This window comes from Tinamus guttatus, unplaced genomic scaffold (assembly GCF_059628265.1).
Source record: "Tinamus guttatus ecotype Peru unplaced genomic scaffold, ASM5962826v1 Tinamus_guttatus_pri_ptg000020l, whole genome shotgun sequence".
In the NCBI taxonomy this organism is placed as follows: Eukaryota; Metazoa; Chordata; class Aves; order Tinamiformes; family Tinamidae; genus Tinamus; species Tinamus guttatus.
In genome coordinates this window covers 9,107-81,195 of record NW_028288554.1, presented here as the reverse complement: position 1 = coordinate 81,195, position 72,089 = coordinate 9,107, and the positions used below count along the sequence as shown (strand labels likewise).

The 72,089-nt window shown below is 41.3% G+C and overlaps 2 protein-coding genes and 1 pseudogene across 2 annotated transcripts; 2 read left to right on the top strand and 1 right to left on the bottom strand.

The window, feature by feature from the left end:
• Positions 1–23,042: 23,042 nt before the first annotated feature.
• LOC104575661 (DNA excision repair protein ERCC-8-like) lies at positions 23,043–44,326 on the top strand. Its single transcript, XM_088524383.1, has 8 exons — positions 23,043–23,128; positions 24,526–24,621; positions 24,779–24,880; positions 39,166–39,289; positions 39,507–39,521; positions 40,673–40,739; positions 41,400–41,468; positions 44,256–44,326. The coding sequence occupies exons 1-8, from the start codon at positions 23,043–23,045 to the stop codon at positions 44,324–44,326; spliced, it is 630 nt and encodes a 209-aa protein (XP_088380509.1).
• Positions 28,838–34,050, bottom strand: LOC148596266 (uncharacterized). Its single transcript, XM_088524402.1, has 2 exons — positions 33,673–34,050; positions 28,838–29,815 (listed from the first exon to the last, which is right to left on the bottom strand). Exons 1-2 carry the CDS (start codon positions 34,048–34,050, stop codon positions 28,838–28,840), a joined length of 1,356 nt encoding a protein of 451 aa, XP_088380528.1.
• A 395-nt stretch (positions 44,327–44,721) lies between the features above and the next one.
• LOC148596265 (DNA excision repair protein ERCC-8-like) lies at positions 44,722–55,341 on the top strand (annotated as a pseudogene).
• The last annotated feature ends 16,748 nt before the right edge of the window (positions 55,342–72,089 follow it).

Genomic DNA, 72,089 nt, shown 5'->3' with positions numbered 1-72,089 from the left:
CACATTACGTACATGCTCTTTTTCTCATTAAGTTTACCCAACAGCTCCTTGCCCATCCACGCAGGTCTCCTGCCCGCCTTGCCTGACTTCTTTCTTATAGGAATGCACCGACTCTGAGCTTGGAGAAAGTGGTGTTTGAATATTAGCCAACTCTCCTGGACCTCCTTTCCTTCTAGGACCCTTGCCCAGGGGATTCCTCCAAGGAGCTCCCTGAAGAGGTCAAAGTTAGCTCTCTTGAAGTCCAGGGTTGCAATCCTACTTCTTGTCCAGCTTCCTCCTCACAGGATCATGAATTCCAACATCTCGTGATCACTGCAGCCAAGACTGCCCCCAGCCTTCACATTTCCCACTAGACCATCTCTGTTTGTTAGTATCAGGCCTAGCAGTGCCCCTCCCCTTGTTGACTCATCAACCACCTGCTTCAAGAAGTTATCTGCAATGTTCCGCAGGAACCTCCTGGACTGTCTGCTCCTAGCTGTGTGATTATCCCAACAGACATCAGGGTGGTTGAAGTCCCCCATAAGGACCAGGGCCTGGGATTGTGAGACTTCTTGCAGTTGCCTGTAGAAGGCTTCATCCACTTCCTCTGCCTGGTCAGGAGGCCTGTAGTAGACTCCCACGACCGTTAGTGGTTTTAGATATCTATGATCTAAAATGTCTAGATCTAAAACCTTAGTGTCGGAGCATATCTAAGTAATGGAGGCTTCCCGATAGAAGACGGATACCATGAGCCGGACTAAGACCAAGGCGAAAAGATCGTGGGAAAGTCACCAGCTGGAAGAACACAGAAGTAGGAGAGGAAGAACCTGTGAACAAGCTTATCAGTGCAGAATAGAGGACTGTGTGTGGGCCAATCAAGTAAACGCGTGCCCCGATACCTACAGTCAACCTAGTACGGTAGAAGACGCGTGGACAGTAGTATGTAACCAATTGCAATGAAAGTGTACACGTGGCTAGATGACTTAGCAGAAATGTAGTAGATAAATAGAATGCTGTAACACGAATAAAGCGATTTCTGTTAGACTCATATTGAAGCCTTCAGGAGTTGTGTCTGGCCTCCCGCAGATGGTGACCCCGACGTGATGCGATTTCAGCGCATTTGAAGTGGGACACCCCAACGGGAGCACCTGGCTGGGGAACGGCTCGGCGGGACCGAGGTCCGGGACGGATTGGGTGGCAATCCGTGAAGATTTGAAGATTCGTTGCAACGGTCACCTGGTGGAGGTGAGCAGCCGGGGCAGGAGATGGGGCAGTCGGTAACTAAGGAAGAAAGTGCAATTGTTAAGCTCCTCCTGCATATTCTCTCTAAGAGAGGAATTAAGTATGATGAACAGACCCTCTGCAAGCTTTTGATCTGGTGCAGAGAGAACGGGTTCAAAGCTGAGCCCCACCTAGCATTCGATGTGGAGACGTGGGAGAACGTAGGGCAGCAGCTCTGGGATCATATCGCTGATGGGGATAAGCAGGCCCGGACCTTTCTACTACATGGAAGCTGGTCCTGTCTACCTTATCCGATATGAAAGCAGAAAAGAAAGTGGCTGCTGGAGCCACGGCAGCCTTTGCGAGCACTTCAGGAATGGGACTGCCACGCCACCAAAAACCGCTGGTGTTTGGAGATCCATTGCCAAACCCCCCGCCCACACCCATGCCCGTGCCCGCGTCCCTGCCCCTGCCCCCGCCCCTGTCCGCGCCCGCGCAGTCTGTACCCCCGCTTCCGGAGCCCCCCCAGAGAGCCTGAAGAATGGCCCAGCTGGATCCGGGACTTGTTGGATCGCCTTGAAAACTTACAGAAGGGGGCCTGGGAAGGGAAAGCGAATGAGACCAAGGAGACGGTGGTGCAGGGAAAAGCAGATTGTGATCCCCAAAGTCACTGGAGGGAGATGAGGCTATCATTAGTGAGGCAAGGAGCGTTGTCAGCATTTCCTGTAATAGCGGGTCCTCAGGGTCAGCCAAATCAGTGGACACCTTTATTGTTTGATTTAGTGAAAGAGGCACGTAAATTGGTGCAGCAATACGGCTTACATGGTCCCTTCACCCAGGCTATTGTTAATTCAATTCTATCAAATCACTTGCTGACACCTTTTGACCTGCGCCAGCTCATGCAAGTAATTTTGACCCCTATGTAAGAAATTCTATGGTGCTCCCGCTGGACAGAGGACTGTGACATTGCAGGCCTCAATAACATGGAAGGGCGTGACGGGGATCCGTTGCGCCTAGGAGGGCCTGCTGCCTTAAAGGGATCTGGAAATTTTGCTAACCCTGCAGATCAAGCACTACTTCCGCCTGAGGTGCTACGCGTGTCGGCAGACTTAGCCAGGGAAGCTTTGCGATCTATATCTGAGGATGGGAAACCGATCCCACCTTACACAAAGGTAAAACAAGCAAGCGGGGAGTCGTATATGTCTTTCTTAGACCGCTTGCGAGAGGCCCTAGAACGCGCCTCTCTGACTCCAAAAGTGAGAGAAGCCCTACTGATGTCTTTAGCGGTTGAGAACGCTCCTGTGGAGTGTAAGCGAGCGCTTAGAGCACTACCACGGGATGCCTCCATCGCGCAAATGATGGAGGCTTGTGAGCGTATTGGCTCAGATGAGCAAAAGGTGGATTACATGGCACGTGCATTTGCAGCAGCCGTACGACCTTTAGTTAACAAAAACAACCTGCGCTGCTTTAAGCGCGGATGCCCCAGTCATCTCAAAGCCCAGCGCCAGTTTGATAAAAGGGGCGGCGGATATGCGTTTAATGGACGTTGCAATAGATGCGGGAGGTTTGGTCACCGGGAGGAGTGCCGCTCCCAGGCACACGCAAACGGAACCAGGTTGGGAAACGGGAAGGCGAGTGCGCTGGGATCTCGTGCGCCGATGAAAGTAAGATCCCGGGGAGCTTGGATAGCATCACCGCCGCCACAACAGGAAGTGCCGGAGTGGACATTGACGCAATGCTCACCGACTCCAGTGTACAATGCCTCCCATCCACTACTTGCGGCCCGCTGGGAAAAGGATCAAGTGCACTACTGTTAGGTTGCTCATCAGTTACGCGCAAAGGCCATTTTGTATTGCCTGGCGTGATCGATGCGGACTTTACGGGTACCATTCATGTGATGGTCCGGACCCCCAGTCCGCCTATTCATGTTCCAGCTGGGGAGAAGATCGCACAGCTAGTGCCATTTTTTGCATGCGTTCCCAAATCTACATCAAAAGTCAGAGGGAAACAGGGTTTTGGCTCAACCGGGACCCCCGAAATACACCTGGCAATGGACATCTCAAAACGACAACCAATGGAACAGGTAACATTAAAACACCCATGTGGGCATCAGACATCAATTCCAATGTTAGTGGAGACTGAGGCGGATGTAACGATTGTCAGTGTGGCTGCCTGGCCTCACACCTGGCTTCATTATCATAAGGTTTTTTTTATGCCTGCATGACATGCCTCCTCTCTCCTATTTTTAAGTTGATGATATTTTTGAAGGCTATTAACTCCCAGAACTCTCTTGCATACATCTATAAAGTACCCAGAAAACTAAGGTGACAAATAAATAATTGAAACCAGTCTCACCAAGCAGAAAAAAAATATGCATATATCCAATTCAGAAGACTTACTGATATACCATCAAGCTGTAGATGGAACAAATACTAATGATTCAACCAATCACTGAAGAAAACAAAAGGAATGGTAGCCTAGTTATAGAACAGGCAGTGTTAAATATTTCTTTACCCAGTTTCCCAAGGTGAGCTACAAGTGAAGATCTCACTAAAATCCAAAGGAGGAGTTCTCTCAAAACACTGCTCACTCTATTTGGTTTATTCAGTAAGATACAGTACCACATCACCATTAGTAAGTTTGGCCCATCACAGAAAAGGGCTTCCCACTTCTTAGATCTGAAAGCTTTAAAATGATCTTCCTAGCGTTTCTTAATTCAGACATTAAGCAAAAGTTAGTAGAAATAATATTCCAGAAGTAATTTTGAATTAATGAATGCAGTATGAAGACTTCCAAAATGCTAAAATACATGTGCCATTCTTTCCTTCTCAAGCTGGTCTCTTTTAATTTACAATCATAGTTCTGCCTGACTGTAATGTTCTAAGTAAAATTGCCAAAAGTTTAACAGTTTCCATCTGGATTATGGCAGCTGTGTTTAAATGTCTCCTAACTGTTCATGTAAGAGCAAACAAGTATTTTGTCTAAAATAAAATAAAAATTGCTATAGAAAGTTTATGGTGTTTAAAAGACTTGGCAATAATTATTTTATTTAAATACTATACTTGTCGGGACGGACAGGGATGCATGTTATACGTAAGCTTTTATTGATCAAGCAGGTACAGTACTTCAGACCCCACGCTCGCGTGTGCACATGCATGCGCTCTCTCCCCTCCTCGAGTCCTTCTTTTATATCCTTCATCCTCATCATGGCTGCATGTTGATTCGTGATTGGCTGTTCCACTTAGTTCCTCTTTGTTGGCAACTTCCACGTCTTCACTTCCTTTAAGTTGTTTACTTGCTGCAGTCTGGGTTTTTTCAATCTGTTTCAAGGACATGGTAACTTGAGAAGATCCCGGCTCTCAGACCAGTTGAAGGCCATCCGACCAGCTCTCAGTCCCCACATCTCCCCCTTTTTGTTTTTCCATGACGAATGCTGCGTTTACCATCTCCTGCAGGGCCCTTTGCAGACAGGATAGCAAACAAGGCAGCATCGCTAATACCACTAAGACCATTCCCATCACAGTCATTCCTATTTTAATCCATGCCATCATTCATCCTGGAACCCCCCAATTACCTAGCCAATCGTTGAGCTATCCAGTACTTATTTGCTGGAGCCCCCTATGTATAGATACTGAATGCTCACTGAGATTCATACAGCACATCCCATCAAAGTCTTCACACCCATGCCCTTGCGCTAACAGCAAAAAGTCTATGGCAGCCCTATTTTGTAGTGCGGCATGGCGAACCGAATCTCCATCAACTAGTAAGCCCGCTAAAGCAAGCGTTGTTGCGTTTGTTTGTTTAGCAAGCCAACATCCTAGTTTTGCAAGCTTTTTATGAGCAGCAGCCGTGAACAGCAGCCGTAAAGTTGCTTTTTCTCCTTGTGTGCTGAAGAACACCTGCACTGCCGTCCTTGAGGTTGGTTATCTACTAATGAGGCATCCTGTACTGCTGTCCTTGAAGCAGGCCTCCACATCTCCCCCTTCTTTATTTAACTACTGTACTGCCATAGCTAGTTTCACGTGATCAATCAATCAATCATTGAACACATAACAAGAAGCAAAGCAGACACACTAGCAATAAACAAAATAGGGCGAGTTCAATAATTAGAAACCTTACAACTTGCGTTGACATGGCTAAGCAAAAGGTCATTTAGTTTGTTGTGTCCGCTCCCACGGCTTCTTGGTTATCAGGCCTTGCTCGCTGGACCAGGGCCAATGCAGTGTCAGGGTTAATAGACTGGCTGTTTTAGCATCTTCTCCCAAATCCCCCCATTTTTTGTTTTGCATTTGCACTGGTGTATTGGAGATGGAAATTTCTGTAATCTGTAGATCTGCAGACGTCCTCCGAACTAGCTTTGGAGGTCAAACACCCGGAAGTGAGGAAGAAGAGAAGGAAGGCAGGACCCTCGAATTAAGGGCTGGGACCCCCGACTGGCATGCGCGCCTGCGCACCCAGGGGGGAGAGTTGCGCAACTCTCAAGGCGGAGTTTGTCCACCCCTCGGCCTGCCTCCTGGGTCGTATTGACCCTACGTGCCAGGATGCACCGGGCATAAAAGTGGACAGTGCGGAGAGAGCGGCGGAGGGGAGAATAAACTCCTAACTCTGAGGCCTACACTGTCTCCGTGGGAGCCAGTCAGTAACTCTCTCTCTCTCATCTGCCAGCTGGAGAGGATGTTCGGGTCCAGTATCCCATCGGCAGGTATCACCTTGTGAATAGTTATCCCTACTTTTATGTGCTTTCACCTGAATAAATGCTTGATGTAGTCACCTCGTTCTGGCGTGATTATTGCCGAATCCCGAGCCCATCCAGAACAAATGGCAATACTTGCTTCAGAGCACATTTAACAACGAATTGCATTAGCTATAACAAGCATGGAATACAAAGTATAATCCCAAAAAAAGATTAAGAATAGCTACAAAAGCAGAGCCATATTCAGCTGTAAGTCAAGTCTTCCCTCGACTGACAGGTAAATCATGGCTGTTCCACAAGTGTGGCATATATTGTTGGTTGACCCATTTCTTCAAACATGACTGCCACCTGCATTCCCTGTATTGCACTCTTAATTAATTGTACACCACAAGGAACTAAACAAGGAATAACAATCATAAGGAGGACAAATGAGGGTCCAACAGTCTAAAAACAAAGATTAAGTCCATTCACAAAAGTTGATTTGTCAGACTAGGTGTAGTGGATAATATCCATTTCTGAAGGAGTCGTAGCAGTAAACAGGTAGATCTGCAAGATGAAATCTTATACCATGGCTAAGCATTCAATAATGCACTTTGTATGTTTTTTTTTTCCACGCAGCTAGTTATTCTCGCTAATAACATTTTGTTGTGGGGACACGTTCTTGCTCAGGTTTCATGATCAAGATGGTGTTAAATGCCTTCCTATTTCCTTCCAAAGATACGGTCCTTGGCTTTTCTTAGGCCCTTTCTGCTCTGCTTAAGGAATAGGAATCTGAAATCACACAAGAGCAGCATCTTCTTATGATGATTTGGGGGTGAGATGTTCAATCACAAGTTACTCATGTCAATAGCAGGTCTCGTGGCCTACATTTGCCTCCTAGATGGCCCTCAGAGACAGAGGTGGCCATCACTCACATCAAGGTCTGGCATGGCATGTGTCCCTACCGCTTCAACGCCTAATGGGTTGCAGTCAACAGCGGAGCTCAAGGTTCTTCTTGGTGGCAAACACAGAGGCCAACCCAGTCTTGCCCTTGACTATGGTAGGAGGCGCTTAGACTTTTCAGCTGGTCATCAAGGTAACGTCTCACTTGCCTCATGCAGTAGCAAGGTGCCATCATAATGCACAGTTCTTAAGATCTTTTTTGCCTCTGCCTTAGCGTTTTCTAACACCTGTTGTAACTTTGCACGCTCTAACATCTCTTTTACAAGTGACAAACCCATACCGATTTGGGTGGGGTTTATGCCATGATATAGGGTATAGTTTCTAATTAACAATTGACTTATACACAAAATCTCAGCCTCTAATAATAACTACACTGCAAGCACATGCATAAGAGTCAGTAAACACAGTCTGGTTATAACTTTCATTAATTAGCACAGATTTACACATTGTTATAAGACACACGCATCTTGAGATCTTCAATCTTGTTCAAGGACATGGTAACTTGAGAAGATCCCGGCTCTCAGACAAGCTGAAGGATGTCCGACCAGCTCTCAGTCCCCACATATACTTCTGTTTTAAAAACATCAAAAGTCTAGAGCATAATCTATTCTAGCAAATCATTAACTGAAAGCACTACTTTTATTTTGGTCTGTAGAAAAAAAGAAAAACAACAGTCGATTGATCAGTGATGGACTAGGTCCCAAAGGTTTGGGAGGGATGGAGAGGGGGACAATTTAAAAAAACTTAGTATTTCATTTGACTTTTTAAGAAGTACAAAACCACATAGTTTCCTCATTTCTATTTATTGTAGGATATAATGCATTATGCATTACCTCAAAATAATAAGAGAAAAAAACTGAGTATGCTGAACAGAGAGCCTATCGAACCTAGATAGTCTTTTTGGTGATATGAATAACCATAAGCCTGGCCAAGCTCTGAACACGGCTCAGGTCTGTTGCAAAAAGATTGCTTCAAACCTCCCTACCTGATAAGCCAATGTGCAAGCTGAGCAGGGCAAGTACCTGCAATGGTCTCAAGAGCAAATCCTTAGTTTTCGTAGTTTTAATGCAATACTACAGTTCATAAAGTTTTTATTCTATATACTCCACTTAGTTACCCCCACATACACAATATCTTTTTAGCAGCATTATTTGCAGTAAAAACAATGTGAGGTAATATCTAACATGCTCAAAGTACTCTTGGTATTTCAATCCAAATGCTTTCCAGGAATAAATCTATTTTGAAGCTCTTTTCAGATCTTATTCATTATATGATAACTATCTGAAAACTGTCCTCTGATTGAGCTGCACGGATTCATGTTTTCTATATGTAAAAAACAAATGAATTTAAACATACCCATTCTCATTTTAGAAATCAGGTTGATTTCTCAGGGATACCAGAATTGTGTTTTTAAATGGTTTACAGGCCATTATGAGCTGGTTAGTGGTCAACTTGTATTTATCTACTTCTATATCACAAATATATGGATAATACTATTCTTTTTTATATTTTGCTTTTTAGGAAAGAAATTGAATGGTCTTAACAAATGAACTAAGGAGTAGAGCCCATGGCTTTTATACAGGTTCACACAAATTTTAGGTTTTTTTGAAAGCTGCTGTACCTCAGATGGAAGTGGTTACCTGAAGTAAAAATATTTTAATTGTGGTTTGTTAAGAATCAAGTTCCTTCAGTGAACAATGAGATCTAAAACTATCTGCTAAATTTCTGCTTCTTATTCTAGTCACCAACGTTCTTAGGAATACAGCAAGATTTCCTGAAACTTACCCTCTGTTTCTCACTCTTTGAAAACCCTTGTGCGTTCTACCCCATCAAAACAGCACAAAGCCCCATAAACACTACACCCTTACACAGAAACCACTGTTTTGTAAGTGAATCGATAAGCAGCTTAATAGCAATAAACAACATTACATTCTTTTGCAACCAAAGTGTAAATACTACTAGCACAAATGCTACTTCCTTGAAGAGTCGATGGATCCTCAGTGCTCTGGCATGTGGAAGCTTTCTCCCAGCTGTGTTTTTTTTTGTTTGTTTGTTTGTTTTTGGTATTTTTTTGTTTATTTTGGTCTATCGGATTCAAGAAACAGTTTTCTACCAATTACTGTCAAAATGTGAATAAATATAGGACTGAAGTACTGAATATTTTCATTATGTACTGTTAGGTCCGGTATCCGAATTGACAGGGAGAGAGACAACCACCATAGATATATATTGTCTTTTATTAATAGAAGAAAGATAATAAGTATTACCAGCTAGCTGGGGTCCGGGCTTTCCCACGCAAGGGTCACACCACGGACCCCGACCACTTCGGGCGTCCCTCTTTTATACTGTTCTTACCCAAGAGTGTTCCCCCTCCCGTTTTCTTGTTTTGCATTCTTGTTAATGTTATCTATTTTGCTGAATTAAAACATCTGGATAAGCAGCCCCTCTATCATCCTGATTGAGGGCAGGGCACCCTAACCCCGCCACCTATCAAGGGTCCAGACCTTGCCATGAGCAGGGCATCCTGACCCTGCCATCTATCAAGGGTTCTGCCCCTGCCATGAGCAGGACATCCGGACTCTGCCAGTTATCATGGGTCCTTGTGCTCTAAGACTCAGCTTATTCTACATTAGCTATTTAACCCCTACCTTCCCGGCTAATGCACCCTACAATACGAAAATGTATGAAAAACAGCTTAAAAATGGGGATTTAGCATGTATAAAGGGAATTTAGCAAGTAGATATAAAGTGTACAATAACTTGTACTCTATAAATAAAAACATAATGCAAGAAGATAAACAAAAAGGCAGTCATGCAGGGAAGAGAAATGGGCAAATGACAGGAAGGGTATGAATTGTAAATGAAATTAAAAGAAAGTTACAACTGTGGAGAACATCAATTAAGCAATATGACCTAACACAGCAATGTTACAGTCTGGTTTGGATGATTAATTATATTTCAATTATAAATAATTTACAAATGCCCATTTAGTATTTCCATTTTTCAGAACAAAGTCAATTATTATAGCTTGCTGCACAGATACATTCTGAAGGAGCTAACTTTTTTTTTGATTTTTTGGAGTTTTTAAATAAATTTTACAAAAGGATTATGGCTTTGAGATTTACAAAGAAGATTCGGTGATATACAAGGTCTGAACAGAATTAGAGTTAATACTGTGTATAGTATCTGATGGATTTAAAATACCAAGATTGTTATTTTATTGCATTTGCTTTTCATTGCAGTGAATAGGCGGAAAATGTTAATGCATTTCAGCCACAGTCAGCCCAGGAGCACAACTGCTGAAGAAAAGGAAGATTAGCTAACCTAAAATAACACCATGTGACCCTTACCAAATGCTACCTGGGGGACCCTGACAGTTTATCTCACATTTTGCTGACCGCTTTTGCTGGGGTGATGACCAGCAAAATACCACCTTCCAAGGAGGATAAAGGGCACAGCTCAGTACCTTCAGAGGGGCAGTCTCCTAGACAGCCAAAGCCAGATAACAGGCTTAGGAAGGAGTAAGAGCCCTTCCTTGGGAGACATGGAAGTAATTTTAATCATAGTTTTGACGTGAGTACAGCATGACCCTGGAACAAGCAAACTGTTTGTGGAGATAGCCACTGAGCATGCTTGACTGCCGTTAGGAGAAATATTGGACAGTTTAAGTACAAATTAAAGGGAATAAAATACCTAACAAATTTTAAATACAAGGATAAAATAGTAGAGTTTGATGGGGTTGACCAGACGGAAAATACTTCAAAGACTTGTAGACACCTCACCTGCATTTTAATAATCAGAAGAAGCAAAACAGAAAAGTACAGTTACTTTACTCCTTTTAACCAATTTAATCTCTGGAATGTATCTCAAAAACAAGGATTTTCATAGAGATTCTCATTACTTAAAAATTATTGGATTAATTTCATCAGGATTCTACCTATTCTAACTAATTGATTCCAATTCCCTTCTCTGCTTTGGGCAACTAAGACAGATCAACATCATGTTTTTATATGAAGATGTCACACAAGCTCATTCTTAAATATCCCACTGTTCTAAAAACCTGCACTGATATCAAGACACAGGATTTGTGTCTCATCACACCGAAATGCACCTCTGCAAAGAAAAAAGTGAAATTACACAATCATTTAGGACAGCAATTAAAAGGTACCACCCTCAGGCTGTTTTAGGGAGAGTTGGCATGCAAGATACAAAGATGAAATACAGTTTGGAGATACTTTAAAAGAGTTTGCACAATAAAAACTACCAAAGAAATTATGTCAGCTACAGGGAACCCCTTTATTTTCTGGAACCTTTAGGTACCTGTTGACCTCAAAAGTATTTTTTTTTGTGCTGTGCTTAACTTGAAAGACATGACAAAACTACAGCATAGGATGGCACAGATGCAGACCATTAACGATAAATAAATATTGTTTGATAATTCCGTATTTTTTGGCATCTTTTGCATCTGAATACAACTTCATGGATGTAGGTGCCTTGCAAGTGGAGTTCTGTGCACAGAGATGAAAGAAAAGCCTCAACCTTTAATTTTCCAGTAATCTTAAGATATACAGGTATTTTGAAACACGGGTAGTCAGGAAGATGTGTTCTTCCAAGGATGATAAAAGTGGCATTGTTTCTACCAAAAACAAATTTCAAAAATATGTAACTCTCCCCTACTCTCAGGTTTCCTTTTATGGAAAAATAATGCAAATGCACAAAGCATTCTAACGTAATCAACCTGTTACGCCTTCTCTTCTATTTCCCAGCAGAACAGACTGATAAATTCCACCAAGCAGCAACTAACACAAATCCTTGACAATCAGTTTCCATCTTCATTCATCCATCCGATTCATTCACTTCCTTATCTGGAAGAGGGGCCAGGGGGTGGAGGGAAGTAAATTCAGATAAATGCAGCTGTGTCTTCCTACCATTCTTCACTGTAAAGCCCATGATCCATTACAATGAGATTTTCATAGCAGCATGCCTCCAGGCTGAAAAATAAGATCATTCTTTAGATGTGGACATCAGGAACAGAGTATCCTAGATATCACCATCTTCCCTTGGGTACTGCAACATGGGCTTTTACAAAAATAATTAAAAAAAAATTAAAAAAAGGTGAACTAGTAATATGTATAGTCACTGCAACTATGTGGTAAAACTCAGTGCAGTCTTTTGGGGGTCTTCAGACAGCAATACACCAACAGTGATGATTTCCTATGCACTTTAATAATTTGTAATGAAAATATATCACAACAACATACAGTTGTGTAATGAACCAGGTCAGATAACTACTCTTGCTGGTAAAAAAAAAAAAAAAAAAAAAAAAAAACACCCCAACAACTTCTTCTAGGTTAGTTTTCATACAGATGACAGACCCAGAATGAGGCTGCACAAACCCATGTAACAACCAAGAGGAAGAGGCCAGCATTAAAAAGGACACACAAGCAGACTCAAAGGAAAAGGACTGCCCACTACCCCCTGCCTTAGGTTCTGCTAATTCTGTTAGCAATTTATTGTGTCATGGAAATAAATGTGGATATTAATGTGAGCCTAGCCAAATAGCCTCTCACAAACTTATACCATTAACTGTCTATTTTCTGATAATGTTCAAGTCCAGTATTTCCAGCATATTGCTTAGTATTAAAGTTTGTTTTTAAAATAATTTCGACCAAAATAAATACCACATACATTGAATTGACTATACCTCTCCATAAGGAATTGTTCTCTCTATAGTTATTTCATAATAAAAGTCCTATCACTACAACATTCTTATTTCCACAATTAGAGACCCAGAACTCAAATGCCATGGCCCCATTCTCATCTGAGAAAACAGCAGCATGGAGCACCTTGTCAAGGGCACAGGACCACCACAGGTGTATCTCCTCATGCAAGAGGACGTAACATGAATTAGCAAATAATTTTGAATGCAATGATTTTGAATCCTTGCAAATTCATTGCAAGATTAAGAAAATGGAGTTATAACACGACATCTGCAAGAACTATAGAAACCATGCCATATCTTCAATATAACAATTATCCTTTAAGCTATCTTAAGTCACCTTCAGTGCAAATGAAAGTAACTGCATTACAAATGCTTTCAAATCATTCTCATTATTGTTTGGGCCCTGAAATAGTTCTAGTGAAAATATATTTATGGCATAGGCCTCATGCTCACATTTTTCCCCCACACATGCTCTACTATTGGCAAGCTGTACCTTCCAATTTAACATGTTTCTTTAAATTATTATTTTTTTTTAAGACAAACAAATGCACCTGTTAGTACTTTGTTGCTTGATGCCCCTGCTTGAGATAAGTGCCGGCAATCCTACAAGGAGCCACAGATCCTGCCCCTTTATACATGATTGTGAACCTTGTTTCTTCTCTGTACAATTCCTAATTGCCTCATTTGCCTTATAGTAGCAGAGGCAGCTGGCATGCCAGAAAGGGAAGTTTGCTTTTAATGCCAATTTATTGTATTGATAGTGCCGAATTAAAATGGTTTTACATTCCCCTCTTACGATCAAAACCCTCAGAAACAATACTAACAGCTTAGCTCATTTAACAGAGCAGTAGTAAATTTCATTATCAATTCTACATCCTTTAACCTTCACATTAGTCAATGAACAGTGCCAGAAATTTTGCCTTTAAAACAGTTAGCTTTAAAAGAGAGATCACTACATATGTATTCATGTATGCAAAGTTAAGAGCATCCGTCATAATTTTGAGCTCTTAGCGTAGAAGAACAAGGAATAAGGGTATGCCTGACCACAAACATTGTCTTTTTGTGTAACCACTCTTATGTTGGCCTAGCTTTAATCCATGGCTTTGTGAGAGCGCATCATAGCTGCAAGAAAACTCTGAACCTTAACTGTGTGCAATCCATCAGGTGTTTCCATAGGTTATTTCTCCTTGTGGTTTGGAGTAACCTTGCCTTGACTGCTATGAGCCTTTGGGATGGTGCTTCCTGATACATAAGGCAAAACATGATAAATAATAAGCATGTCCAAATGGGAGACAGGAAACATTTGATTTTCTACACAACAAAAACATAAAGCAGCAATTTATCTCAGTGGATTTTATATTTCATTTCTTCCCTACATAGTACCTTCTTGTTGTGACTGTTAAACTTTAAGATTCTTGACCATGTTCTTCAGTTACTGCTTTGTATTAAACAACAACAAAAAAATTGATAAATGTAAATACTGTATACAGATGAGGGTGAGAAAGGAGTGGACAGAAGTGGAAGGGCAGGCTGGAAAGCACTAGTGATGTTTTTGCCACCAAGCTGCCTTATTAGATCAACTTAATTTAAGATTCCTCAGTAGAAAGGAAACAATTATTCCATAGCACTGGAAAAGAAGCCTCATTTTAAGTCCTGGACCTTTTTGCCATCTTCTTACAGAGAAGCAAATAAATAAATAACTGATGGGAATAAATAGCTACTACAGAGGACACAGGAAGTCAAAGTTTCTTAGAAACCTGTTGTTTGTACATTAAGAAAAATTCTGCTGCAAGACTGAAATAAAATTCAAGCCATCGTAAACAGGCTAGTAGATTTAGAGGCACCTATTTGCCAAATGCATTTTTCTTCTAATATGCTTCTAGACAACATCCCTATAAAAATATTCATTATATGCAAGCAATGGACCCTTATATAGTTGTGCTCCTGTGTTTCTCTACCAACCAAAACAATCATACGCTTTGGCAGAGACGATGCCATTTTCACTGGCACCTATTTTCACCTTTTCTCTGGACACCAGTGAGTGGTTATAACCTCTTTCAAGAACACTACACAAGGCTCTCCCCAGGCTCTGCTGTGGTCACAGTCATCCTGCTGTTATTCATCTCTGCATTCTACCTTTCTGGATGGCCATTCATTCAAGCAACTCCCTCCATTCCTCACCCCAAATGCAATATCCCTCTTAGAGGCACAAACTGTCACCTCGTCCACATTCTTCATGAACACCAAAGCTTGTGACACATTAATTTCTTACAGCTTTGATCACCACTTCCAGAAATCTGCCAAATTCATCCTTTCTATGACCTTTCTACCTGGAAGCAAACCTCATCCTGGCTGTAATTCCTTTTCATGGTGCTTCCAGATCTTCTGAATTGAAGTTAAAGTTAACTTAGTGCTTCACTTAAAAAAGGAAGAAAATTATAACAACTTGAACTTCATATGCACATGGCCACAAGTAACAAACATCTGGAAATTAAGATCAAACTTCTCTTATTTCATCTTCAAGTCATACTTCTTTCTGTACAACTCCTGTACCAAGAGACAGAGCATGCACTCATTCTTCCCTTTCCTCAAAGCAGAGCAATTCTCTCCAAATCTGACCTTAAAACTATCAAGCCTCTTATGACAGAAACTTTATTTGGTATTTTAAAGATATCTATATATATTTGGAATTTTAAACATATCTATACACATACAATATATATAACACACACACACAAAAACTTACTGCACGAAGCAGAAGTTAAAATCCCTTACCACCTTTTCTATTCTTCAAGACAAACTGAAAAAGTTGAAGTGGCCCACAGGGTAGTGTGTCAACCTTTCTCAGTTCCTTTGATTTCATCTTTCTTTTCTACTTTACTAAGATTTCCCAATTGCAATCTCTTATCTCTTTACTCTTCTTATTCTACCTATACTCTTTGTTAAAAATAAATAAATAAATAATGGAGGGGCTACATTATTATTTATGCTTTCATTTTACTCCTAGTCTTACTTCATAATAAGATTTTTTTCTAAAAAAGATTATGTCTAATAAGCTACCAAAAGTAGACATTGAAGATGTATACAACGATCAACATTTGCAAAGCATTTGGACAGTATTTAGGACATTGTTATCCCAAACTCATACAACTAATAAGCTGAAATCAATTGTACATACATCTTAAGCTGTTTCTGTGCCAGCTATAGACACACTTCAAATTGATGATATATGTTAACTTTATTCTTTAGTGTGGTAATACGATTTCAAACACTTAAGCTTTGTACAAAGTAGGTGATTTGTTGTTTCCTACCTATATTAATGTCCATTTTTTCCTCCTTTTGAAACAGAAAAATTATATGAATTCTTCTATTTCAGTATAACAAAAGCTAACAGTAATAGAACTTAACCATAAAGCAGGTACAATGGCACAATGAAGATCATGTTTACAACACACTCACAGTTCCACAGTGATCATGTCCTGAGAATAAAATATGGACAAGACAATTTCATAGGAACATGCCAAAACACCAGTCTTGTGACAGCTGCTCTCTTCTCCTGCCCCTTTGGCCCCATAACCAGCTCACTTGCGCTAACACTACAGTGGAATGAGGTAGCAAGGCAAGTAGCACCACGTCTCAATACACAGATAGGAAGATAAAATAGAAAGAATTTCATAAAGACAAGCACAAGTGCCCAACAGTTATTTTAACTATTAGAAAAGACATGCAGTGGAACATGTTTATTACAAACACCAAAAGGGCTCTTATTTTGATGCCTCTGGTCGCTGTATAAGTCAGCATAGTTGACAGATAAAGTCAACTAAGATTTTTTTCACCTATTAAACACATTTATATTCTTTAATTACAAAATGAGAATGCTACAAACACAAGGAAATTAAATATATTTATATTCTTACTCTGATTTTTGACTGTCAAATGGACCTCAAAATGAAAAAACTCCACTAACAAACAAACAAACAAAAAAAGGCAAAAACACCCCACAAACAAAGAATAGGCTATCAAACAAAAAACAGACTAATTAAAGGTAAAAATGCACAGCATATAAAGCTTAATAGGGGCAAGCAAAATTCAACAAGATCAGCAACTCAGCTTAGTATCAATGTACAGTACACACTGAAAATCAAATTCAGCCTTAGCAACATATAACATGCAAGTAACTGCTTGTCCATATGACTACTTACTGCTATTCATGGTTTTCAAATCAGTGAGATTAACACATCATGCACGCTGTCAATTCGTTTTTTGGCAGCTGAAGGAAAAACCATTTCACTGCACCCAAACAATGTTTCTCAAATATTAATGCTTTACTAATCTGCACTCTTCACAGTGTAATTGCTTTGCTGCAATCACCCAGACTGAGAAGCTATTTTGTCATTCCAGAAACACTGTTCTAGAAGCTGACAGGCTGCAATGCAAGTTTTATTTCTGTACAATAGACATGCACATTTAAAAAAGAAAAAAATCTGTTTCTTTGTTATGAAGTCTCAATTGAAAGGAATATTCTGTAAGCAATAGCTATACACCATTTCTGTAGCAATAGTGCCACCAATTGGACAAATCTATAATTGTCAATTATTATCCATTTGTACAAATAGATACACACATGCGCACACACACAGACTCACGTCCAACAGATACTTCATATGAAAAATAACACTTTCTAGATACTCATACCATAAGAATGTGTCTCTACCTTCTCATCAGATTCCATTCATACAATGAAAAATATAACATTCAGAATCAAAAACAAGCTGTAGCTCTAACTGCTTTGGAGATTAGGTGTTCTTTCTTCCACCCAAGCACATATTCTATAAAGCATTTTGGAAATGTTTTATAACTTAAAACAAACTTTTTAATTAAACTTTTTTTTTTTGGGGGGGGGGGGAGTCCCCCAAACAAAATTGTAAGCTTTTCTAACTTCCATTTCTTTAAAAGTCTGGATTCTATCAGATTTAGGATATCCTACACGTTCCACACAATTGATCGATTATATAGATTATTACTGAGTTACACATTTCTGGTTTGCAGAGAAAAGCAATTGACAAGATGCAGGACCTAAATGTAGTCATAATTGAGCATTCCAAATAAAGAAAGGTTTCCATGCAAGTCAGTGGTTACATTCAGTTATTAAAGCAACAAACCTTAGGACTGCAAGTTAGTTATGTAACTTTTCAGATAGCACTTACAATAAAAATATTAATAAATAGTCACCAATTTTGAAAGCAGTTTTTTTTTTTCAATTCAATACCACCAAAAACACAGCAATTCATCCACTACCATGCTTGAAATAAAAAGACTAAAATGCTAAATAATAATTAAAGCCAAGTTTACCTACTATAACTTGACCTTGTTTTTTTTCACCTGGCAAACTGAAACATATGCTTTGTTTGACAGCTTTTGAATTAAAGCTCAGATCATCACAGGATCAGGCAACCTGGGGTCCCTAAGACAGGGTTTAGGCAACATTAAATAAACAAACACGCACAAACACACAAAACGTGGATACAGAATGCTCCAGGCTTTTTTCAGATACTCCTGGAAGCTGCAGCTCCAAATCAAGTCTTACATCCATTTACAGTTTCCCCTTTTGTTCCAAAGGGAACCATAGAGCTTAATCCTTTTCAGAGATGACTGTTACCCTCAACAGGAATTGACTATTTGAGTGATTTGCCATTCTTCATTGACTTCTGGGAGTCCTTTGTTTTAGTACTTTTAGCACTGATAAATAATTATTCACAGAAAACTGCCTTCCTCTTATTGACCTCCTCTTCTTATAGAAGTTTGTCTATTCATGGATTTCATAGAACACTCATTTTAGCTCTTAACCATTACAATAAACATCAGTACAAATGGAGATACTGAAAAGATAAGGTTTGTAAAACAAGGTGCCCATTAACCAGACTGAAAAAAACCATGCCAAATCTCAAGCACTTGGTGTCCTTTTTCTGCCCGTGTTTTTCCTTTTTAATACAGCGATGTTAAAAGTTTTTATAAACCTTTTCAAAGGAAAATGTAATCAATGGTTTCCTATGAGATATATTCGTTGTAATAAATTGCCAATGCTGTAGGATAAATCTGGGTTTCAATTAAAAATAAAATCAGCTTAAGAATTACTCTATGTTACACAGAAAAAAAAAAAGAAAAATCATGCAGCAAAACTATGGTGATGCCCTGACAGTATGTTATACAGTGAGAAAAATAAATGCATTACATAGATAAATCTAGTGAAAGACTTGTCTGAGATACTGCAGTCAGTCATCAATCCCTGTTACCCAACTGTCTGCTCCCATTTTATAATCACATCCAGTGACTGGGACACTCAGGACTGGCACCCGAAGAGTCACCTCAGTGTTAATGAGTTATGCTACACGCTCCTCTCAGGACAAGCACAATGCAGTTGCACTATTTAATCACTTGCACCACTTTGAGGTAGTCTTGTAAAATGTTTCACTTGCAGGATATCCTTAAATACTTCCATGTTTTCTTGCAAATAAGGCTACCTCACCATAGTGAGGAAGGCTTGATTTTGAGATGATTTTTTCTCCCACTTCAAAAGAAAAGGCTCTGAAAGACATAGTACCACACATAATCTTTGCCCTCTGTCTTGGCATTTGTAACAGATTTTTCACAGTTCCTTTTCTATTTGCACTAATTCCTTCTTTTATCATTCACTTCTTAATCCTACAGTTTGTAAATTCTTTTAAAGTTTATTTTCTCCCTTTCACCTCAGGTCAAACACAGCCCCTTTCTTATCAACAAAGCATTGTTCATACAGTAAACCATTTCAATTGGGAACAAGTTAGGTCAAACCAGCAATTCCATATTGGTATTTATTCATTATCTGACTATTTTCTATATACTGACAGGTTGCTTATTTGTTCCTCTATTTTTCCAGCTCCCAGTATAGTTAGCCTGATCCATGGAGGGACCTGAGTTCATGACTTAACCAGGTTAATTTATTCCTGAACTTCCTAGCTTTCCTTCAAAATAAGGTAATTTGTATTTATGCCTTTAATACTTGGGGGAGTAGGGTAGAGTACCAGTTGTCCTATACATTTTCACTACTGCCACAGCTAGTACCCAGTGACACTAGGTGAGATATATAACACTCGATTACAGATTTTTCAGAAGTAGTATTTTAATACAGAATTTTAGTGGTAGTATTTTTCATGAGTATTAGGGAAAGGGCAGAAAAGTTGGAATTAACTGTAAATGAATAAACACACTTATGGAAAATATGGCATGACTTTCAAGCATCTCAAGTTTCAGTTGGTAAAGCAAATTTCCCTTCCCTTACTTTCATTCCCAATATAGAAGAGAAGCACAGAATTAATTAATAAATTTTTAACCCTTTGCTGCACTTTTTTTTTTCTTTTGTGTGTGTTTATGTGTGTGTATAACTTAAAAATAAATTATTTCTCACAGAAAATAAGTATGGGGCTGGGTCAGATCGGAGGCAGCAGAAAGGAGCTTAAACGGCAAATTAAAAGAAAACAAATTCATGTTAAGGAAAAGACTCCATAAAAAAATGACACCCCTTGACTTTGTTTCAAGGGCTCATGTATAACCTTACCCTATCTAACAGCTCGTCATGGTGAATGGCCTCCCTTTCCCTTCTTCATTCCCTCTTCTCTGAGGGTTCTAGCTTGCAATTTATTCTTCACCAAGTCATTTTAATTCTTCTTTCCACCATGACGCTTTCTGCAGAAAGGTCCAATAACAATGACAAGTTAACAGGAATGAGAAAGAAAATAAGGAAGAGAGCATCTCTTGATTTTGGTGGCAATAAAACATTGTACTAGCACAAGGTGGCGGTACAGAACTTTTAACAGATCAGGACAAATAAGTAAGAAAAATGAGAAGGAATAGAGGTGAAAATTCAAAGTAGAAGAACAGAGTATTGATGATTCATCCGTCCCACAGTCCATTGCGTCATCTGTAACAGTAAAACATTTCACATGCAAGACCCTTAAGATTTATAGAAGGGCTAATCTTACAGATTTCATTTTTCAGTGAGAATTCTAACTGCAGAGGTCCCATGGAAGAGCCAGCCCTCCTTGTTCAAAGCAAAATCAATGCAAGGTTACCTCTGAAGTATTATACTCAATGTTTCTAAAATTCATTTCATTAAGAAAAAAAAAAAACACACAGGGAGAGGGATTTAAAGGACACCATGACATGTTCTTAGATCTAACTATGTCAGATTATTGGTAACTTTAAAAGTCTCCTATACTGTTCTTCTATGGAGTTCAATAACCATATCTTATTCCCCCTATTGTCTTATGGGCACTACAACCTCTGTACAATCAAGTTCTGAAGAGCTTGGTCAAAGTTTGGGTAGACAGGCGGCTTTCCCCTGTGAAACGCATACTGGCACAAATATCTAGAAAAATACTCCCAATATTTCTGATAAAACAAGTCACTTGTACTGGTTTATAGGGACTGAACCCATAATGATTTCATAATCATAAATAAGAAAAGGGACCACAGGTTTTACTGCTTCTTGAAATATAAGCTAAAAGAACAGCTGGACCCAGAAACAGAAGTTATACAATAGTGTTGCTGCAGTCTATCTTCTTCAGGATATTATTTCATTGCTTAGGACTTCTTCACAGTCAGAAAGCTGCCTTCCCCTCTCTCAGTTCCATTTCAAATTTTGTTAGTTCAAATTTACTGCTATATTTTAATTTATAGTATCGATGCTCCAACTTATAAGCAAGCACAACCAGATAATCTTCTCATTATTTCCATCCCACTCAGATGTTTGTAGCTGCCTTTTTTTTTAAATAAGTTTTATTTGCATCTAGCATATCAGGTGATGACTTCATGAGTAACAAAACAATGTTTAGCTTGCAGAGCTACTCCATGGATGTACAAAAACCTTTCAACTTTTACACAAAGCTGCATAGAATACAGCTTGCTTTCCTTAGAAGCCTTTTGTGCACTTTTGGGAAACCCCAAAAGTCAGAAGATAAAGACCACCAGCTGAAAACAAGGAAGAGAAAAGCTGGAATTGTTAGTGCCATTTTAACCCACAGGAAATCCACACGGCTGCCAAAGGGGGTCCACATTCTCCACCCAGATACTCATTTGAACAGACCCGCTTTTAATTAAATGTCCATGGTTCATGAAGCTGCACAGCAAGACAGGTCTGAAAACTGCTCTGAAGAGAAACTAAATCCACAAGAAATTACTTGTTTCTTAGGAGAAGGGGTGACCTCCCTTTTAGGAAGGGCACTAACTTAAAAGACCAATAGCCTCAAACTTTTTACTTCTATTCTTCAGCTTTGAAGAACATCATGATCAGAAAGTCTTCACAGCCTGAGGATGCTCTAGTTAACCATACACATACAGTACAGCAAGCAAATGAACCAGCCTGTGCAGGGAAGAGCACACTATTATTAACTATATTTTAACACATGCACTAAAAAACCACCAGGGAAGAAGAAAAGCTGCATTTGATACATTATAGGTGGTTGTGCATCATAAGACTTGCATAAAAAAAAAACCCTAGAAACTACTTCTTGGAAATTCAGCGAACATACACAGAGGGATGTACCTAACAGTATAGGCCAAAGTGCTCTGAACTAAGAAGAATCAGTATGTTGCCTAAGTGCTGCATACCTACTACAAGCTGACAGCAAGCTCCATACTTTTTGATGGCAGGGATTGGCATTTTGTTATGTTAAAGCAACAGTCTAGCCAGAAAGTCAATGTTGCACCTATCTGGCCCTCCCTTGGTACCTTCAGCAGCTGCACTGTAGAAGCCTTTCTCCTGCCTAAATCGGGCGGCGGCAGCAGCAGCAGCAGCCAACCCTCCCTGCCGAAGGCAGCGTGGCTAGGCAGGGCGCGCTTTGGCGGCCCCCGAGCCCGGCAGACGATCCCGCAGCGACGCGGCGGGCGCCCAGGCCGCCCCACGGACCCAGCCGAGTAGGGGAACGGACGAACAGACACGTATCCACGCACACACAGGCCCCGCAAGGCCCCGCACCGCGGCCCACTCCAAGCTTCCCCCGCTGCCGCTGCGGCTACCGCTCCCACTTGCGCAGCTCTTAGGCTCGGGCACTCTGTAGTACTTGTTGCCGAACTGGTCGATGCTCACGAACTCCTTGGCGGGCCCCAGGAGGCGCAGGGCGCGCAACACCTGCCAGGCTCAGCTCATAGCAGGGGCCTGCAGAGATCGCAACGACTCCCAACACTCAATAAGGATCAGTAAGCACCACGCACGCACACAGCACAACCATTAACAGCCACGCACACCACCGTGCCCCAACTCCAAGGACGTCTCGCAGCCGCGAGCATCCCACCCCCGGCCGTCTGTCTCTGCCCCCCCCCCCCCCAGCGCCTTATTCGGCGCGGCCGTTTCCTTCCGCGTTAGCAACGCTGTTTGCGGTTGGTGGAGGGTTGTTGCGCTAAGGCTAAGGGGTGTCTCGCCTTAGTCCATAGGTGCCTTGCTGCTCCCAAGATGGTGGTCGTGCTGAGCTTTTTCGTGGCTTGTCAGGCTGGCCTGGAGGAGTCCATGTGGCTGCGCTGGGTGGAGGCCACGTGCAGGTGGTGGGCGCGGGGCGGGCGCTGCTGGAGGTCCCGGCGCTGCTGGAGGTCCCAGCGTGGCAGCGGCTGCGGAAGGGCCACTGGGCGCTCCCTAGGCGGCTTGTCGCGGCAGGAGGGTAATTTCGGCTTCACAAACAAACGAACAAAAAAAACTGCTTTCGTCTTCAGAAGTTTTTGCAATACATTGTCAAGTGGGACTTTTCCTCAAGGCATTTGAACTGCTGGGAGAGTTTGGCTGGAGGTGGGGGAGTAGCAGCGTGTGCCCAGGAGAGCAGAGACAGAGATGGAGAGGCAGGAGGGAAGCCTGGCTGCTTGTTTGCAGTGGAGCTAAAAGTTGAGAGTTTAAGTTTCCAGAAGGTGCTAGTTTTAAAGCAAAAATGTTGTGTGTTACTAAAACATCTTTAGGAGCATAAACTTTGCTCATATGACTGCACTTTTCAGGCAAAAGTATGTCATTTTATAAGTGTGTTATTTCACAGCGAGGTTTTGCAGAATGTCTGTAAGCTTAGTGCATGCTGATATACTGGTAACATGCATATAAATGAAACATATATGCATGTATGTATATACATGCACTTGTGTGTGTATATATATGTTTCATCCCTGCTTCATCTGCTCTCCTGGATGTGCGCTATTAGCTCATCCTCTAATCGCACTCCTAACAGCTTAGGCAACTTGAGGGAAAATTTGTGTATTTAAGTGCCTAGTGTATTTTTTTCTCTTTTGGAAGCAGAGGTAACATTTTCATTTTAGTTGAAATAATAATGATTTTCTTGCTAGGCAGTAGAATTTGCATGATCTTACAAATTGGGAATGGTAAGCTTGCTTGTAAGACTTTACACACAGATAACAAAACATTAAGTGAAATTGGTTGTTTATCAGAAATACTTCAGCATGTGGATAACATATATATTTTCTGTATTATTAAACAAAAATAAACATTTGATTCTTAAAAGAGAATATTATAAAACTAGACCAGTCTGTCCACTAGGTGTCCATAATTCCAAGCAGGAGTGATAATTTTTATCATTCCTGCTTCAATGTAACTTCAGTGTGACTACCACAAATATTTCATCTTCTACTTTTTTATTACATTTCTGTTTTTAATTTTAATATATTGACCCCAAGTACAGTTTTGATATTCCTTTCAGTTTCCTTTATATAACTTTTTTTAACCTTTTGCTTTTCAAGCAACATATATTTTTTTCCTGTAAGTTTCACAGTTTTTATTTTCAGTTCTGTATCATGTTTGTAAGTCTAGCTTTACAAAAAAAAAAAAGTGATTAAACGCATTGAGGAAAGGGGAAATTATAGTTTGTTCTGTTCTCAGCTACATGGGTAACATTTTACAGCATTGTTATGCTCGTTCGTATTTTTTTTTCTTATTTATTTTTAAGAGTTCTGAGTCTGGTTTTAAATAAAGACAGGGATATGGAAAGAATACATGGGTGTGGTATCAACTCCCTTGATATTGAGCCTATTGAAGGAAGACAGTAAGTATAAGCCTTAGTTTGATAAGCAATTTTTATGCGTACTTCACTGTGTTTAGGTATTAGAGTCATTTTCTTGTTGAATATATGAACCTTTATTTATTTTGAGCAGATCTAGATTAGAAGTATTGTAACTTGTATGCTTTATATACACTTTCAGCATGTTATCAGGAGGGTCAGATGGTGTTGTTTTACTTTATGACCTTGAAAACTTTATCAGAAAGCCTTGCTACATGTGTAAAGCAATTTGCTCCATAGGAAGGTAAGTACTTGAAACAACAATTCCGTTAAATGTTCTCAGTGATATTTGTTGTGTGACTTGCATTAAATTTATAAATAAATGCACATTTTTCTTTTTTTCTAGGAAAAAAAAAAAGAATGCTATAAACAGAAATCTTTGAGGAAAGCTGGCATTATGCATTGTGTATTTTGGTACATAGAGCAAAACAAGAAACTTTGTGAGGGTTCATGTGATTTATTAAATAGTAGGAGAAATTGTGTTTTTTTTTTTTTCTTTCTTTCTTTCTTTTATTATTGTCTAATCAAACACTAATACTTTTTGTACTATGATAATTTGCTGTTGTTGTTTGAACAGCTCTATTCCTGTCAGTTCAAAAACCTGAAATGGTAGTTTTTAGTTGTGCTCATTAGGAAAGTAGAGAAGTTTGTGTTACTGCATCATAGAGGAGTTGAGGTTGGTAGTGGCCTCTGGAGATCATCTGGTCCAGGTCCCCTGCACAAGCATGGTCAGCTAGACCTGGTTGCTGAGGACCATGTCCAGGCAGGTTTTGAATATCTGCAAGGAAGGAGACTCCACAGCCTCTGTCACATTCCAATGTTCAGCCATCCTTGCAGTAAAACATTTTCTCATCTTCAGATGAAACTTCCTGTGTTTCACTTTGTGGCCTTTGCCACTTCCCCTGTTGCTGGACACCACTCAGAGAAGCCAGTCTCATCCTCTCTACACCCTTTGCTGTGTAGATCTTTACAGCCTTTGATTTGTTGGCATAGACCCAAACAAAAAGCCAGAATTAGGGCTCCAAACTTTTTGTTTTCCTTTAACAATAGAAAAGAAAAACATCCTTTTCCATGTCACAGTTCCTCACCTTTCTTTTTTTTTTCCTATTATTTCATGTTAAATTTTTCTTATATGATTATTATGTGTGTTTTGGAATAATTGTATGTCTAAACAAAGGAAATGAAGTAGGTATAACTGTTCATCTGATTGGAAAAAAAAAAAAATCTAGCGTAGATTCAGTTGCTCATTTTGCTTCCTCTCTCCCTGCCTTCAGCTTCACAAATAGCTATTTTAATGACACTAGATGTTATCGATGCGTAAGTAAAGTAGAACTTCTTAAGAACACGTCTGAGTGAAGACAGATATGTTCCATTTTTATCTGTGACATATTTTTTTGAAGACCAAGTGCTACCATACAGTTTGTATAATCCGTATAAGACTCGAAGCCTTTATATCAGACTTTCTTGCAGGTAGTAAAAATTGGCACATTATGGGCTCTAAGTCTTCTAGCAAAAGTTTTTTATCCTTGCGTTTTAGATAGCAAGGCTATCTAGCAGGTTAGGTTTTTATCTGAGGCTTGTAATAAGATATATCCTGCATTTTAAAAGGTTAGTAGCCATATTTTTCCCCTTATTTTTACCCAGTCTTCAATTTTTTTTGAGGTATAAGAGTTTCATGACTGAGATTTACTGTTACACAAATCTTTTCTGCTCTAGTCAAAGGCCTAAATTGTCCTGCACCTTAAGAAAGAAAAAGGATAATAGAAAATGCATCAATGTTCCTACCCTACAAATGGGTAAGAACAGAATGTACTGCAAGTAAACTGCACTTGGTAAGTGATGGCTAGAACTGCTTTAACAAAATAAATGAAAATTGTAATTAAGAATAAGTAATAACTATACATCACTGAATCCAGAACTAAATTTCTGAAACATACACTACAAACTGAAGAAATACATGCTGACACACAGCATTAAAAAAAAAAAAAAAAAAGGCAAATCTCTACAAAAATAATGTCATCATTTACTCCCCTGTTATGATAGGGAGAATATTCCATACTTGAAAATTCTACTTATGAGCACCTCAATGTTGTGTTGATAGATAATTGGCAGTTTCTTAAGTAGGTGTTAATTCAAGCAGATACATCTTTTATTTTTAATATTTGAATATGGGCTTAAATTGTAGCTGTAGAATCTAATTTTGTGTGGCACAATGTTTCATATGATTAAAAAAACACCTCTCGTTGCTCAAAGTGGATGGTTACTGCACTAGCAGGTTAGTAGGTTTTTGCCTCAAATTATTTTTCCAAGTATTCATTCTTAGTATGTTTTATATTTTTTACTCTAGTGAATTTACCTTTAGATATTGGGATATTATTCATGTAGAATTCATGACATCATAAATCAATGTTTAATTGTGAGGTAGAAAGACTCCCATGTGACAATCAGGTTCCTATCTTTGAAGTATGTGATAATGGTATTTACACAGGTTTGCCTGTGTCCCAAGTTCAAGATATGAAGCAAATCTCATCTAGAAGTGAAAAGGGAAGTTGCCTTTTTAGAGGCCCTTTGAGACCTCTAAATTCTATGTTTATATGATTCTATTTCTGAATAGATTTGTACTCAGCCTGCTGAGGTTCTAAAAGTTCAGAATGTTAGAGGAGCTAATTCTTGATGGTACATTGCAATATGCCCAGTTTTTGTCATCTAGAATTAATTCCTTTAGAAATACACCTATCTGTTGAAGAATTTGTTTTGTTTTCCCTGTGGAAAGCTTGTGCTGCAATCCACAGCAAACGTAACCTTTGTCTTTTCACCAGCACTACCTTAATGACTCATCCAACAGTTGTTTCCACTGGTGCTCAAGAAGGGTACCACAACCTCCATCTTGCAGAAAAGTTTACAGTGTACAGACACCAGGGATGTTAAATGGCTTGATATGTGTTCTTATAGATATCAGGTGCTGTTGGAGAAAGGGAGACTGCGACACCATATGGTCATCGACAAGACTCGTTTATTGAACATTCAGTGTGCACTCTTATACACAACTTAATTAGGTTCATGCATATTGCAAGGCTTGCGCTCATGATTGGTTGCTAAGGAGGTTGCTATGTCCCGGCCGCATAGGCTCTTTCCCAGCTCTGCAAAGTTGTTTACCCGAAACGGCTAACTACTCTTTCCCACATAGCTCCCCATTCCCAGCCGGCCAAGGACAACTCACTAACACTCCCCAGTACATTATCAGCAAGGCGCAGGTGGTGCAGATTCCTAGCACAGTGCAGATTCTCAGCACAGCATCCCTCTACAATTCCCCCTTTTTTCTTTTGCACTAATCAAGCCTTGCTGGTAAGTGAGAATACTTTATGTCTAATACATGCAAAACCAGAATACCTTATGTCTAATACATGCAAAAGCACAGCCAAAAACTACAAGGCATAAACAATAAAACAACTAGTAATATTAGCCGTGATTTACTAATACATGCACCCATTCCCAAGTCCGTGTTGGCCTGCAAGGTCTTTCCAGTCGAGAGTCCGATGTCCTGCTGAGCAGCTTCCGTTGTCTATTGATCTGCTGACGGGCAGTTCAAGGACTCTTGATCATTTCAACGCCAAGGTTTTACCAACCGCCTGGAGCTGTAAGGTGTCCTCGATCTCCAAGCCATTCCTCTATAAGTCCTCCTTTTTTCTTTTGCAACAACCAGGCTTTATGAGTATGTAAGGACAGCATTCGCCTTAAGCACGCGAAGGCACAGCTGAATAAGCATAGGACAAAAAGCATAACAATCAAAAGCATCAGTCCTGTCTTAAGCGAGGATTTCAGTCACCCACCGATACCCAATAAATCAGTTAACCCATCCAGCCCAAAGAAGCCCACGTCTTTCTGTATCTCCTGGGTGTGTTCCATCAGCTGTTGGATTTGCTGGTGGATTGCCTTAGAGTGGTCTTGCAGGTCCATACAGCACATTCCTTCAAAGTAAGCACTGCATGTTGTACCTGTGACCCCCCGAGACTGCCAGCACCTGAGTTCTCTCACGGCAGACCATGTGAGCCACCGCTTCCAACCGAGGGGTCACACTCTTGCACGGTTGAACTGAGAAGATCTATTCTAAAACCGCAATCTAGCTGGTTCTTATTTTGTGTAGCTGCAGTAGCTTCCCTATCTCAAGGACACACTGTCCTCTACTTTACCTCTGCCTCACTCAGGCCCTGTGCACTAACTCCATCTGGCTATGTCCTTTCTCCATTAGCCAGGTTTGCACAATACTCTCCACACTTCCCCCGTTTTCTTTTTGGGCTATCAAACTCGCATTCCATTCTTGGTTGACTATTCGCGTAAGCATATTTTGCAAGCATTTAAAGATACATGGTACAAGGAGTATAATCATAATAAGCACGATCCCTATGGTAATTAAATGTTGCACAGCTGAGGTTAGCCATGGGCCCAAGCCGAGACCTTTTAGCCAATTATCAAGGCCGAATCCTGTATCTTGTTGCAAGTGTGTAGTTAAGTCGCGCAATGTCTCCAGCTGCTTATGTATGGAATTTGAATGATCAGAAAGGTTCATACAGCACATCCCTTCCAGTTCTTCACACCCATGACCATGTGCTAGCAACAGGAAATCAATAGCAGCTCGATTCTGCAAGGTAGCATGACGAACCGAATCAACATCTGTTAACAGCCCTGAAAGAGCTAGTGACGTGGCATTTGTTTGTTTTGCCAGCCAACATCCTAATTTTCTTAATGTCGCCAGCGCTTTTGCTGCTGCTACCCTCGGGGCGAGAAGGGATGCTACAAATGTTCTTTCGCGGGACCAAAAATCGGCGTTATCATCACAGTCACCTTGAAACGCGTGTGTCATTCTTTTTATCCTATGGCTCTTACGGTGCTGTTCTAGTATCATTGATGTGTTCGGCGTGAGCAGCGTTAGCCGCCCAAGCGTGCACGGGCCTCCCTCTATTTTGGAAGGAATTCCTGCCCACGCCCTGTCCCCGCATATTAAAAATACTCCTGGTGGTAAGGCAATCGGTGTGTTGGATGACTTGGATACGTTCTCCGAGGTTTTGTTACACCAAACGGTATTGTTACCCCATGTGGCATTGACTGACACAGGTAATGATTGGTTCCAACCTGTTCCCCGGTACACACTTGTCCAATTGAACCGTAGGCATGCATCAGCCTTGATTGACCCCAATAATTCTAACTCTTGGGGTTCTAAGGGAGCGCGCGGAAAATGCGGTACGATCGTATCCCAACTATCCACGTAATTACGTGAATTGTTGCTTTGACAACCGAAAGCTTTCGTAGGGCAGGGCCAATCATCTAAAGGTACTCCCACTAAGCATGTGGAGAAAGGGTTTCCGGGTGAAGCTAGGGCCAAGCATATGGCCTCCTGCCCAGTCTGATTTGCAAGGGTGACCCATATATTTTGTTTTGGTTGAGCAGGTACCCATATGGCCCTAGCCCAGCATGTGCACAACACTAGAATCAGTACAGTACGAAACATTTCTACATTCCAGCGCGCAAGGTAGTCTTCTCCCCCTTTTTTCTTTTGCCACTGCATGATGAGGGCAAACACCGAGATTGGGTTGGAGACGTCCATGAAGTGTATTGGGAATTCAGAGCATTCCTTCCATTGCGACATTCTCCTGTGTGCACTGATATGATGTATTGAGTAGGCTATATGGATTCAGATCTGTCCAGTTGCTTTGAGGAATGCCTAACACCAGTGCATCAAATTGATCTGCTGTCCCACAAAGCCAACAACTCTTAATTTGGGTATAATTAACAATACGCCTAAGAAGCATAACATATCCATTAGCGTTAAAAGTAGCATCAGCTCCTATAATAGCGTTAAAAGCAACATTACCTCCTAAAAGCCACAATATACAGCTAATAATGACAGTAACACTTCTTCCTCCCATGTTGTTCTTCCGCAGCCTCACGCCTTCCACAGTTAGGGTACCAGCTGCTTGTCTGCTACGTCTGATGTATGCAAGTTTGCTTCCAGCCAAGGTCTCACCCATTTTGCTGGCACCCATCTGGTTCCAGTATCTGTAACAACACAAGCATACCCTTTTCCCCAGGTTATCAAGTCCAAAGGTCCCGTCCATTTTCTGCTTTCAAACAATTCTTCCACAAACACTTCTTCCACATTATCCACCCTGTGACCATAGTCACTCAAGCTTCACATGGAATTGTTTAGGTGTTAATATTACATGCCCTAAACATAATGCAGGTAGGCGAGTGATTGCACATTGGTACATTAGACGGAGGAAGTTACAGAAAAGGAAGGGAGTCTAGTTCTACAAGAATATATATACAGAAAATATTGCAGTTACAATAGTAAGTAATTGAGTATAACAAACTTTGTATCCACCCCGTGACTCCAGTTACCATTGTATATTGAAATTTAGTCTCAAATTAGGGTCTTAGTACTTGGGACATCGATTGGGTCATCCACCTGTAAAGGGGTATAAGCGGTGAACTGAATCATCTTTACGTTAATAGCTTTCATTATAGTAGATTTTATACAGGGTATTGCTATACTTAGGATAATTATCATCACAATGAACATCACCACATATTCTATCAAACTGAATCCAACCAGTGATACCAAATCCAAACCAACTAAACACCTTCGCCAGCCAGCTAGTGTTCATTGATTCTCAGAGTTCATGGGTGTCTTTTGCCACCTGTCGCATCTTCTCTGATTGGATATCCAGGTCCTGTGTAATATTAGGGATGTAAATGCTGCAGTCGGTACTGGAGAGGTTTAGGTAGCCACAAAGTCCATTTTAGCATAACAGCATCAAGTCCAGTGCCATCCGGTACTGAAGAGTCATTTTTGATGTGGCTTGTAATTGATGATTGAGCAACTGTATACTAGTATCGGTGGCATTAGCTAATTTTTCTACTTGATAGGCTAGCTTACTTAACCATAATCGCATTTGTAAGACCAAATCCAAAAAAAAAAAAATCCTTCCATCTAAGACAGATCTTGGGAAGTACGGCAATCATTACGAGGCACAAAGTCTTCACTTACTGATTTATATTTTATGCTGCGATTATGGCACAGCCTATTTGTAGGGAAATGTAAACTGGCCAATAGTGTCTGACCCAATTGTGTTGTTCCCAATTGGAGCAATTTATCACATTTTAGCAATACCACAACACTGGCTTGTTTGATACTGAACCGAAATATGTTCCACTATGTCATGGTCCTCAGGATGCAACAGTATGGTGAAAAAACAATCTTTTAAATCGATTATTAAGATGTCCGAATCATTTTGAAAGGTTCTCTGTTTCCATTTCTATTTATGTTTGCATAGCTTCAATTTGGTTTCCTCTCTGTCCAAGGATACAAGTCAGAGTACAGCTCACAGTCCTCCACCGGTGGGGTGGGTGGGCGGGGGAGGTGGGGGGGGAACGCCATAGTCTGAGTTATTCCTGACTTTACTGTTTTCAAATTCTGGACTTACTTGTTGTGCTTATTCAGCCCTCTCTGCTGATATATATGTTACACAATAAAGATCTAAAAACCACAGATACAAACAGCACAAACACAATTTCCATCCAGTGGCACGACCTCACGTAGCTGTGCACTCCACTAGTGAGTTCCACTGTCTCAATTGCCTGATCCCATCCTCGCTGCCAATTAGGTTGCGAATGGGTTTGGGATTCGACAATAATCACACAGAACAAAGTGGCTACGGCTATTCAGGTGAAAGCACGTTAAAGAAGCAAAGTATGACTAATTACTCGTGAGGTAATACTTGTTGGCAGGACACTGAACCTGAACATTCTCTTGAGTTGGCAGATGAGAGGGTTGCTGACAGGCTCCCAACTCAGCGGGCGTCCCCGCAGAGACAACGTGGGTCTCAGTGTTAGGAGTCTCACCCCTCCTTTCTCTCTGCACTGTCTGTTTATGCCCGGTGCATCCTGCCACGTAGGGCCAGTACGTGCCAGCAGGCAGACCAGGGGGCGGATAAACTCCGCTTTCAGTCACATAACCTTCCTTCCTGGGTGCGCAGGTGCGCATGTCAGTAAATTGTCCCAGTTGTCAGTCTGAGGGTCCTGCCTTTCTCATCTCCCTCCCTCTCGGGTGTTTGACCTTCAAGCTAATTTAGAGGATGTTTGCAGTTAAGTTGGCTACAAACCCGGTCAAGCAGCCGCCTTCAACTGCTTTCGAAGGAGGTCGGCTGTGAGCCTGGCTGAGCAGCCGCCTCCGCGCTCCTTATCTCTCAGCCTGGGTAGGCAAACATCTTCTTTCTCAGGGTCTTGGATTCTGTTTTGTACAATAATTTTATGACTCTACAGATCATACAAATTTCCACCTTTCAACCATACCTCGTGTCGGCATCAATATACAAAGGATACAACACATAATAGAGATGAACATAGCAAATAGAAATAATAGCCCTAATAACGGTTTCTGTCCTCACTTAAAGCATTACAATTCTTCAACCCCCACTTTACAAGACAGATCAAATTCCTCTGCACCTCCCTCCTGGCTTTCATCAAGCCTTCAGCAACATAAGTTTCCTTGATCTCATTCGCCTTCTCTTCCCCAGCCCCCCTTTCTCCTTTTTTCAAGGCGATCTAACAAGCGGAAGCGGGGGCACAGACGTTGTAGGCGCCGCAGGTGCCAGCACAGAGGCAGGCACGGGCGGGGGGGGTTGGCGATGGATCTCCAAACACCAGCGGTTTTCAGTGGCGTGGTGGTCCCGGTCCTGAAGTGCTCGCAAGGGCGGACGTGGCTCTGGCGGCCACTTTCCTTTTGGCTTTCACATCGGATTCGAATACTAGGTGGGGCTCGGCTTTGAACCCATTCTCTCTGCACCAGATCGAAAGCTTGCAGAAAGCTTGTTCATCAGTAGCTTGCTCCAGGGATTGCACGAGCCTATTCACCAAATTTCCGTAGGACTCCCGCAATCCCTGCTTCACCATCGTAAATGATGGGGCCTTTCGTTCTGACAGCACTAAAAACAGCGCCTGCTGCGCGACATTTTGCCACGCGTCCTTTCTCTCCCTTACTCTTTCTTTGATCAAATCCCCGTCACTGCCCTCCCAAGGGTCCGTTATTGAGGCTGAAGACTGGGGGTCCCCCGATTGCTCCTTTTGCTGCGGCTCTTCTGGAGGGGCAGCACTAGTTTCAGGTGGCGGTGGTGCCGTAGGTAGCATTACTCTAGTCACGGAAGGAGCTCGTGGCTGATAGCCCCCCTCCGGGTACTGCAAATTTTTCTTATGAGCTTCAATCGCCTGATCTGCGGCCTTTTTCTCTGCCACCCGTTGTAGCAGAGTATTCTGTACCACCCTCCACAGCTTTCCTAGCTTTTTAGCTGTCTTATCATCATCTAACATTGCATCCCATAGCTTATCACCCAGTTTTCGCCACTCCGATAATTCATGCATTGTATGTGGGACAATAAAGCAACTCTTCGCATACCCCCAGGCTAATAATCCTGGTAATTCTTTCTTTAAGTCGATCCCCTGAACATTACATTGCTGTAAGGTACGGGTAAATAATTCATACGCCACTTGCCTATCCATTCCTGACGTCAGCGCTGTTGCAGCTCTCCAGGCTCCGGTGGCGCGTATGGCCCGAAACCACCTATATGATCTTCGGGGGTGCCGTCTTTCCAGCGTTTGCTCGGCGGATTTGCACCGTCCTGGCTGCAGAGGACCCAACTCCTACTTTCTCCACCGTGGTGCGTCCTCCTTTTTTCTTTTCAGTCCGGGAGGATTCAGTCCTTTGCTATATCACGTCGGGGTCACCATTTGTTGGAGAAAGGGAGACTGCGACACCATATGGTCATCGACAAGACTCGTTTATTGAACATTCAGTGTGCACTCTTATACACAACTTAATTAGGTTCATGCATATTGCAAGGCTTGCGCTCATGATTGGTTGCTAAGGAGGTTGCTATGTCCCGGCCGCATAGGCTCTTTCCCAGCTCTGCAAAGTTGTTTACCCGAAACGGCTAACTACTCTTTCCCACATAGCTCCCCATTCCCAGCCGGCCAAGGACAACTCACTAACACTCCCCAGTATCAGCAAGGCGCAGGTGGTGCAGATTCCTAGCACAGTGCAGATTCTCAGCACAGCATCCCTCTACAAGGTGCTGTTTGAGATTTCGTAGAATAACTAAAACTTTTACTGGCATTCGAATGTATGATGTATTCCCTATGGGACACTTGTACCTTGCAAGACTGACAGCTGAAGGAGACCATATAGAAGGTACTAGGTGCCTATTTGTCAACAACTAAATCGAGTCTCCAAAAGCCAGATTTAGTCATTGTTAGCTAGCGCAAAAAAAAAAAAAACTCAGTTATTGAGCTTGTGACTCTATTTTAAAGTAGTTTTCAATGATAGTTAAGACTGGTATTGTGAAAATAAGAATATCCTAAATTTTTTCCATGGCCTGTTAGGACTAACCTTCAACTGTCACACAGCAAAACCTGACATTTGAGAGCAGCAGAATAGGACCAGCTTCTGGATAATACGTAGCTGCTGCCTGTGTGAAAGGTCATCTTGCCTATTTCAAGGCTGTCAAGGTAAATGGCAGCAACCTTACCATGTATAGTATTAATTCTTTGTTATCCTTAGTAGAAAAGGCTGGAATATCCTGAGCAGTGGGGAAGAATACTGTATATAGAAGAAATTGGGAGTAGCATAGAGCTCTGAGACGAGCTGAATGGCACATGGCCACTAGGAAGCCTAGCCATATCAAAGGTGGTTCCTGTATAGCTGCTGAAGTGTTTTTGAATTCATCCCTCAGCCCTCTGGTTACGGGAGAGCTTAAGAGCTTTGGTGCAGTGCTGAAAACAGTCCAGCATTTATTGTACCAGGATAATTACTTACAAGGATTTAGATTTTTATAGTTGGTGTACAAATTGTTCTGCAGGAATCAGTTTTGATCAAGTCAGGCTTGACTTCCAGGTACTGAAGTTTTTTTTAGCTTGGCTCACTGCTGCACAAAATCAGGTGAGTTCTAGCACTGCGACAAGGTAACAGGCCTTTGCAAGGGCATGGCTTAGAAATAACCAGTACAGGAGTTAAGCTCAGTAGTTGCTCAATAGTTCTTGATTAGTACAGCCAATTCTGGCTTCAGGCTGACTATTTAAAAAGATTCAGGTATCTCCTGTGTTTCTGGCAAGCCAGGCAAACAGGAAAGTTTAACTGAAGTGTTGTCAGATATGTGTGTGTATATGAATTTTCATATACCCATATATCATGTATACATTTATATGTATGTATATGCACATATACAGACTACACACAGACATATGTGTGCACACGCACACACACTCCTATATATAAAATCTCTCACTTAAACAATGATGTTTGCAACAATAACTTTGGTGTCCAGCATGTTTGCTTGAGACCACTGCAAAGATAAGAACTGAAGTGAGGAAATCCTGTGGGCTCCTCACCAGCTCCGAACAGAGTCAATTAAACTGTTTTTTTTCTTGCTGCTTATCAGTCTGGGAGCTGAGTATTGAGACAGTAGAGCTGAATCTACGTAGAGCCCCCTCAGACATGAGGGGCTTAACAGGGATGTGAAACTGGCTGTGCTGTTCTGGGCCTGCCTGAGAGAATCTTATCTTTAAGCTGGCAGATTTGGCCCTGATGTGCCTGCTTCCCAGCACAGTTGATATATTATTAATTAGATCTTATTGCTGTACACAGTGGGGTTGAAAGTTACTGTATCAAGATAATACTTTTCTTCTTATTTCACTTGTGAATTTGAAATTGTTTAAATCTTAGTAACTCATTCCAGTACTGTCTGGTGACTTTCATATAACTGAATATCAAGTTATTATCATATATTATTATATTATTATATTATATTATTATTATATTATATTATTATATATATTATATTATCATATATTATTATCAAGTTAATATTTTAGCCTCTGCAGAGACCTCCTTAGCCTCTTCAGAGACCTCCTCGGTAGAATCCCATGGGCTAGTGCTCTAGAAGGAAGGGGGGCCCAAGAGAGCTGGTTAGTTTTCAAGCGGCACTTCCTCCACGTCCAGCAACAGTGCATCCCTGTGTGTAGGAAGGGAGGCAGAGGGGGCAGGCGACCTGCGTGGATGAGCCGGGAGCTTGTGGCAATGCTCAAGCAGAAGGCAGCGGTATACAGAATGTGGAAAAAAGGGCAGGCCCCCTGGGAGAAATACAGGAACGTAGTCAGGGAGTGCAGAGATGCGACAAGGAAAGCTAAGGCACGTCTGGAAGGCAAGCTGGCAAGGGACGTTAAAAATAACAAAAAAAAATTCTTCAAATACATTAACAGCAAAAGGACGATCAGGGAAAACGTGGGTCTGCTGGAGGACGGGATGGGCACCTTGGTTACAAATAACACAGAAAAAGCAGAGTTGCTCAATGCCTTCTTTGCTTTGGAGTTTACCAAGGGCAGCCCTTTAGAGCCCCAGGCCCTAGAGACAAGAGAAGAAGCTGGTGGAGAGGAAGACTTGCCCTGGGTAGAGGAAGATTGGGTCAGAGAGCACCTAAGGAACCTCGATACCCACAAATCCATGGGCCCTGATGGGATGCACCCCAGAGTGCTGCGGGAGCTGGCAGATGCCATAGCTAACCCGCTCTCCATCATCTTTGAAAGATCCTGGAGAACGGGGGAGGTGCCGGAAGACCGGAAGAAGGCCAATGTCACGCCAGTCTTCAAAAAAGGCAAGAAGGAGGACCCAGGCAACTACAGGCCAGTGAGCCTCACCTCCGTCCCCGGAAAAGTGATGGAACGGCTCATACTGGCTGTTGTCTCCAGGCACATGGAGGACAAGAAGGTGCTCAAGAGTAGTCAGCATGGATTCACCAAGGGGAAATCATGCTTGACTAACCTGATAGCCTTCTATGATGAAATGACCAGCTGGATAGACGAGGGGAGAGCGGTGGATGTCGTCTATCTCGACTTCACCAAGGCTTTTGACACCGTCCCTCACAACATCCTCCTGGGCAAGCTCTGGAAGTGTGGGATAGATGAGTGGACAGTGAGATGGATTAGGAACTGGCTGGATGGCAGGGCCCAGAGAGTGGTGATCAGCGGTGCAGAGTCTAGTTGGAGGCCTGTAGCTAGTGGGGTCCCCCAGGGGTCAGTCCTTGGTCCAGTCCTGTTCAATTTATTCATCAATGACCTGGATGAAGGCACAGAGTGCTCCCTCAGCAAGTTTGCTGATGACACGAAACTGGGAGGAGTAGCCGATACCCCAGAGGGCTGCGCTGCCATCCAGAGAGACCTGGACAGACTGGACAACTGGGCGGTGAAAAACCTCATGCAATTCAACAAGGCCAAGTGCAAGGTCCTGCACCTGGGGAGGAATAACCCCAGACAGACACCAGTACAGGCTGGGGACCGACCTTGTGGAGAGCAGCTCTGCAGAGAAAGACCTGGGTGTCATGGTGGATGATAAGTTGACCATGAGGCAGCAGTGTGCCCTCGTGGCCAAGAAGGCCAATGGAATCCTGGGCTGCATTAAGAAGAGCATCTCTAGCAGGTCGAGGGAGGTGATCCTGCCCCTCTACTCAGCCCTGGTGAGGCCACATCTGGAGTACTGTGTCCAGTTCTGGGCTCCCCCAGTACAAGAGGGATGTGGAGCTGCTGGAGAGAGTCCAGCGCAGGGCTACAAGGATGATCAGGGGCCTGGAACATCTGCCCTATGAGGAGAGGCTGAGGGAGCTGGGCCTGTTCAGCCTGGAGAAGAGAAGGCTGAGAGGGGATCTAATCAGTGTATATAAATACCTCAAGGGAGGGAGTGCAGAGGACGGGGATGGTCTCTTTTCAGTGGTGGCCACTGATAGGACTAGAGGAAATGGCCGGAAACTGAAACACCAAAAATTCCATAGGAACTTAAGGAAAAATTTCTTAACAGTGAGGGTGACAGAGCGCTGGAACAGGCTGCCCAGAGAGGTTGTAGAGTCTCCTTCTCTGGAGATCTTCAAAACCCGCTTGGATGCAGTCCTGTGCCATGTGCTCTAGGTGTCCCTGTGTGTGCAGGGGGGTTGGACTAGATGATCTCTAGAGGTCCCTTCCAACCCTAAGCATTCTATGATTCTAAGTAACCATTATAGCTGTAGTTATTAATGCTAAATCGTAATCACTAACATTATGATCATGTACATAATTTGAAGAATTATTTTACAGTGGATCCAGGCAGAGGCTCTTGAGAAACCTAAGTGGTTTGTAGTGTTAGGCCATAACTTGATCTTTAAGCATGAAAATTCAAGTTTTTCAAGAGATTATCTTTTGTGCCTCCCACTGTCTTAGCTTGAGATATGCTAAAGATACCATATTTTTGAAAGGTAAATGATCTGCACCCCCTTTAAATAAGGGGTCTTTAATTTGCCTTGGTCAAAAATTAAGGCACTAAAATCAGTCATTCCTCTTGAAAGCTTAGGTACAATCTTTTAAAATGTTCAAACTACATTTTCAGCTTGTGTCACTTTAGTTTCCAGACAATTAATGGCAGTTGACTTGAATCAACTGGAATCTTTTACCCATTTATAGGAGCCATTCTGATGTACATAAATATAGCATAGAGACAATGCAGTGGTATCCTCATGACACTGGCATGTTTGCATCCAGCTCATTTGATAAAACATTGAAAATATGGGATACAAATACTTTACAGGTAAGTAAATAAAAGATTTTTATGACTTCTGGATATGACACTCTGCATCTGCAGTTCACTTGGAGCTCAATAGGAGCAAGTACGTGGAAGGGTGAGAAATAACTGGTTGTTAGAACTGCAGGCAGAGCAGCAAGGTGCTGTGGATCCAGCATTTTCACTCGAGCATGTTTGTCAGGTTCTTTAGACATGAGCACCTAAATGGTGAGAGACCTTGGAGCCCTCAGGGCTGTTCCCTCCTGCTTCAGCCACAAGCAGGAGTACATGCTGATAATTCTGTGGTACATCAGTTTTCCTAACTAGGACGAATCTGAAGCTGTAGTTCAGTTTCCAGGGTTGTTCAGTGCTTCACAGAAAATATTTACTATTTAGTTTATTTGTATAGCAATAGGAGTATACAACAATAAGAGTGTACAGCAGGACTATTTAGTAAGCAAGGCATAGATACTGCTTTGGAAAGGTTGGCCTTGGCATTTAGAAATAGAAAGGATGTAGAGAAAGGGAGTGTCATATATTTAACAGCAGTGATCATGTAGGTTTGGAAAAGACCTCCTGGGTCACTTAGGTGATGTGAAGCTATATTTATTGTCACTAAACATTAAGTGCACAGCTCTTTATTTTACAGGTGGCTCTACGAGCATGACTTAGACAAAACAGTGTTTATATGAAGGTTAGTAACTGACTTGCACTCTGCCACCAAACAGTGTATTTGAAAACATAGACAGCTTAGGTTTAAGTTATATTTCTATTCAATATTTTATAATGGGAGAACAAAAAGAAGTATACATGGAAGTCATTGTATTAGCTATCAAAGACAGTACTGTTTTGGATTTTTTTGTTTGTTCGTAACTTTTAACATTATCAAGGGAGTTAGTCATTGCATGTATTTTCATACTTTTTAATACTTTATTTCTTGGAGGAATGAAGGATAGTGTATGATGTTTGTGAACTGACAAGGGGCTCTTAAGTTTAGTCTAAGTTATTCTTTCCTAGTGACTTTTTTCTCCATATTGTTTGGAACCTTCCTGGCTTTTTTTTTTTTTTTTTTTTCCTTCTCTCTCTTTGCTTCCGTGTTTTTTAATTGTGATGAACTTTAAATGTCTTCCATTTATGCTTTTGATCAGCCAAGTGTCTTGAACTTCCTTCTGGGTCACCTTCCAGGTTTCACATAGTTGTCTAATGTTGCAACCAGACTTACTTTGCAATATTTGCATGACTGGTTTACTAAGAAGGCACCTTATTATTAGTATGTCAACAGTAATATTTGTATTAATTTTATTTGCAGCTGTAATTTGGAAAATGCTTAATAAAAAGCATGTATATTCTTATATCATGTGTGTGCTCTGATCAAATAAATCTCTTTGAAACACATCTGCAGGGTGATAACATTTTGATGGAACTGTCTATAGTCATCATATGTCTCCAGTTGCTACCAAACATTGTTTAATAGCAGGTATGTATGTGTGTTTTAAGAAATTTTATGCCTATTTTGGGGCTGTCATAAAAAAAGTAAGTAATATTCAGAGATTCTTCCCTCTCCTGTCTTTTCATTTTACAGAGAGTGAAATTATGTAGGAATTAGCTCATTATTAAAGTAAAATATTTTCAGTGACTCATGATGTTTATAATGAGAATCTTACATTTGTTCTTCTGGAATAATGTGTTGTTCAATTCAGCCTCTAGGTTAAAATTCGTACATATAACCAGTTTACCATCAGTTATATAAGGTAGCATTTGAAGGTTATTAGATTTGAGCATAATTATATATACATGGGTATGTATTTGTATTATGTATTACTTACTTGCAAGTATGTTATTTAACTATGAGAGAGAGAGTATTTTTAATTCTTAAGTGTCGTAGGTATGTTTTGTTTGCTCTCAATTTCATATATGTTTGTAATATATTAAATTTACCTACACTCAAAATGTAAATCTATTAATAAAATGTGTTGCAGCAACAGCCTATATAGTACTCTGACAAAATGAGCTGTTATTAGCTAACATTTCTTCTATTTCTTTGTCGTTGCTATAATCTTTTTGTTGTTCTTTCAACTACTCTGTGTTTGTTGTTGTTGTTTTGGTTTTCATCTGTCTTTGGTTTTTCTTGTTACAGTTGGTACCAAAAGCCCCAAAGTACAGCTCTGTGACTTGAAGTCTGGGTCCTGTTCTCACATTCTGCAGGGTACATTTTAGTCTGAAACATAAATGTTAAACAATAACTACTTTGAATAAACCAGGCCCTATAAAGAAACACCGTATACAATGAATTTGTAAGTAACCTGACTTTGTAAGCAACATTTTTGTACCAGTTGGGAAAGTTGCACAGTGAAAAAAGCTTCTCGTGGACATTGGTATAGTGGTAATGAACTAGAGAATACAAATACTAATTAATGAACAATTATGATAGAAGTTTGGGTGTTTTCATGATAAACCCTGATCAGATCAACAGTAGTTAATGCTTATTAAGTATCGGCAATGTTTTTCTGATCGTGCCCATTGAATATGGGTGCTGTTGTTAAAGATTTTTTTTTTTAATACAAAATATCCTATAAAGATGCTTGAATGATTTTAAGAGGTTTCCGCATAAAGCGTAAGCTACTATTCACTGTGGAAGGGTGGTATCTCATGCTTTGCTTTTATCAAATTTGGGAAGCTGCAGGTTTTTATTGTTTTGCAATCATGAAATACTTAGTGTTGGCAGGGACCCAAGGTAGACCATTTGGTCCTGTCCTGTCCTGTTCCATTTCCCTCTTCCCCTCCAAGCAGGGCCAGCTATAGCAGGTTGCCCAGAATCATGTCCAGTTGGGTTTTGAAAATGTGTGAGGATGGATACCTCAACTTCTCCAGGCAAGCTGCTCCTGTGCTTGACCACTTTGCAGTAAATGAGCCTTTTCTTATGTCTAGGTGAAGTTTTCCATGTTTCAGTTGGTGCCTGTTGCCTCTTGTCCTGTTACTGGGCACCACTCAGAAGTGTCGTCATCTTCATATCCTCCCATGATATTTTATCTTTATGGATATTTATAAACATTGAAAAGATTTCCCCCTAAGCTTTCTCTTCTGCAGGCTGAAAACAACAACACTTTCAGCCTCCCTTCATGTAATAGATGCTCCTGCAGAAGATGTGGTCTTGCCAGGGCAGAGTAGAGCAGGAGGATCACCTGCATTGATGTGCTGGCACCACTCTCCGTAATGCAGCCCATGATGCTGTTGGCCCTTTTGCCCCAAGGGTACTGTACTTTGTGCCACTGACCACAACCCTCTGAAGCTTCAAGTTCAGAGTTTTCAGTCCTCACTGGCCACTCACCTAGCCTGTACTTTAGCAGTTACTAAGAATAGGAGAATAGGAAGGCCTTTGACACTGTCTCCCCATAAACAACTTTTGTGTGTGTGTTTAGTCCATCCCTTTTTGCATTTAGTGAGAATTTGACCTTAATGCCATTTTGCTAATGTTTAATAAGGTCTTTGGGTGGAGGTGAGTGATAGATTATATGATCAAGTGAGAGAGTGATCGGATAAATCTGCTCATATTTCAAATAAGCAGACGAGCCTAATCTAGAGAGAAGTGTTAGCTCAGACAAAGCAACTTGCAAACACATCTTTCTTCTGAGGTCAGCTTGTCCAAAAGCAGCCTAGGTGCATTTGTGTGATGCACAGCGTGAGCTGGTAAGTCCTGAAGTAAATCAGCACCATGCCAATAAAGATGGGCATCTCAAAGATCTCTTTCTAGAATTGAAAGTACCCAGGAGTGTAGACACCCACAGAAAGTTAGTTCTCCAGAGAATCAGTTTGGGTTCAGTAGGCTTTAAGATTTTGAGTCAGAGTTAGTGCTTTTCAGTCACAGGCTGATAGTGTCTTTATGCTCAGCATGGTGCAGTTGGATCAGGTGTAATATTGGGAACAGACGGAGGCAGCTCATGCCCTTCATTAAACATCATCTGAATCTTTATACAGAGCTTGAAATGCTCAAGAGTGCATTGCAAATAGGTGTGAATATTTTCACATGGCCTACCCTGAGAACTGAAATGGAGCTAAATTCATGCTGGACTACAGTTTACTCAGTGGAGCCTGACAAATGTGCCTGCTCTGTACTTTTCAAGTGTATCCTGTGGTACCTGTATTATGGAGACTTTTCCATTTTCCTGAGCATCCCAGTCCTTTGGTTAACTCAGATAATGGAAAACTATCTGTTTTATAGAAGATGTACCAGAAGCAACATGGTTCTTGTAGCTCCAAACTGCATAGTAATAAAAGTTTTTGTATGTCTTTATTTTTCAGCAATGTGTTTTTATTATAACAATGTGTTTTTTATTAATATGTGAAGCATGGCTGTAATGCTTGTATTTAGGCAAGCTTATACTTCCTATTGTCTATATTTAACACTTTCTGAAATTTTTCCCCAATTTTTAAAATCTATTTATATTACTTCCCGCTAAGCAGCATTTGGGCTAATACTGCTAGGAAGTCAAAACAGACATTTAACTTAATGTGTTGGTATATGGGACATAATAAGGGGAAAAACAAATACTCAGAATTAAGGACAAGATATGAGCACAAGCTGAATAAGGTTTTACTCCTAAGTCCATAAAGTAAATATATTTTTTGTTAAGCTTTATGAAATAATTTGTAGTATAAAATATGCTAAGTTTCTTCTGCATATGACAGTAGTAGTGCTATTTCAAAATTTAATAACCGTGTTTACAGTAGTTGTGACGATGCTGTTCTGTGCTTTGCACAACTAAAACCAGTGTATGGTATTACTTCCCGCTCTCTGCAGTCCCACTCAAGCAATAAGAAGGAAGGAAAATAATCTCTAGTCCAAAATAAATTTATATTGCAATGTAGGCAATTCAGATTATTGTTTTGAATTGGTGGTGGATGTTATAGGTTTTTTATTGAATTTATTTGCATAAAGAAGTACATATACATATTTTCATAGAAAATAATGTAAGCTTTTTCATACCATTTTTAGGTCACAGGCAAGAAGTGCTGGTAGTGTCTTGGTCCTTGTGTCATGATTATATTTTGGCAGCAGGAAGGTAAATATATTTCTAAACTGTTATAAGCAATAATGTTCTTTAGGGAAATTTTAGATATTTTTAGTGATACAAGTATGGACTTGAATTGGCAGCACTGAGGTACTGACAAGGTAGTGAGGGAAAATTGGCTAGTACTGCTAAAAAGCATCTTCCAACTATTATTGCGCTAATCTAACTTAGAATACACAGGAAAAAAAGTATAGTTAGAAGACTGCTTATCTAAGCAGTTTGATAGGGTGTATGTTCCAGCTGTAGATCAAAGCAAGCAAGCATTGGCTTAGTGTGCAGGCAGTGGTCTTTCAGTGTGAATTGACCAAGTTGGCTATTTTATTCTACTTAAGAACATGCACATTTGCAGATGAACCCAATTGAATCCCTCTATAGTATGTAATGAGCAATATGTGCCAAGTCAGCTGTATATACCAGCTATTTATGGCTATACATTTTTATATGAAGTGATCTATGGAGATTGTCATGCTTTTTGACACCAAAAGTTAAATTATTTAGTTATACCCTATATAAATGCATATACAGAATAGCAATTCCATAGATATCTGAAACACCTTCTTTTTCTTTATTTTCTGCCCACAATGGATGAGTGAATGGTTTGTGCTATACACATGATGGGCTTCATCTGTTGACTATTGGTACAGATGATCAGATGAGACTCTGGAACAGTTCCATTGGAGAGAATACATTAGTAAGTTTTCAGGTATCTTTGGTTATGTTTTTATTTGCATTTAATTTTCAATGATTGCCAATAGTTTGTGCAACCCTGGATATTCATTTATTGTCATTAGAATCATAGAATCGTTAAGGTTGGAAAGGACCTCTAGAGATCTAGTCCAACCCCCCTGCACACGCAGGGTCACCTAGAGCACGTGGCACAGGATTGCATCCAATATCATTAAGGATATTGCTGATTTATCTCAGTTCGTTAAGGATTTTTTAGGCATTTCTTTGTTCAGGATTTTTTTCCTTATTTTTTGCTTGTTCAAAAAGAATAGATCATGAAATGTTCTAAAAATAGAACATGGGGGCAGGATCTCTTTAGTGCTCTTTTATTTCCTGCTGATTAGTTTCAGAACACATCAAAAAGTATCCCCTATAGACATTTAAATGAAGGGACTTTTCTATCTTACTATTTATATTTGCTAGCTTCTTCTCAGCACTTCATAAACAGACATCTTTCTGTCTCCGAATCACTATCATCAAAGTAGATAATACAGTTTGTTCACACTCCTACTACCAGCTGGATCAATGTCTTTTGTTTTTCTGTACACGATAGTTCCTTGACTTGTTTCATAGGCTCTCGCACCACTTTCTTAATTGGGATTGAATAGCTTGATCCCATCTTGCTAGTTTAGATCCTGAATTGTACAGTCCAGTGTACTGTATTTTTGTACACCCCACAGATACATTGTTTAAAATAATTAAGTCATTGGCAGTAAAATAAATGCATTTGCAGGTAATACAAGTTTACTCCCATAGTCAGTCCTTCTTATTATCTTCATAGGGTTTTTCCTTCTCTGTACTAGTAGCACTTTCCCCTTCTCTCTTGCTGATCCCACAAACGTAAAGGAATCCGCACAACCAACTGGGGATTGTTAAATCTGCAGCCACCTTGGGGGAAGAGAAATACACAGTTCATTTAAAAATAAAATAAAATTTAAAATAAATAAAATTTAAAAAAGCTTTATCTGTTTGCCTGTCTCACTTTTGCTACCCTGAATTTCCTGTCCCCATCCAATTTCCTACAGCTGCTTTCCCTATCCAAATAATCCACTATCTTTACCTTTTTTAATTCCTGGTTAGAACAGGAATAATTTCAAAGAACTAGAAATTAATGGCTGCCTAGCTTTTCTCAGCAGAGAGAGAACTATAAAACAACAGATAAGCATCTAAGTGCTTTTCTGTGAAGTATCTTTGAGTATGTGATATCTGTGTGATGTTTGGCTTGTTCTATTGGGGGGTGGAGAATATACAAACAAAATTAAGGGCAAGTGTCCATAGTGAATATAGATAAACTCCACCTGTACTCCTGTATTTGCTGAAATCTTTGCTGAAAGCTTTGTGAACCTTTCTCCATCCCATAGCTATACAAGTTGTCTGTTTCTTTATTATTATTATTATTTCTTTTTTATTTGGAATGCTGAAATGAGAGAATTTTCGCTTTGAGAAAGATCTAAAAAATAGCTGCTATCGATTGATTCTAGCCGGGAAGTATCCTTGTTTCTCCCAATTGCGTTAGAATATGTTTTGTTTTTCAGCAGAATGCCAGCTGAATTATGACTTAACGACTCTGTCCAAGATCTTACAAGACATGGGTGTGGAGAGTGTACAAAATATCTGTAATACCAATCTGAACATTAAAGAAAACACTTAAGTCTTAAAATTTAGCTATGGATAATAGAGGTCATGTTTGCTATCTTTATTTTTTTTTGACAATTTTTGTAAATTTTGTCAATTAAACTCAGTTAAAAATTACATTCCTTCTTCATTTTAGGGTTTAGAAATAGAAACATATGATTAAATATTACAGGAAAACACACTCACTGAACATACTGCAAGGCTTAATCCTAATCTAAGATAGTTTGCTACTCTATTTTTTTCCCATTTTTGCATTCTAGAGCTATATTTATGACTCCATTGTAGTTTTATTTTTATTTGCCTTCCATAAGTCAGTCTGTTCTGTATAGAATTCTGAAAGTTGCTGCTTGGAATTTGCAATTTTTTAAACACTTGTGGGATAATTTGTTAGTCATGGACTTGAATATTCATCCCCTATTGAGAGGTGATTTTAATTGCAATTACAGAGTATTTTAAAAACTTACATAAACAGAATCCTCTTGTATCTGTTTTGAATTGAACTTTTCCTGTGAGGGTGACAGAGCCCTGGAACAGGCTGCCCAGAGAGGTTGTGGAGTCTCCTTCTCTGGAGATCTTCCAAACCCGCCTGGATGCCACCCTGTGCCATGTGCTCTAGGTGTCTCTGCTGGAGCAGGGGGGTTGGGCTAGATGATCTCTAGAGGTCTCTTCCAACCTCAACCATTCTGGGATTCTGTGAAGCCCCAGGAAGGCCATGTCACGAGCAACCGGCCGGTGCGTAGCTCTTGGGTGCTGCATGGCACTGCACTGAGCTGCAGTGTCTGTGGGTGGGAAGCGTGAGGGCCATGTCACACCAAGGCCCACGATGGTGAGTGCCCTGGCAGCAGCCACCCTGTAGCTGTCCTGTAGGACACAAGTGGAGATGTTCACAACAAGGGAGAAGGTGTTTTGTGTGCTGAAATTGTAATACTTTGTTTCAATTAAGTTTGTATAGTGGTAAGATACACTGTTCACACAAATGCACTTCTGACTTCTTATAGAGGACCTAACTAGACTGTTATATGCATTGGAAATATTTCCTAGCATGTTTGGGATTTTTCCAATTTTCAACTTCTGTGAGCTTTCAGTCTAGGACTTGTCCAGACCTTGAAATATACTGACAAGAGTGATAAGCTGTAATTTTTTTTTTTTTTTTTTTTATTTGCAAGGCTTCCCATGCAACTCACAAGCCAGGATCCTGTTTAGCTGTGTAGCTTCTTATCTCACAGCTGTACTTGCAGGGAACAATATTGAATTTCTCAGCAGTGATGAACTCCAAGATTTAGCAGTAGAAGACAGGCATTTTAATATATTTAACATGTCACTCCTGATTAGTGCATTAGAAATAATTTAGGAAGCAATAGCCATGCTTTATTTTTAATCCCTTTGGTTTTGCCATTTATTTATGACATCCTTCTGCTTGCCCTTGAGTCCTTTTTATACTGCCTATTGCTCTTCTGCTGCTTCTTGCTAACTCAGGAGGGAGAGGCACAGAATTGTTGTCTGCATTGCTGGTGCTCTTCCTCTCTTCCTGCTTCCAAGAGCAAGGGATGACATGCTGAGAACCCCCTGAGGGCTTGTTCTGGTGCTGGCTGGACTGGTGCTGCTTTTCTTTGCTATCTAAACAGTGTATATACTTCAGAAATACAACCTTCTGCAATACTGATCAGCTTGCATAAAGGGCCCATTAAGAGTAAGAAGGAAGTTCTTTCCAGTCTGTGGAATGAGCAAGTCTTAGAGTAAAATGGTTGGATTGTTGGTACTTTATTTTTGAGATGAATGCACATAATATAAGCCAGACTGGGGCCACTATCTCACTTTATCCTTACCACTGAAATGGTTAATAAAGCAGTGTGATTAGGCCTATACCCATTGCCAGCTACAAAAAACATTGTTACCTTGTTGCTTTTTGTAGTTTAGCTTAATGGGAAATAACTTATCTACTGCTATCTGAAAACTGATATTTTGAAATAATGTATAAACTTGTGTGTGTGATACTTTAAGGAGAACACACTAGAAAAATGTAAATGCTGTGCCTTAAAATAAAAGGGGGCTCTTTAGAACTTTAGATTTAATATTTTCAGTTGCTGGAACTTTCAGAAAACAAGCTATGTCTTGCTTAAAACTATATGTATACTATTGTGCATATCTGGTTCTCTTAATAATTTCAATATTTGAGAGGAAAATGGCTATGTGGGACCATCGAGGAAAATGTTTAAGCTGGAATTCCTGAACTAATCATGATTTCAGTAGTAGTTGTGGTTCATCAAAGTGCATCTGGCCTCAAAGGTCAATGCAAATTCCATCTTTAAATGTGGAGCTGCTGCAGATATAGGCAGATCTTCCCCCCTCCCCTGATTCTCAAATTTTATATTAATGAGCTTTAATGAACAGAAAACCCTTTTTCTCAATGAACATTTCTATTTGGAAATCCCAAGAGTTATGTTAAAAGGGGAAGCTTAACATGAATTTTATTGGATACTAATGAAAAAAAACATAAATGTCCTTTTTATGTAAAGTTGCTAAACTAATTTTAGTTAATAACTAATTGCTTAATCTTTCAATGTACAAATGAACTATGGGAAAGTGTGTAATGAAAGTAGAAAAAGGCTCACGTTCACCATCTATTGGGGCTGCAATCCAGAGTTTGCTTTTGTACCGTATGGGAGCACCATTGCTGTTTACACAATTTTTTCAGGAGAACTGATAACTAGGCTTAGAAGGCATTATAGTACTGTTGATTGCTGTGTATTTCAACCTAATTTTCAGGTGAGTTAAATATTTGCGAATTCCTGGAAATGGGTGTGTGTCTTGTCTCTACCTTGTCTTTTCAAATATTTGGGAAAGTGAGCAACCCTGCAGTGTCAGCATCAGTATTATACCATGCGCCAGAATTATCTGACTGTTGTTATCACTCATCTGCGTGCACATACACAGGACTTGTGGGCATGTACCCAAGGGCTCACTCGGAACAGTTGAAGGCTTGCTGGCAACTTATCTGCATTTATTTATCCACTGTGATTTCTGAGCTTCTTTCAGAGCCTCCAGTCGTGTTTTGCGTTCTCCATGGTGCTCACTTCCCTTTTTCTTTAAACATCCTTGCATTTGTTGGTATAAAATTTTTCCTCTTTGGTAGGGTTTAGGTTACTATATTGCAAGTATGTCAACACCAAAGATATTGCTAGTGTTAACATGATTGGCTTATGTTCACACATGGATTTCCAAACAGCTGATTCTGTCTTGAGATGATTAAACACTTTCATCAGTCTTCATATAATTGTACTAAAAACACTGATACCCAATTAAAAGACCCTTTTTTTGAGAATGCAGGTAGCTGTAAAATTTCTCTCTTATGTTTGCAAGCAGTGCTAAAATGTGGTATAAATTTATTTATAGCGGTGCAAGTATATTTTTAAGATAAACTCGTTCTAAATATTTTGCCTGACAGAGCTTGCTTTACTGTAAATTGTGTTAACTAGTGTTGTTTATTTTCCTAAAATAGTAATTCTTCACTAATTGAAGAACTTAATTCAAAATGTTCAGAATCTTTTTAATCACCTTTTCTGTTTTCTTGTCTGGAATTAAAGAAATGCCAGTCAGTCCAATAGTAGCTGTATCATTCCACTTCCCCTCCCCCCCTGAATGGTACATTAACTCACTTGGAGCTCTATTCCAATAAGTTTTGAATATATCTAACTTGAGCAGGTCAGAAGTTTCCTCAGACATCTCTTCTAAGATGCTGATGCAAATTATTCATCTGCTGGTGAAATCAATAGCTGCACCAATGCAGGCTTTTTAGCACCTTTTCAACTTATTAGCACATTACCTTCATATGAAACAAGATCTACATCTGACTGCTCTACATAGTTTTTACCATTTCCATCTAGTTGTAGTCTCTGTCATTTTCAGTTTTTTTCTTCATATTAATACTCCTCTAGGCTCTTTTGCTGCCTTTAACCCTGCTGAATGATTTTTCCTACCACACCCCCAAATCTGGTCTTTATTTCTTATTATTTATTTTTCATCTCAAAACCTCTGAGTTAAATTTATTGCTCCTAGTTATTGTTTTTTTTTCTATTTATTACCCATATTTTATTCACTATTTTTGTTTCATCTCATGGTTGAAACAGGTTTTAAAACCTTGTGTACCAATTTGCTGTTTGAGGTGTCAAGTGCCATCTTTTCGCTCAGAAGCATATAATAGCTACGACCCCTGGTACCCAAGCAATTGGCTGTTTGCAAGCTAGTGATTTCAGTCTTTATTAGGTTGAAATTAGTTAGCATTCTTAGATGACTTATCTTTTGTGTTTGAGTTGCCCTGTGTAGCTACAAGGTAGTGTGAGAGTTACATGCATGTGTGTGTATATATCCTTTTGAGATTCCGGGAATACAGCCATAAAATTGACTATATTATTGTTGGCCTAAATTTTTCTTATTTAAGTTCTCCATGAAGTTAATGAGATGTTAAGATGCTTAAGTAATAAGAGCTGCAGAATATTGCCCATTAAGAAGGGAAGTTAATAAGAGGTGGAGAATTCCAAGGGTGGTACAGAAGCAGAAATTCTCACCGTGAAATCTTCCAGGAGAATTTTACTGTTGAATCCAATATGCTAGATACCAATGTGCTGTGTTAACCATTTAAAATAAGTAAACAAGACCTGTGTTTCCCTTTGAGATACAGAACGAAGTAAATAACTAATAGTTAATTAATATTTTTTCTTCATTATTAGTAGTGCATCAGGATCAATTTTTTAATGTCCTTTTATGTTCTGGAAATATAAATGAAAAGTACAAAGTTATCTGGCAAACCTACCCATCTGTAACAATCCAGTTGTAGGTTAAAAAAATGACAAAAATTAAAACATAAATTCAGCCTTACTTGAAATCTTTCCTCAGAAATTCAAAATACAGCATCGAAATATTATGCTATACTGTACCATAAATGTGCCTGAAACTTTATGCATTGACTCTTCTTTTGACTGACCTAAGGTCTTAGTAACTGTTTCAAATAGTAATAATTATAAATACTAGTCAACATGGTCTAGATTAATTGAAGATATTGCAGTCCCAGGATCAGAAGAGAGACAAGCAGTAATAAAGACTAATCGAAATATGCTGATTTCCCAATGGCATTGTTCACTGGGGTGGGACGTAGTGCTAGTTTTCCAAGTTCCAGTGATTTGTGTGTCTTGTAAAAGACAGGATGCTGCAGCAGAAGTGATGGCTGACCTATACCTTGGTATAAATTTGTCCTGTCCTGTTCTGTTCTTTTAAGCGAGATAAGTAGGATGCTCATCTCAGAAATTTTGAACACCAATCCTGTTTTAGGCATGAATAACTTCATTCCCGGGAGTGGTTACTCAGAAGTCATTTATATCAGTTTACTTGGCTAAGGTTACCCATATAAGTGGGTATTTATAGATACTGGTTAACTTAATAGTTAATAATTAAGTTTCTGTACCAACTCTGAGTGATTCATGCTTTTCGGGGAGTTAAATATACCTAGCACAAAATAAAACTTTCTGTAAAGACAGAACTGTAATAATGATTTATATTGAATCAACTTAATAAAATCTTTTTGGAGACATGCACCGAGTTGTTAGGTTAAATGTAGGAGCCAACAAGCTTTTAGAAGACTTTTTCCACTGTCAGCTTGGGTACAGAGGAGAATACCATGCTTGCTTCACTCAAGTAATTTAACTCTATGGTAGTTTTCATCTTAATTGTTGTCAGACATTTTATATAATAAGCAGGAGTTTAATTAAAGATTCAAGGCATATGAAAATGTCTTCATACACATTCAAGTGAGTAGCAGTTTGGGAAACAGGAGCATTATTAGTGCAAAATTTACTGCAAAGGTGGTGCAGTATTTCTGAACAGCAGAATTTCTTCAGTTTAGAGAGCCAGAGAAACCTGTATTTCCTTTAATAAAGAGCAAAGAAAACTGAGCTGTATTTGATGGGTAGCTGTTTGGTGCAGACACTGTTGGCTTGCACCTGTTTACAGGGTGCCCAGCACAATGGGATACCACTCCTTAGTCATTAGTATAATAAATAGGATTATTTATATTAACAGTAATAAATTGATGCCTTCCCAACAGGATGCAGGCATCAAGTTGTTCCTTGTTTGTTCTTTTCCTTGCCTAGGCATACTTATACCATGTTTACTCCTTTGCTCCATATTTATGCACTCTTCTAACCGATGTCTTATTGGACGTTTTTGTGTAGATTCATATTTTTAATTTTAGTAGAAAAAACTTTTCCTTCTTTTTTTTGTTGATCCTAAATAAAATTATCTTTTAAGCTTACTGGCTTTTAAATAGTTACTACTATTTAAAATAGCTAGTAGTAGCTATTTAAAATCTTACTAGCTTTTAACTTTTCAGGAGACACATAAGAGGGAAAGAAAAAAAGGTATGTTTAAGCAATATAATTCATTTAAATGCAAGTAGTTTTGATGTCCAGCCTGGAGGAAATCTCATGAAGTGTTTGTTTCTCTAGTATGTTTTAAAAATATACTGTTTTTTATTATTATATTACAAATTAGGAATTATGTATGTGTCCTTATTTACACAAAAAAAACCATACAATTTATTTGCCAGCATTACTTCTATTTCAATATTTATTCAGTAAATTTGTATAGTAGACCTTTTTTTTGACTTGTTTTTTTAAAGGAGCTTTATAGTGGTAGCAAAAATTGCAATATCATTGTTTGGATACTTGCCCTTCGAGAGCTACTTCCTGAGAAGGTAACTAATAGTTTATCCAGTTGAAATGTACTCTTTGTGGGTGTTATACTTGCAAGAAAGTCATTATATATGAGGTGGATTTTCATCTTCAAAATTTGTAACAATGCTGATTGACTGGAAAATCATCTATATGTTTTTTTTTTTTTCTCTGCAACCTCTTGATTCTTCTGGGGCTTGGGAGGAGGCTTTTTTTTTCTCCTTTTTTTCCTTCTTTTTTTTTCTCTTGTGTATGTGTGTAGTGATCTAGAAAAATCTCTTGTACACTTGCAGTTTCTCTTCCAGTTGTAGTTCTTGTTATTTGACTGTCAGTCTTTCAACTTCTACTTTAGCTTCCTTAAATTCCATGCTGCTTTCTGTAGTTTATGCTCATTTGGAAGTGAAAAATGTCAAAGAAAAATTGCATTTTGATTTGTTGAGGAATATAATTGTCTGCTAAACCGTAAGATTAAGGATGTTACAATTCATATCCAAATACCTTTGAAACACAAATATAATAAAGAATATAGAGTTTGAGAGAAAACGTGTGCTGTTACAGGACAGATCATAATAGCACTGTTTTACGTAGGATAACAAGTTTTTCCTCTTTCTATTAGGACTGGGCAGCAAAAACTTAAATAAACAATAGGAAGGAGAAAAAATAGATTTTAAGGGACTGAAGCCATTTGCAAAGTAAGAGTCCAGCAACTTTTACAGCTGTTTAATAAAAATAAAAAAAATAAAAAAAAATCAGGAGATACTAATATTTTGAATTGTATCATACAAAAAAGACTTTTCTAACATTTCAGAAGTGTTCTCTTTTGAAAAAGATAAAAATGATAATAAAACATTTTGCTCTGTTTTGAAACAGAGTTTATAAAAAAAAAAAAAAAAAAAAAAAAAAGAAAAACTACTTTACACATAAAGAAAAAAGTAGTTTCAAAGTTTAGAAAGTTTAGATAACATGAAATCAAAATGTGTTCAGATGACCCGAAATGAATGTTTGTTCTTTTAAAATTAGTTTTTTGAGTGGTTTTTTTTTTTCAGTATAAGCTTTTTTTTTTTTTTTTTTTTTTTTTGTCTGGTGTTGGAGGGAGGAAAGCCACCCCACTCTGATGATCCTTGCTCCCTAGGTTTGCCCTTGTGGTGCCTAGCTGTATATACTGCTGTTCAGCCAACTGTTAAGCTCCTGCTGCTGCTGACAGGCATACCTGGCACTGCCCCTGAGAGCAGCAGCTCTGCTCTCTGCAGGCCACTGGTTCCTATTTTCTCCCATGACTAGAGTTGGCACTTGTGTGTCTGCATGGCAAGAATCTGGACCAGAAGTAAAGAAGTAAACAAGCCAAAAAAAAAAATAGTAGTGAAGAGTGTTCCTGAGGGTTAATCTGGGCTTTTCAGTGCACAACTTGGCTGCACAAGCCCCTGAGCTGATAAAAGGTGAGGTGGAAACTGGTTAAATGCAGGCTGAGGCTGCTTCTTGAGACTGAAGTTGCAGTGCTCAGTAATGCTGGAATAATTAAATTATGTCTTAAGCAACTACAAGCAAACACAGGTTATAATATCTGTATGTTATATTTTACATTCAGACATTTGTAGAGCTTCCAGTTATGTCCCAGATGTTTTTGTCAAAATTGAAATTAAATAAAATACCGTGTCTTTTCATGGCTTATCCTTTTTCTAAAGGACAGAATGGTCAAAGAATTGATTACAAAAATACTGTATCTTAGACACAAACCAGCTTGTTTGCAGATAGTAGTTTAAGAAATACCTTTAGTATTGCGTTTGCTTACTTTGAATGTTTTAAATTACTTAGAGTTCTATTAAAGCAAACCTCAGTGTTTTCCCCCCCCCGCCTTCAGTCTCTTACTCAACAGCATTTAAATCCAGCATATGAGGATGCATAGAGCAACAGTGAGGATGAAGGCTGAATTTGTTGTGTGCTGATATAAAATTGGCGTTCAGGCAACTACGTTCAAGGACTTTATCTACAGAATCAGATAGTCAGGCTTATTGTGACTGGATTCCTCGTACAGCTGTATTAAAGCAGGTCTTTCAAAAATAGACTTTGACTTTTTTCCTGTCGTCGTCATCCTCACGTTTATTGCTTCATCTAAAAGATTAATATTTCATATCCATTAACTTTTACACTTACCCTTACACATTTCTATGTTTTATTCAGTGCTGAACAGTAGATGAAAGAAAACTAAAGACCCTTGTGACCTGTTAATAGTACATTGTTTCTGGTATCCCTAATACATAGAGAGATAATTCCTTCATTTCTGAGAGACCTGATGCAGAGGATTTTGCCTTAAGGAGGGCTTGCTCAGGGATACTTCCAGTTAATTTGCTGCAATGTTTGGATGGAGCAGACTGAGTCCTTTTGAGTGTTTATGTGCTGTGGGAACCTACATGGATTTATGTGCTTGTTCTTTTGTGTTTTATCAGTCTTGCCTGAATTTCTCCATGGATGAGATATTCAGTTCAGGAAGGGACAGATTAACTATCCAAGTATTTATATGGAATTCCTCATCAACTTGTATCTGAGTCTGTCCCAGAGAGTTAAAAATAGAAGTTAGCTTGATTAGGTTTTTGTTGCTCTTGTTAACGTGACTTTAAAGTCAATGCTCTATGTATGAATCTCATAAATACTTTCCTAGGCAGGGTGGAGAATTCATGGACAGAAACAGATTTGAGGTACAGTGCAAGACAATGCGTGGATCAAGTTTTATAGACTATAGTCCTTCAAAACTCTGCTTTCATCTGAATTTGTTATCCAAATGCACACTGTTTTGGTAGAGAGGAGTTTTGGGGATTTGCTGCCTAATCTCAATCACTGTTTGTGCCTCAGCAGCCATTTACTCACTAATCTGAGAGCTAAATCAGAAGTTCACATTGAATTGAGATGCAGCACTTTGGGGGGAGGAGGGGGGAGAAGGGAAATGGAGTGCTTCAAACAGTAATATACAGTTCCTGGAAGTGAAGTAAAATTATAAATATAATAATTTAATACTTATATAGTGTATAGATATGATGAGTGTGCATTTTTGAATTAATTCACTGTGCTTTTGTATTTTAGTATCTGTATGAAATATAGACTGTCACTTTCTCTATCAGTTTAGATCCCAGCGGTGTCCACAGGAATAAGACATGGTTGGTGGGGGGCACATCGAGGTAACATTTTTATTAGGCAAGTTTCATATGTAGTTTGTATGTCCAAGGAGAGACCAAAACTTTTACTTGTGCTATTAAATGGATTGTTGCAGGGTAGAAGACTTGGAGAAGTTAGAGCTGAAGATAGTTTAAGGACCAGCCTGACCCTGACTTTTTATGGTAATAGGGGAAAAAATAACTTAATTTCTACTTTTTAAAGTGATAATTTTTATTGCCAATGGTGGTTTGGTTGTTTTTTTCCTATCTAAAACAGGAAAAATAGGAAAAAATCAAGTAAGAAAGTATGTTTTGATTTTATCTTTCAAAAGACATCTGTTATTAGGGATGACTTTTTTGCATATTACTCATGCATATATTTTGAACATGCTTAACATAGCATGTTAGGTATTTGAATTTCTCAAATATTGCTCCATAAATCCGATGAGAACAAATTATCAAAGAATGAATGCATTATTTTCCCAACAATTTTCAGGGATCAGTTTCTCATCTGCAGTATGCTTGCAAATGGTGTTGTTACAGAGAACACACTTATAGTGTTTTTTTTTCCTTAGAGTGAAAAAAGGTCGTTTTTCTTAGGTTTAAATGGAACCACCTGTGTTGCGATTTGTGCCCAATACCTCTTGTCTCCAAACTGGTTACCAATGGGAAGAGTGTGTCTGTTGTCTTTACTCCACCTCATCACCCCATCCGTCTGTATTGGAGATAGAAATTTCTATGATCTGTAGAGTCATAAAAATCTCCTGTGAGAAGAAGAGGCCAGACCTTGGGAAAGAAGTTGTTTGCCTGCTTAGGCTGAGCGATAAGGAGCACGGATGCAGCTGCTCAGCCCAGTTCACAGGCAGCCCCCCTAGAAACCTGTTGAAGCCAGCTGCTCGACCGGGCTTGTAGCCAACTTAACTGCAGATGTCCTCCTGCAGATGTCCGGGCCAAACACCCGGAAATGAGGAAGAGGAGGAGGAAGGCAGGACCCTCGAATTGAGGGCTGGGACCCCTGACTGGTATGCGCGCCTGCGCACCTGGGGGGGGAGAGTTGTGCAACTAGAGGCGGAGTTTGTCCACCCCCCGGCCTGCCTCCTGGGTTGTACTGACCCTATGTGCCAGGATGCACCGGGCATAGAGAGCACAGTGGAGAGAGTGGGGGGGAAGGAGAAACCCCTAACACTGAGGCCTATGCTGTCTCTGCGGGAGCTGGTCAGCAACTCTCTCTCTCTCTCTCTCTCTCTGATCTGCCAGCTCAAGAGCATGTTTGGGTCCAGTATCCCGCCAGCAGGTATCACCTCGTGAGTAGTTATCCATACTTTGCTTCTTTTATGTGCTTTCACCTGAATAAATGCTCGATGTAGTCACCTCATTCTGGCGTGATTATTGCTGAATCCTGAGCCCATCCAGAACATAACTGATGACGAGGATGGGATTCGGCAATTAAACAGTGGAACTCGCTAGTAGGGTTGCATAGCTAGGTGAAGTGGTGCCGTTTGATAGAAATCGTGTTTGTGCTGTTTGTGTTTGTGGTCTTTATTGTGTGTGCGACATGCAGTGGTTCTTTTTTGGGAGAGCTGCAGGCAGCACTGGTGACCACAGGGAGGCTGCACCTCCAAGGGAGCGCCGTAAATGGGGCCAGAACCATGGAATGCTCTGTGGAACTATGGATCCAGAAGGACCCCATGGCAGTGTTACAGTATTTGGGGTCAGTTTGTAGAGACTGACTTGGTCCGACCGAAACATGCCAGTCGGATGGGAGGTGCCCTGCTGTGCGCATATAAGATTTTAGTGGGGCAGCTAAAGAATGCTTAAGGTTGGAAGGGACCTCTAGCCTGCTGCCTCATGGTCAACTTGTCGTCCACCATGACACCCAGGTCTTTCTCTGCAGAGCTGCTCTCCAGAAAGTTGGTCCCCAGCCTGTACTGGTATCTGGGGTTATTTCTTCCCAGGTGCAGGACCTTGCACTTGGCCTTGTTGAATTGCATGAGGTTTTTCACCGCCCAGTTGTCCAGTCTGTCCAGGTCCCTCTGGATGGCAGCGCAGCCCTCTGGGGTATCACCAGCAAACTTGCTGAGGGAGCACTCTGTGCCTTCATCCAGGTCATTGATGAATAAAATGAACAGGACTGGACCAAGGACTGACCCCTGGGGGACCCCGCTAGCTACAGGCCTCCAACTAGACTCGGCACCGCTGATCACCACCCTCTGAACTCTGCCATCCAGCCAGTTCCTAATCCACCTCACTGTGCACTCATCTATCCCATACTTCGGGAGGTTGCCCAGGAGGATGTTGTGAGGGACGGTGTCAAAAGCCTTGGTGAAGTCGAGATAGACAACATCCACTGCTCTCCCCTCATCTATCAAGCTGGTCATTCCATCATAGGAGGTCATAAAAGAGGAACCGGAGAGGAATCGGCTCCTCCAAGAGCAGTTACAGGCAGTCTGAGCCACCTAGGTGGTGCAGAGGCAGGCTCCGCTGGAGATGAATGATCAGACGGAGCTCCTGGAGGAGAAATGCGCTAAGTTGGTGACACAGTACGCAATACGAGTGGTAAAGAACAGGAGAGGGAGAAAACTGGGGCAGAAGGGGAACCAGATGCGGACTATTATCACCGACCCTGACTGGGACCCGGAAACTTGGGATGGGGATATTTGTGAATCAGATGAGGAAGTCCCTGCACCAGAGGAGAAGGGCCCATCGCAGGACAAACCAAAAAGGCCAGCTGCCCTGGTAATACGAAGGAAAGCTGTGCTGCTAGGGCCAGGACAAGTGGTGCAACAGGATGAACTAACCGATTTCACCCCTGAAGATATTAAAAATCTGTTGAGCAAATGCAAACAACAACCCGGGGAGAAACCACAGTCCTGGTTGGTAAGAGTAATGGAAGAAGGAGCTGATTCAGTGATAATTGACAATGTTGATGCCTTGAGGTTTTGGGGGTTAACTAATGACAGGTATGTACAGTCCGCCCTGCGAAGAGTGGACGGAAGCGGCAAGAGTCTTATTGCTGTGGTAGCCGAGGGTCTCGCTTACCGCCACACTAATGATGGCGATTGGCCCCCCCATCCAACTCCTCCTGGGTAACTATAAGACAAGCATGCCAGATGCTTAAGGCAGAGGCCATGAAAAGTGCTATAGAATTGGGAAGTCGGGAGCTTTATCTACAACAGCCCTTGTTACCTGCGATGCGGAATAAGTTGTTGGAGGGATGCCCAGGAGCGTGGCGCCCCTATCTAATTCCAGTTCTGATGTCAGAACAAGGAAACCCTATTGAGAACGTAATTGAAAAGTTGCAACAGATAGGGGACCTTCCAGGATTGGCGTTAGAGGTGGATGGAAAAGGCGGCAGTGAGAAAAGAGGTCTGAGTGGGAATGCAGGGTCGGAATGCGGGGAGCGAGCTCGACTCTTCCGTCTGCTTTTACAGAAGGACTTTGATAGACAGGAAATTGATGGGAAACCAACAGAAGTATTATGCCAACTAACACACTAATATAATGTCCATGCGGCCTAGGTGGCCAAGCAATGCTCAGGAATAATGTCCGAGGCTGATAGATCACAGGTGTTGCACCCGTGGGAGGATGTAGAGCAGATAGTGTTACGATTCAGACCGAAGGAAGAACTGGAACCAGTTTTTCCCCCTCAGGAGGGGCTCGGACGTCCAAACAATAATAGGGGGGTGGCCAAGCTCCACTGTCCGAAGGGTTCCAATGTAACATCGCTTGCTGAGATGATTGACCGTTCATTACATGTGCCATTTATTGTTCGGAACAAAATAGACAAATGGTTTGTGCCTTGGTGGATACGGGAGCAGAGGTCATAATAGTGCACGGGAACCCAGAAAAGCACAAGGGGGAAGTTAATCCCTGTTTGGGGTTTGAGTGACCAGCCTGTCAAGGGAAAACTTGTGACTGACTGCCATCAAGCTATACACTGGACTTTTGAAGCTGCTGGGGTGCTGCGACCAGGGAAGGTCCAGATGATCCAGTCAATCACAGGGCTCGATGATAGAGGGTTGACCAAAGAGTGGATGCCCCTTACCGTGATGAGAGGGATACCCCGTGTGAATCATGTAGTAGCCACCTCGACTGTAGCAGATGAATCTGGAGTGAACTCTAGTCTCTTCCCTAGTAGGGATGGGTTAGTATTCAACCCTAAGGGGGAACTTGAATGCGAGCCTGGGGGAATCCCCTGGCTACACCCAGATGCTCGCATACCTGGTGCCCCTAATGCAGAGGTTTTGTGGCTCATTTATTTACTCCACGACGTGCCACCAGATACCTGCTCTTGCTAAACCCCAGTCAGGGTATAGAGAAAGATTTGATACTGGGCATCAAAAACTTGTCAGACTGAAAAGTTAAATTAGTTTCTCGACCGCTGGTAACTATTGTCCATGTGTACCAAGTTGCACCACCCGAAAGGCCATTCCAGGGATTTCCTGGGCGTAGGACGTGGTATGTTCCAGCAGGTACTCATGTCCCTGTAATGGCTGAAATAATAGCTGCTGATGATTCCCGGGTGGTAACCATTGCTATAGCCAGAGATCCAGAGTGGAAGAGGGTCCCCATGAATCACCTTAGATGACATTGACTCCTCGAGAACTAAGACAACTGCCCCTCCTCACCCACCCAGCCCCACAAATGGACCATATGTTCTGGGGGAGGAGGAGGATTAAGAGTTGTGCTCTGACCTGTATCCTTGCAGAGAGCCTAGGGACATAACTTCAATATAGAATACAAGAATGAAGCGACAGCCAAGCTCCAGTATGAGGGGCATGGAAGGACCGGTGACCCCATGTAGAGATCATTAGGTGTGCTGCAAGCACTGGGAATTGAACAAAATAACATGTCCCTTGCTCTTATTTGCACCCAGACCCAGACGTGGGTGCAGAGTATTGTTGCAGGTATATTGAGAGACGGAGACAACGGAGTCCCCACCGATACCTGAAAAAATCGTGTGGGACGTGGCCACAGAGAAAGAGCGAAAGAGCGACAGCTTCAAGCGTGATGGAGACCTGTGAACTTCACCCATGACCAGGGCCTCCGTGCAGTCATCACCTACGTACTGACCCTGGCAAATGTCACCATTTAGAAGGTTTATCTGTGCTCTACCTGCCTCCGCCCACCCACCCCTGAAGATGATGCCCTTAAAGCGAGCAATATTTCCTTTTGATACCAAAGAGGACGAATGCCATTATGGGATCAATCCACAGAGTAATAATAAAACCACATTAGCTTATGTAGTGAAAGGATGCATGTGTTCTAGAACCACATGTAAATACGTGCTAAGTAATGAAAGTTATAATCAGACTGTGTTCAATGACTCTAATATGTGTGCTTACAATGTAGTTATTATTAGAGGCTGTGATTTTGTGTGTTACCCATGTTTAATGAGAATCTGTGTGTGTGTGTGTGTGTGTGTGTTGTCATAATAGTGGCTTGCTACTGCATGAGGCAAGTGAGACACTACCTTGATGACCAGCTGAAAAGTCTGAGCGCCTCCTACCATAGTCACGGGCAAGACTGGGTTGGTCTCTGTGTTTGCCACCAAGAAGAAGCTCGAGCTCCGCTGTTGGCTGCAACCCTTTAGGCGTTGAGCGGTGGGGGACACATGCCATGCCAGACCTTGATGTGACTGATGGCCACCTCTGTCTCTGAGGGCCATCTAGGAGGTGAATGTAGGCCAAGCGGCCTGCTGCTGACACGAGTGACGGTTAGCGTAATTAACTTGTGACTGGGGTACACAGAACTTGCCTGAAAATTGCTTATGCTAACTTGCACGTAGGCCTGCTGGACTGCTTATGCCACCCTGCATAGTAGGGCAACTTACCATTTTACAAACCATGTTCAAAAAAAAGAGAGAGATGCAAGAACGTCATTGCTCAAAGGCACTGGCTCCAGGGATCGCGGCCGCGCAAGCATTGACCACACTACGCAGACTGGGATGCTGGCTAGCAAAATCCTGCAATGCTACGACAGCTTTGCCATCATTGTTGGTAGATGTGGACTCAGCTCGGTACGCAACGTCACTGCGACAGATATGCTTTTGCTTATGCATGGCCACAGGTGTGAGGAGGCAGGAGGCACGTGCTGCCTGACTCTAAGCGACCACGCTACATCTATGCATGCCGAGGTCCAGACGTTACAGGATCTGACTCATCAATTGAGAGTGGATGGTGATTGGACTCCATTTGGACGATGGTCGCGGGGTTGGCCATGGCTACAGAAACTGTTAATAGTGCTATTATTTCTATTTGCAATATTATTATCTGCTGTATTCCTTGCGTAATGATGCTGACACAAGCCATGGTTGAGGCTACTATGAAAACGTTATCTGTTCGGGTGCTTGGCTGCGATAGATTGACCTCTACAGATCACGGGGTGGCATGTGTTGGAGATGGAAATTTCTATGATCTGTAGAGTCATAAAAATTTTCTGTGGAAAGCAGAGGCCAGACCTTGAGAAAGAAGATGTTTGCCTGCCTAGGCTGAGTGATAAGGAGCAGGGATGCAGCTGCTTAGCCTGCTTCACAGGCAGCCCCCTCTGGAAACTTAACCGCAGACATTCTCCGAACTAGCTTTGGAGGCCAAACACCCAGAAATGAGGAAGAAGAGGAGGAAGGCAGGACCCTCGAATTGAGGGCCAGGGCCCCTGACTGGTATGCGCACCTGTGCACCCGGGCCAGGAGGGGGGAGGGGAAAAGTTGTGCAACTAGAGGCGGAGTTTGTCCGCCCTGCTCCCCGCCCCGCCTGCCTCCTGAGTCAGACTGACCCTATGTGCCAGGATGCACTGGGCATGGCATAGAGAGCACAGTGAGGAGAGAGGGAGGAGGAGAAACTCTTAACACTGAGGCCTACGCTGTCTCTGTGGGAGCCGGTCAGCAACTCTCTCTCTCTGATCTGCCAGCTGGAGAGGATGTTCGGGTCCAGTATCCCGCCAGTGGGTATCACCCCGTGAGTAGTTATCCATACTTTGCTTCTTTTATGTGCTTTCAGCTGAATAAACGCTCGATGTAGTCACCTTGTTTTGCGTGATTATTGCCGAATCCCAAGCCCATCCAGAACACTGTCCCACAAGGAAAAGACGCCTCCCCTTCAGATTTCTTTTCTCCAGGCTGAACAAGCTCAGCTCACTCAGCCTCTCCTTGTATGTCAGTTGCTCCTAGTCCTTAATCTTCTTGGTGGCTCTTTACTGAACCCACTGTATTAAGTCCTTGTTCCTCTTGTACTAGGGAGCCTGGAACTGGGCACACCACCACAGATGTCACACATGGGCTGAGTAGAGGAGAAGGCTTGCCTGCCTTGACGCGCTGGCAACTCTTCTTCATGCAATCCAGGTTCTTGGCCTTTGCTGCAAGTGTGCATTGCTGGTTCCTGATCACCTTGGTGTCCACCAGGATCCCCATGCCCTTCTCTGCAAAGCTACTTTCCAGCTGGTGGACCCCTAGCCTGTACTGATGTGTGGGGTTGCTCTCCCCCTCACAGAGGATTTTACATTTTCCTTTGCTGAACTTTATAAGATTCTTCTCTGCCCATCTGTCCTGCCTGTTGAGGACCCTCTGAATGGCAGGTATCTGGATGTCCACTCTTTTTGTATCATCTGCAAACTTGGTGAGGCTTTCAAAAGGCTTTCAATTAAAATTTTTCAAATCACGTTTAAAATTTTATGCAATTTAAAACAGCTACCAGCTTTGTTCTTTGTCCCAATTTGTAGATTCTACTTCTACCCAAATTCATACTTCTACCTTTCTCCCCATCCTTTTCTAAATGCTATTACTTTTAAAATTTTGGCTTAGTATAATCTGAATTAGTTATTTCCCCTTTAAAATCTTCTCCTCTGCTTCATCTTATGGCACTATGTGTAATGCTACCAGCCTCCCTGACTCAAAGCTGTAAGGTCTTCTCCACCAAAAGTACCCAGTGTTGAAATTTTACTGTTTCTTCCTATATAAAGTCTGGTCTAAAATTTTCTGTGCTCAGAGTTCACTATCTTTTATTCCCTCACCTCTCATCTTGATTGCTTTCTCTTTACTTACTCTCACCTTTCTATTTTACCACCTATTTAGTGAAAGGTACCACAAATTTAAGACATGTCTCGCATTAAGTTCTTGCTATCTTCTTTAACAGCTTTTGCTCTTATTCCCTCACTACATTACTACTTCTGTAAGCCCCTTTTCTTTACCTTGAATACCTTTCATAATTCTGACCTAGCCTATTTAAGTAATCTTTGTTCATTTACTCTTCCAACACATATCTCCACCCTTTTTACTACTTTACTCCAGGCTGATCTACCCAGCTTGTAACCTCTCATTCATATTAGATTTCAAGACCCACTTTTGTCATTACACCTTTAGAAAAAAAAAAAAAAACCTCACTCATTTTATGGTTACTTCTTAAATATTAATGAGGAGGGATTTCTGTATTATGTTTTCTGTATCGTGAATAATCTAGAAAATGGAGCACTGACCATAGCTGACAAACATTCTTGAGAAGATGAGCAAGTGATATACAGGTTATTATTGGAGACCATATAGCTCCAGGAGTCCCAATCCCCCAGAGCAGTGGAGTTGCTAGATGGTTCTGCACCATGTGAAATGGTACAGTGCTGTAGAAGAAGGCTGGAAACTGGTCACTTCTTGTAGGAAGTCCTGAACACTTGCAATTGAGGAACAGGTTTAGTGCCCTCCAGGCTGAGGAGGAGCTGGGCATGGCTTTTAGGGGAAGCAACTGGGCCAACAGGTTTCTGCTGTGCAGGAACACTCAGAGGAAGCTCTTGTCTAGAGAGGTTTGTTGCCTGCCAGAAGCTTGAATAGAAGATATTATGGAAAGACTGACAAGGCTTGTCCATGTGTTCGACTATTACCTTCTGTTGGTCTTCCATATGACACTAATGATACCAGGTGCAAATTGGAAACCATCAAACAAGATTTCAGAGATCTGGGGATGGTGATCAATTCTGCCAGTGAGGTGGAAGGATGGGAGGAAGAGTAGACAAATGTTCCAAGTTAACAACAGATTGTGCTGCTGGTATTGGCAACGGTTTTGGTTTCTATGACCGTGGAATCCTATTTGAAGATCGACAGTTGGGGAGAGAGATGGGATACACCTCACTAAGGTCATGTGTGTCTACCAAAAGGTTGGCCAGTCTGGTAAGGTGGGTTTTAACAGGAAAGATGGGGGAAGGGGAGAGTTACAGAAACAGGATAGTCAGCAAAATGTGGCTCAAGTTGGGATGCCTTCAGCAGGTGTATGTGGCATGTGACGTGCATAGGAGACATGACTATGGAGGATCCTCTTGCACTCCTGGGAAGCCTGTATCCTCCATCACCTCTCTGAAATGCCTGTACACCAATGCATACAGCATACGGAACAAGCAAAGAATTTGAGATGTGTGGGGTTGCAGGGCCACGATCTCACTGCAATTGTTACTGGAGAGACATGGTGTGATAGTTCACGTGACTGGAATACTGTCATTAATGGCTGCATTTTTTTTTTAGGAAAGATGGGTCAGGAAGGCAAGGTGGTGGAGTTGCTCTTTATGTAAGAGAGCAGCAGGAATGTATTAAGCCCTGCTTAGGGGTGGATGAAGAGCAAGTAAAGAGGATATGGGTAAGGATTAAAGGGCAGACTGAAAGGGGTGAAACTGTTGTGGGTTTTTGCTACAGGCCGCCTGATCATGATGAGAAAGTAGATGAGCATTTTCTACAGACAGCTGGAAATAGCTGTCTGTCCACAGTCACAGGCCCTGGTTTTCATGGGAGAGTTCAACTACCCTCATTATCTGCTGGAAAGACAACACAGCTAGGCACAAACAGTCCAGGAGGTTCCTGGAGAGCATTGATGGTTGTGGAGGTCCGCTTCAAGGACACTAGTACAGGATGCCTTGTTAGTAGATAATTAACCTCAAGGACAGCAGTACAGAATGTCTTATCAACAGATAAGGAACAAAGCAAGAAAAAGAAGAAAACAGCAACTGCACAGCTGGCGCGTGATCAAGAAGCTGATTGGATAATCTTGATGTAATCCTGTAGACTATTGTCTTATTTAGTAACTGCACTTCGCATGCTTTTAGGGACAGTATGGTATATAAGTTGTATTCCATGCTCAATAAAGGGTCTTTGGTTCATTATACCGGAGTCCGTTCCTTCGCAAGATGCAACAGATGGTGACTTTTTGACACAGGTAGTGGAGGAACCAATGAAGAGAAGTGTGCTGCTGGACTATATATACTAACACACAAGAAGGACTGGTAGGAGATGTGAAGGTTGGGTGCAGCCTTGGCTGCAGTGACTATGAGATAGTGAAGTTCAAGGTCCTGCAAGGAGGAAGCAGGGAAATAATTAGGATTGCAACCCTGGACTTCAGGAGAGCAGGCTTTGGTCTCCTCAATGACCTACTTGGAGGAATCCTCCATCCCTGGAAAGGTTGTGGAATGGGTCATCCTGGATGTCATCTCTAAGCATGTGGAGGAAAAGAAGGTGCTCAGGAGTAGTCAGCATGGATTTGCCATGGGGAAATCATGCTTAACAAACCTGAGAGCCTTCTGTGATGGAATGACTGGCTGGGTAGATGAAGGGAGAGCAGTGGATGTTGTCTACTGTGACTTGAGCAAGGCTTTCAACAATGTCTCCCATAACTGTCTTCCAGTCCTGTTCAATTTATTCATCAATGACCTGGATGAAGGCACAGAGTGCTCCCTCAGCAAGTTTGCTGATGATACCAAACTCGGAGGAGTAGCCGATACCCCAGAGGGCTGTGCTGCCATCCAGAGGGACCTGGACAGACTGGACAACTGGGCGGTGAAAAACCTCATGCAATTCAACAAGGCCAAGTGCAAGGTCCTGCACCTGGGGAGGAATAACCCCAGACACCAGGACAGGCTGGGGACCGAGCTTGTGGAGAGCAGCTCTGCGGAGAAAGACCTGGGTGTCATGGTGGACGACAAGTTGACCATGAGGCAGCAGTGTCCCCTCGTGGCCAAAAAGGCCAATGGGATCCTGGGCTGCATTAAGAAGAGCGTCTCCAGCAGGTCGAGGGAGGTGATCCTGCCCCTCTACTCAGCCCTGGTGAGGCCGCATCTGGAGTACTGTGTCCAGTTCTGGGCTCCACAGTACAAGAGGGATGTGGAGCTGCTGGAGAGAGTCCAGCGCAGGGCTACAAGGATGATCAGGGGCCTGGAACATCTGCCCTATGAGGAGAGGCTGAGGGAGCTGGGCCTGTTCAGCCTGGAGAAGAGAAGGCTGAGAGGGGATCTAATCAGTGTATATAAATACCTCAAGGGAGGGAGTGCAGAGGACGGTCATGGTCTCTTTTCAGTGGTGGCCACTGATAGGACTAGAGGAAATGTCCGGAAACTGAAACATCAAAAATTCCATAGGAACTTAAGGAAAAATTTCTTAACAGTGAGGGTGACAGAGCACTGGAACAGGCTGCCCAGAGAGGTTGTGGAGTCTCCTTCTCTGGAGATCTTCAAAACCCGCTTGGATGCAGTCCTGCGCCACGTGCTTTAGGTGTCCCTGCGTATGCAGGGGGGTTGGACTAGATGATCTCTAGAGGTCCCTTCCAACCCTAAGCATTCTATGATTCTATGATTCTATGAACATCCTCATGGGCAAGCTCAGAAAGTGCAGATTAGATGAGTGGGCAGTGAGGTGGATTGAGAACTGGAGGGCAGAGCTCAGAGGGTTGTGATCAGTGTTGCAGTCTAGTTGGAGGCCTATAGCTAGTGATGTACTCCAGGAGTCAATGCTGGTCCAGACTTGTTCAACTTATTCATGAGTGACCTGCATGAAGGGATAGGATGAACCCTTTGCTGCAAGTTTACTGGTGATTCAAAACTGGGAGGAGTGGTTGATACCAACAAAACCTTGTACTGTCACTCAGAGAGACCTGAACAGGCTGGAGAGTTGGGTTAAAAGGAACCTCATGAAGTTCAGCAAAGGCAATGCAGGGACCCGCACCTAGGGAAGAATAACCCCATGCACCAGTACAGTCTTGGGCTGACCTGCTGGAGAGCAGCTCTACAGGGAAGGAACTGGGAATCCTGTGGGGCAAGTAGTAGATCATGAACCAGCAAGTGCCCTTGTGGTCGATAAGGCAAATGGTGCCCTGGGCTGCGTTAGGAAGAATGTTGCCAGCAGACTGAGGGAGGTAATCCCCTCTCTCTGCTCAGCCTCGTGAGGCCACATGTGGAGTATTGTATTGAGTTCTGGGCTCTCCAGTACGAGAGTGACATGAAACTACTGGAGAGAATCCAGTATAGGCTATGAAGATGATTAGGGGACTGGAGCATCTCTCCTATGAGGAAAGGCTGAGAGAGCTGGGCCTGTTTAGCCTAAAGAGGAGAAGACTGAGGGAGGATCTCCTCAGTGTATATAAGTATCTGAAGTTAAGGTGTAAAGAGCTCCGTGGAGCCCAGTGATAGGATGAGAGGCAAAAGGCACAAAGTGAAACACAGGAAGTTTTGGCTGAATATGAGGAAAAACTTCTTTGCTGTGAGGGTCACAGCACTGGAACAGATTGCTCAGAGAGATTATGCAGATCTTCTCTGGAGATAATCAAATTCTGCCTAGATGTAATTCTGTGCAACATGCTCCGGGTGACCCTGCTTAATCAGGGTTGTTGGACTAGATGATCTTCAGAGGTCCATTTGAACCTCCACCATTCTGTGATTATACATTGCTGCTTCTGGATGATCGCTATTATCTAATTTTTAAAAATAATTTCTTTTCCCTTTTGCTGTTCTAAGCTTTTAGCTCTTCAGTTTACCAGGGCTCACATCTTCTTGATACTATAATACAATTGGCACAACTTTTAGGCACCTGAGACTATGCTAATAATCCTAATGACTAAATTTGCAAAAATATAGCACAGACTATATCAGATATGAATGATTTAGGTAAGCCTTCATCTAATATTAGCAGCAAAATGAAGTAGTATTTTATAATTATTACAGATAATTAACCAAGAAATACAGAATATATCTATGGAACACTGACCACAGTGCTGTAACAGAGATGCTCAACTTCTTAAAATGAACATTATAAATACTGATCTGAGAAAATGGCCATTCTCCCCTATAGAAATCTGAGCTCATGCCGCACAAATCATTGAGTCCCCTGAATGGACTTTACAGAAATCTGCAAGTAAGTAGATACTCTACCTTATTCTAAATTCATCCAATGTCATCCCGTTCAGAGTTGTCACCTATAATAAATGACAAAATCATTACCAGTGGCAATGCCAGGGGTAGTCAGCAGAAAGAGCCCTACTCATGTCCTTGTCATTTCTGCTTGCCCACGCTGCCCTACAGCAGCCTCCAGAATTTGTAGTTTAAAGCCCCTCCAAGCTGTTAAGATAAAGACAGGCCAAACAGGAACAGGGAATGCTGGCAATTGTGTGAGAGTGTTCAAAGCAGCTAAAATTAACTTTGCTTCACCTCTCCTCTGGTGTAGGACTGGAATGCTTCCTTAGTTTCCATGCACAAAAGTCCTTCTATGGCTTGGCAGAGTCTTTAAAACAATTCCAGGAAAATGGAAGAAATTTGTATGGAAATTTGTCTGCTTTGTCTGCTCAGGTTATTTCTCTCTCTCTCTCTCTCTCTCTCTTTTTTTTTTTCCCTATCAAGTCCATCTCCTAACCACCTTCCATTATAGCCTGTTTGGAAAAATAAAGTGTTTCCTTGTGAACTCTAATCTAAAAGTCTTTTAACTATTAAAGATTAACCACTAAAGCATCTATGGAAAAGAACACTTTTTTTTCATGATCCTTGACTCTAGCCTACTACATTCTGAAACTCAGTTGCTATTAGTAATCTTTTAATAGCTTGTTCATACCTAACAGGTTAATAGGAAGACAAGCTCAGGTCCTATGTGGAAAAAATGCTTCTTTTTGCTAGTGTTCGTTATGTGACAAAGAGACAAACTACCTTAAAAATGATAGGAGAGAGCAGTAAGCACAGTAATTTAGCTATTTCCTCATGTCACAATGACATTATCTCTGCAGGAATAGATTTCCATTGCATTCATATGCATGAGCTTATGTAGCCTTTGAGAATTTTTATGTATATATAACTCATTATAAACAGTAATGACCAAGATCAAGCTGAGAGCAGCCTGTAGGACATGAGCCAGAAATGTTTCTGAAAACCTTGATAAGTGCAAAATTTCCATTCTGTCCTCTAATTACATCTCTTGGTAGGTGAAGGTGAGCCCCATATAACGCTAGTTTCCCTTAACCACAGTAAACCTCTGGATAAGATAAGGGTTGTTAGCAAAGAGGGAGGGTGGGGAGCAAGCTTCAGACATTCAGAAATCCTTAATAAGCCATATTAGAAAGCCATGCTATAAAGACAGAGAAAGACATTATTTGATTATTCTACTCACTGTAAAAAATTTGAAGAGAAGGTACTGTCTTCCAAGATTGCAGAGTTCTCTCTAAGCTCCCTCTAAAAATCATCTTTTTGTGCGTGTTTGTCACATGCACAGAGAAAATAGTGCCTCAGTTGCAAAAGTGGTTTAAGAATGTAGGTCTTACCAATGCCACTGAAAATTTAAACCTCCCCAATTTCTCTAGCTGAAGAATATCAAGTTTTATATTATTCTATAATAACACACTGTAGGCTAATGCAGAAATAACAATTCCTTGGACAATAACAACCAGAAAAAATATATAAGCTTCTTTTTGAAATGCTGGCATCTTTAATAAGATTGAATATACTGTAAAGAGTTGCATTAATCTCAGCTAATCTCTCTTTGAGTTGTTTTTATAACACATAATTTTGCCTGTGGCTGCTCTAGAGTGAGTGTTAAGGCATGTTGAAATGGGTGGAGATATAAAAACAAGTCTACTTAAAAGGGTTTTTTTTTCAGCTCCCACCTACACATAAGAGCCAGATAATGCTCTGCCATCTGATATGGAGCCACATTCCCACTTCCACCTGTTAATCTTAGCCTATTTAAATTCCCAGCCCCAAGTGTAAAGAAATTGCAGGACAGGAATAGTGACAGCACCTACTATGAAGTACATTAATGACTTAAAGGTTACAGCTTATGCTTAAGCTTTATACTTAAGATGTGAAGCTGTTGCAAGCAAAGGGCCTGACATTTCCCCCTTATACAGCTATTGAAGATAGCAGAAATCTACCTGGGAGAGATCGAGAATAGGTCCAGGAGCATCCAGGTCAGTAATATATCCTACAGCATCTGAAGTCTTGCATTGACAAGTCTAATTGCTCAGTTAGAAGGGGAAGTCATAGAATGCTTAAGGTTGGAAGGGACCTCTAGAGGTCATCTAGTCCAACCCCCCTGCACACGCAGGGTCACCTAGAGCACATGGCACAGGACTGCGTCCAAGCGGGTTTTGAAGATCTCCAGAGAAGGAGACTCCACAACCTCTCTGGGCAGCCTGTTCCAGTGCTCTGTCACCCTCACTGTTAAAATTTTTTTCCTTAAGTTCATGTGGAACTTTTGGTGCTTCAGTTTGTGGCCATTACCTCTAGTTCTGTCAGTGGCCACCAGTGAAAAGAG

Bases quoted from the DNA above. Each gene is read 5' to 3' on its own strand.
- LOC104575661 (XM_088524383.1), top strand. From the start codon at position 23,043: ATGGTGGTCGTGCTGAGCTTTTTCGTGGCTTGTCAGGCTGGCCTGGAG. The intron at 24,622-24,778 runs GTAAGTATAAGC...ATACACTTTCAG, and splicing joins GAGCCTATTGAAGGAAGACA to CATGTTATCAGGAGGGTCAG. The intron at 24,881-39,165 runs GTAAGTACTTGA...ACCCATTTATAG, and splicing joins GCAATTTGCTCCATAGGAAG to GAGCCATTCTGATGTACATA.
- LOC148596266 (XM_088524402.1), bottom strand. From the start codon at position 34,050: ATGCATGAATTATCGGAGTGGCGAAAACTGGGTGATAAGCTATGGGAT. The intron at 29,816-33,672 runs GTAAGGGAGAGA...GGGTCAATCAAG, and splicing joins GGGATTTGATCAAAGAAAGA to GCTGATGCATGCCTACGGTT.